The 69,397-nt window shown below is 34.4% G+C and overlaps 5 protein-coding genes across 9 annotated transcripts; 4 read left to right on the top strand and 1 right to left on the bottom strand.

Moving 5' to 3' along the window:
* Nucleotides 1-30,599: 30,599 nt before the first annotated feature.
* On the bottom strand, nucleotides 30,600-33,465 carry LOC130951430 (vacuolar protein sorting-associated protein 41 homolog). Of its 3 annotated transcripts, none has more exons than XM_057880076.1 (7): nucleotides 33,425-33,465; nucleotides 32,563-32,666; nucleotides 32,394-32,487; nucleotides 32,133-32,288; nucleotides 31,761-31,826; nucleotides 31,147-31,224; nucleotides 30,600-30,845 (listed from the first exon to the last, which is right to left on the bottom strand). In XM_057880076.1, the coding sequence occupies exons 3-7, from the start codon at nucleotides 32,433-32,435 to the stop codon at nucleotides 30,828-30,830; spliced, it is 360 nt and encodes a 119-aa protein (XP_057736059.1). In that variant the 5' UTR covers nucleotides 32,436-32,487; nucleotides 32,563-32,666; nucleotides 33,425-33,465; the 3' UTR covers nucleotides 30,600-30,827. The 3 variants fall into 3 exon arrangements, with proteins under 3 accessions (XP_057736059.1, XP_057736058.1, XP_057736060.1); XM_057880075.1 differs by having other exon boundaries at nucleotides 31,147-31,220; XM_057880077.1 differs by having other exon boundaries at nucleotides 31,147-31,208.
* Nucleotides 33,466-40,498: 7,033 nt separating this feature from the next.
* On the top strand, nucleotides 40,499-44,591 carry LOC130950729 (uncharacterized). Its single transcript, XM_057879290.1, has 6 exons — nucleotides 40,499-40,866; nucleotides 41,542-42,030; nucleotides 42,594-42,815; nucleotides 42,894-42,966; nucleotides 43,478-43,585; nucleotides 43,926-44,591. Exons 1-6 carry the CDS (start codon nucleotides 40,750-40,752, stop codon nucleotides 44,291-44,293), a joined length of 1,377 nt encoding a protein of 458 aa, XP_057735273.1. The 5' UTR covers nucleotides 40,499-40,749; the 3' UTR covers nucleotides 44,294-44,591.
* A 3,701-nt stretch (nucleotides 44,592-48,292) lies between these two features.
* LOC130950662 (uncharacterized) lies at nucleotides 48,293-55,302 on the top strand. 3 transcript variants are annotated; one of them, XM_057879219.1, is made up of 5 exons: nucleotides 48,293-48,570; nucleotides 50,053-50,108; nucleotides 50,210-50,500; nucleotides 53,512-53,786; nucleotides 54,439-55,302. In XM_057879219.1, exons 4-5 carry the CDS (start codon nucleotides 53,518-53,520, stop codon nucleotides 54,998-55,000), a joined length of 831 nt encoding a protein of 276 aa, XP_057735202.1. In that variant the 5' UTR covers nucleotides 48,293-48,570; nucleotides 50,053-50,108; nucleotides 50,210-50,500; nucleotides 53,512-53,517; the 3' UTR covers nucleotides 55,001-55,302. The 3 variants fall into 3 exon arrangements, with proteins under 3 accessions (XP_057735202.1, XP_057735200.1, XP_057735201.1); XM_057879217.1 differs by lacking the exon at nucleotides 50,053-50,108; XM_057879218.1 differs by lacking the exon at nucleotides 50,053-50,108 and having other exon boundaries at nucleotides 50,172-50,500.
* Nucleotides 55,303-55,799: 497 nt separating this feature from the next.
* On the top strand, nucleotides 55,800-62,175 carry LOC130950661 (ATP-dependent 6-phosphofructokinase 4, chloroplastic-like). The gene is made up of 15 exons (XM_057879216.1): nucleotides 55,800-56,298; nucleotides 56,393-56,722; nucleotides 57,592-57,638; nucleotides 57,784-57,823; nucleotides 57,946-58,008; nucleotides 58,086-58,223; nucleotides 58,410-58,568; nucleotides 58,656-58,709; nucleotides 58,806-58,874; nucleotides 59,212-59,341; nucleotides 59,568-59,608; nucleotides 59,916-60,140; nucleotides 60,850-60,898; nucleotides 61,277-61,431; nucleotides 61,755-62,175. The coding sequence occupies exons 2-15, from the start codon at nucleotides 56,492-56,494 to the stop codon at nucleotides 61,899-61,901; spliced, it is 1,548 nt and encodes a 515-aa protein (XP_057735199.1). The 5' UTR covers nucleotides 55,800-56,298; nucleotides 56,393-56,491; the 3' UTR covers nucleotides 61,902-62,175.
* A 1,580-nt stretch (nucleotides 62,176-63,755) lies between these two features.
* LOC130950663 (ethylene-responsive transcription factor ERF107) lies at nucleotides 63,756-64,730 on the top strand. The gene has a single exon (XM_057879220.1). It carries the CDS (start codon nucleotides 63,764-63,766, stop codon nucleotides 64,472-64,474), a length of 711 nt encoding a protein of 236 aa, XP_057735203.1. The 5' UTR covers nucleotides 63,756-63,763; the 3' UTR covers nucleotides 64,475-64,730.
* Nucleotides 64,731-69,397: the final 4,667 nt, after the last annotated feature.

Here is a 69,397-nt window from a genome sequence, read left to right as displayed (position 1 = left end):
TCGGTCAATTTTTTTTAACAATCGAGAGGATTCATTCCCAAACTCTCCACTTGGAAGGAACCTTTGCAAATGTTCCTAAGTTGGTATCGCAAACGAAAAACCCCAACACTGAGGCCATGGAAACTGCCATATCAGAGAGCATGAGAGAGTATAACAAGCAACAGATGGAATCTAAAATTGAAAAACATGCGGTGAAGAACACTTTCATCCTACAAACCCCCTTGCCCACAAAGTCGGCGGTGGTGGAAATGGGTAAAAGGCATGAGGTTCTGCCAAAGAAGCCACCAAATATTAATATGAAGGCCTCATGTTCAACTCCAAATAGTAAAAGATTTAATCTCTTCGTGTCAAGGTGACGGTGCCAATTTGGCCGCTACATAGGTTTGTTTGCCTTGACCTTTTTTATCGAGCATTTGGTTATCCATGAATATAACGTTTGGAATTGTCGGGGGGCTGGGGGAAAGATTTTTTTCACTCTAATTAGAGATATTAGAAGAGAATATGCTGCCAAATTTTTAGTTCTGTTGGAAATTCATGTTACTGGAAAAAATGATTAAGTAGTTAGGGATAAAATGGGTCTAGATGGTTGTTTCATTGAAGAAGCAAGGGGATATTTAGGAGCTATTTGGTGTCTCTAGGACTCAAGTATTTAGAAGGTTGATGTCCTTCATCCTAATATGCAACAGGTTCACATGAGAGTCTCTGGTACCAATTTTGGTTCGTGATTGCTAACGACAGTCTATGGTAGTCCGCAGCATTTGGTGGCAGGTATTGATCAACCTTGGTGCTTTATTGGGGGACTTTAATGCGATACTCCATGATCATGAAAGAAGAAGGGTTGTACCAAATTTTGGCCGTGGGACATTCTTAGATTTTCAAGCTTGCATTTTAGATTGTGGATTAGTGGACTTGGGTTCGATAGATGGCCTTTCACCTAGAAACGTGGAAACCTTGTGGAAAGACTGTACCGGGGACTCAATAATCATGATTGGCAAATAGCCTTTCCCGAAGCAAGAATTAAGCATCCACTAATGATGAAATCCGATCATTCTCCTCTCTGCCTTTCTTTCACTTTTGCCTCTTCTCCAAATAGAAGACGAAGGCCTTTTAGGTTTGGTACTGCCTGGATGTCTCATTCGAATTTTAAAAATCTTCTTAATAGAAGCTGGAATATGGAGAATTCTTGGGTTAATTACATTGCAGACTTTCAAAAAGATTTAAAAGAGTAGAATCACAATATTTTTGGCAACATTCAGCAAAGGAAAAGCAAAATTTTCAGAAGGCTTCAGGGAATAAATGCAAGTCTTAATGTAAACAATAATCACTTTCTTGAAAAATCACAGTTTGATTTGTGGAAGGATATAAAGAAATCCTTTCTCAAGAGGAGATGCTCTGGTTCCAAAAGTCTAAGTGCCAATGGCTTGAATTCGGTGACCGTAATACCAAATACTTCCATGGCACTACCATGACGAGAAGGAAAAGGAATAAGATCAAGGCTCTTCAAGACGATGGTGGTAGTTGGATTTCAGATTAACAAGCTCTCTAGATGATATGTACAAATTTCTACTTCGAGCTTTATATAGACAACTTTCCAAATGTCCCTTATATATTTAATCATGCATTTTCTTTGCTTAGTCAATTTGATATTAATTCGTTAAGCGCTAATGTTTCTCATGTTGAAATCAGGAGCTCTATTTTTAGTATGGAAAGCTTCAAGGCACCATGGAAAGATGGCATCCAAGCCCTTTTTTATCAGACTAATTGAAAAACTGTGGGTCTTGAACTATACAATTTTGTGAAAAATATTTTTGAAAATCTTTAGGAGGTCAGAGGCATAAATAAAACTATCATTACTCTTATTTCCAAGGTTGAATTGGTGATGAATTTGAAGCAAATGAGGCCTATCAGTCTTTATAACATACAAAGTCTTTACAAAGATTGTGGCTGGAAGGCTAAGAAATTTAATGGAGAAGATGGTCATGCCTATCTAATGCAATTTTGTTCCTGGGAGGCATAGCTCAGATAGTATTATTATTACTCTAGAAGTTATCCACTTTATGAGGGCAAAAAACGGTAAAAAATGATGGATGACTATTAAGATAGATTTCGAAAAGGCCCATGACAGATTAAAGTGGGGTTTTATTAAGGATACTCTTATAGATATTAGTTTTCCTTTTCACATGATAAATTTGATCTATACTTGCATATCTACTGCTAAGATGAGGGTCTTGTGGAATGGGGAGACCTTTGATGAATTTAACCCATTTAGAGATATTTTCATCAAGGTGATCTTTTATCTCCTTACATTTTTATCTTATGCATGGAACGTTTGTCACAACTCATTAGTGTTATTATCGATAATAAATTTTGGAGAGCTATTCACATTAATAAGGATTGATCGAGCCTTTTTCATCTTCGCTTTGCGGATGATTTGATCCTTTTTGCCAAAGCAACACTGGAACAAGTAGAGGTTATCAATAGAGTTTTGGAAACTTTTTGTAATAGCTAAGGCCAAAAAGTCAACAACGAGAAAACTAGAATCTTTTTCTTAGATAATGTTGGAAATACAGTTAAAAAAGAAATTAGCAAGGTTCTACAATTCTCAAGGCCTAATGATCTCGGTAAATTTCTTGGCGTGCCTCTCTTACACTCTATAGTCAATAAGGATACCTACAAAGAGGTCATTAATAAGTTGAATAGAAAACTCAACAATTGGAAGACCTCATCTCTATCCCTTGCAAGGAGAAAAATTTTGGTGAAATCTACCCTTTCTTCCATTTTTTTCTATACTATGCAAACTGCTACTTTACCTATTGCGACTTGTGATATGATTTATCGTAAATGCAGGAATTTTTTTGGGAGAAACAGAACACACAAAAAAATTCATTTGCTTAATTGGAATACTATCTCAAATCCAAAAGCTAAAGGGGGTCTAGCGATCAGACATGTAAATAAACTTAACCATACTTTCATGATAAAGATAGGATGGAGCTTGGTGGAAAAAAAGGATAACATGTGGGTGATGATTTTGAAGCCAAAATACAAACGTGGGATGGATATTATTCTTAACATTAAAAGAATCAGAAAGGAATCTAATCTTTAGAAGAGAGTCTGTTCAGCCTGAAATGATGTGGAGAAGAATACGATATGGCATATAGGGAATGGCAATCAGATTAAGTTCTAAGAGCATTCTTGGGTGCCAAAAAGTGGAAGATTATTGGAAAATCTTGCCTCTTAAACCTTGAACTCTTATGACTTATCTTTAGTTCTGAATGATTTCCTTTCTGTTTCAGGTGACTGGGATGTGAGAAAATTGAAGGAATGGCTGTCGGATCAGTTAGTTAACAAAATCATAAGCTTGTTAACCCCGTCTCCCTGGAAAGGCCCAGACAGCATTACATGGAGTCTATCATCGGATGAGACTTTCAACTTGAAGACTGCTTACCAATTTTCCATGGACGCTCCCAGGCCTCCAGATCAACTTTTCAAACATACTTGGAACTGAAAAGGCTCGAAGAGAATTAAATTATTCATTTGGCTAGCCGCACCAAAAGCCCTTCTTACAAATGCGAAAATAAAAAAGATGACATTTGGCAGATTCCTCTCAATGTCAGAGATGCAATTTGAGCGACAAAACTTTCCTTCATACACTTCGCGATTGTTCGTTTTCTAGAATAATTTGGCAAGGTTTGCATAATCAAAACCACATTGGAGATTTCTTCACCTTGAATAATTGAGATTGGCTCATTACTAATCTCTCTAGGAGGAATGAATGGTCGTGTCTTCTTGGTATCACTATAGCACCTCTCTGATTTTTTCAGAATAAATTTGTTTGAAAGAAGCATCACCAATCCAACGTCTGTTATCGCTTTCATTAAGACCCGATCATATGAAATTCTGCACACCTTTAAGGTGAAGACATGTCCTTGCAGCTTGGGTTTAAGGAGTAATAAACTTGTTAAATGGAACCTTCCACATGAAAACTTTATTAAGTTGAATGTGGACAGATCCTTTTATTCTAGCAATAATAATGCAGCGTGCGGCGGAGTGTTTCGTGATAACTGTGGCAGGTTCATCAAGACTTTTTCCTGCAATATTAGAAGTTGCTCTATCACCCATGCAGAATTGTGGGGAATTATCAAAGGCATTTAAATAGCTGCTGCAAATGATCTTAGAAATGTCATTGTGGAGTTTGATTCCCAAGTTGCTATCAAGATGGTTAGAGAAGAATGTGTATCATCCCACTTGTGCTCTCTTCTCCTAGAAGACATCAAAATCCTAGCGGCTCATGTTCATAATCTAAGCTAGACACATACTCTTAGAGAAGCTAACACAGTTGCAGATCTTCTTGCTAAGAAGGGATGAGCTGCCCTATGAATTGCATATCTTTGACGTTGCAACTCCTAATATCAAACATGCCCTGTCCTATGATGTCTTTGATACTCTGAGATTAAGGCAGGCTACTTAGTTTTTTGTTTGTTTATTTGGTTTTCTTTCTTGTCTTTTCGGGTCTTTAACCCTCCTATTCCACCTAAAGAAATATTTTAATAAAAAATTCTCAAAAACTTTTTGGCAACCACAAATTTAAACGAGGCTTTCAATGTATAATAAGCATTAAATAGGAATTTTTACCCACTTCACCTTGAATAACACAAACTACTGAAAACCTATCAAAAAACACACTTAAAAATGTTGTAGAAACTGCAATAAGATCAATATGATACTTTACAAACCAACTAAAATAGTCCTTTGACATTTCAAATTAGCATCATACTCTAATATCCTTCCATCATAAATTTCAATAAGATGCAATTGATCCCTGCAAGTTCCAAAATAATGAATCTTCCTCCTTTGACCCAAGTTGTTTTTTAATTTTTGTGGTGGTGGCGTATCTTTTATTTTTGACTCAAGCTGCTTTCGAAACCAAAATTCAAAAAATTGATTTGAACCGGTCAATTGAACTAAAAACCGTTGGTTTTAGTAGCTCGACTAATAGTGAAAACTGCCAGTTTTAAAAACCGACAAAAAATTGTTAAAACGGTCAATCCAACCGAATCGAGACCTAGCAGTTTTTTTTTTTAATTTCAAACGATATTGTTTTGGCAATAAAAAAAATAAACTACTAAAATAGTACATGAAAATTTACATCACTGGCCAAAAACCTCAAAAGATGATAACGACAAAAAAGTCATTCCAAAGATTTAAAAACATGACAAAAGAATCATATATTAATTTTAATGTATTGTCATTGTAAAGTAATTTTATATGTACATCCAATTAAGTAATGCCACACCAGTAAAAATTACCTTTCACATTGATTTCGTGAATGGTCATCTAAAAGAACGAATGTGATTGCATGACTGTGTAAAACACTGTACAATGTCATTACATCAAAATTAAACTTATCATATATATATATATTCTAAAAAAATTTAGAGATAAGATTTTGATATAATTTTTTGCAGATATTATTAGAAAAATAAGATTTTTTATCTTTAAAATTTGGTGGTTTTATACGAAGTGAAATTTTTTATTATCAATTGCCAATTTTTTTTGTACATCTTTTAAATATTTATTAAAATGTTGCCACAAAAATTTAGATTAAATAAATAAACTATTTATTAAATTTAAAAATTTTATCACTTAATAAAATATAATATTTATTAATTATTTTTATCACAATTTTAAATTATTCAAGTGTTTTGTCGAGGTAGATTTTAGCAATTTAGCCTGTACTGGTCCGATTGCGGTTAATACTTAATAGAACGCTTGTATTGGTTTATCATGGAATATCCCTAAAAAGGCTAAAACAAACAAACCCTAAAAGATTCAGGTTTTGGAAAAGGCACAGCACAAGGCGGAATTCGAATTCCCAAGACTTGCTTAAATAGATGAGTGAGCTGACCACTCGACTAACCCAAGTTGATTTGACCCGAATTGTTTTATTGTGCTGAATATGTATCCTTTATCATGAGGGCAGGCCCAATTGGTAGTTTGACAAGAATGTTTCTTATACTGATTTTTAAATTCATTACTATACTAAAAAAATAAAATAAAATAAAATAAAAGGCTCCATGAAAGATTTTTTATTTTAATAAATAAATTAATTATAATAATTACTAAAATAAATATTTTAAAAAATAATTAACGAAATAAATATCCTTTCCTTATCTCGTTTACACGGTAAATAAAATAATTTTGTACGTATCTCGTTCACAGTGTAAACGAGATACGTGTATTTTTTCAATTTTCATATATCTCGTTTACAGTATAAATAAGATATATGAAAAATTATTTCGTTTACAGTGTAAACAAGATATATGTATTTATAAATAATTAAATATAATTTTTACAAATAATAAAAAAATTAATAATTTAAATTGAACCAAACTCTTAAAAATAGAACGTTTTAAATAATAAAAAAGATGGACGATTTTAAATAATAGGTAAAATAAGCAGTATATAAAAATTCCGTTTGTTACATGGAAGTACATAAAAATTTAAAATATAATTTAAATAACTTTACCCAGGAAGAATTCAATGGAGATGGATTGATTAGTTGGATAATTCTCATTAAAGAACAAGAGTCAATCCTTTTGTTTGCTCTAGCTACAGCACACTTATATAATTGAGTCACATTATAACAAATTTTGTATAACCAACTTTAGGTAGAAAAGATTCCATATTCTATGCTAACAGAGTCGTGATATTCATTAATTGGGTCATCAAATAAATTACGTATATTTAAATTATATTTCAAATTTTTATATACTCCTATGCAACAAACGAAATTTAAAATATATAATTTAAATTTAAAAATTAATACTCAAGAGAGCATGTAAAAAATTTAAAAATTTTATCAGTTAAAAATTATATATTAGTTAAAAATTTAATAGACAAATTATATCTCAGTTAAAAATTTAAAATATTATTTGAATTGATTTAGTGTAAATCCTAATAAAAAATGTCAATGGATGGAAGTAGGGATGTCAATGGGGCAGGGCAGGGCGGGGGCGGGGGATGCCTCCCTGCTCCCCATCCCAACCCTCAGATTTGCTCCCCATCCCCGCCCCCATTCCCCGCCGTGGGAGAATATTACTCCCCATCCCCATTCCCTACGGAGCCGCATTCACCACGGGGACCCCATTCCCCATCTACATAATAGTTCTAACTAATTATTAATTTCCATATGAATAGAGTTGCAAGTATCTATCTTATACAAAAACTGCAAGATTTTATATAAAAAGTCTAAATGACACGATGGTGACTTCTTTCGAAATAACGCAATGGGGGACGCAACGACGAGCCAAAGGAAAAAGCAGTGGACGAGGTGGAGACGCGGCAACAGAGAGGAGAATGGACACGACGGCAGAGTTACAAAAAGGATCGCTGCAAATAGAAATTACGACGCGGTAAGGGTAATGGCACGGTGAGGTGTGACGATGCGGTGAGAAGGGTGACGAAGGGGTGGTTGCAGAGAGGTTGGATGGAGTATGGACAGCCTTAAGGATCTCTGAATTGAAGAAGGGTTATGCAAATAAAGATTAGGAGTTTTGGGTTTCTATATATATGTGTGTGTGAGAAATGACTAAAAAACATATATGAGAAATAAATTATTAAGAATAATTCAAGGAATTCATAAATTTTGAGGAATAGCGGGGACGGGGCAGGGATCCCCGCACCTGTTTCGGGGGAATTTTGTCCCCCATCCCCATCCCCGTGGAGAAAATTTTTCACAATCGGATCCCCATTCGGAGCAGTCCTCGCAGGGATCCCCGCGTCTCGGAGAAGCAAATGGAAGAAGCAATAGTATTAATAGTGGGTTGTTGTCAATAGTGGGCAGTTTAACGTCTTATGTGTTTTGAAAGTAAACGTATTAACGTGTTTATTTTAAATGGACAGTCCATCTTCCCTGTTATTTAAAATATACTGTCTTCTTCTTTATTATTTTAAATCATCAATCTTTTCTATTATTTAAAACATTCAACTTTTAAGAATTTGGTCCAATTTAAATTATTAATATATTTTTTTATTTTAAAAAATTATATTTAATTATTTATAAATATATATATCTCGTTTATACTATAAATGAGATAATGTTTTATGTATCTCATTCACACCGTAAACAAAATATGTACAAAATTATCTCGTTTACTGTCTAAACGAGATAAAAAAATATTTATTTTGATAATTATTTTTTAAAATATTTATTTTAGTAATTATTATAATTAATTTAGTTATTAAAATAAAAAATCCGCTCCATGAGAAGAACACTGGAAAAACGAAAAAGAAAAATCTTTAACAATATGTAAAATAAAAAAGGGAAAAGTCTAGGGGGCCAGCAGTTTTATTGAATTTTGGCCAGCATGTAACCAGCAGAGGAAGGTGAGCCATTGGATGAAATTTCACACCAATCTCACACCATCAAATCATCATTGATGGCTAGTTGATGGCTAACAATCACAAAAATTGCTGGCCCCTAGCATTGCTCATAAAAAAGAGTGAATATTTGAACGCTGAATCATAAACCCTACCACCACTTTCATCCTCTGTCCCTATCCACATCCTTCTTGGCTTCTTCTACTTCTTCATCTGCATTTCCTTTGAATCTGAAAGACGAAGTAGGAGTCATCTCCATCACAATCGCCATTCCAACACAGATGAGGACGACCAGGATCAGATGCAACTTCTCCGTCCACTCAAAAACTAACGCCATCACCAAGACTGAGCCCCACCTTGTCTGCACCTCCGTCAAAGCCTTTGCTCTATCAACCATCGCTAATCCTGGTCCCGGCTTTGACTTACTCAGCTGCGCCATTGATAGCCTCGGTGACACCGTCTCCCTCACTGTTGACCTATACGTCCCCCCAAGAGAGATCTCCATCTTTGACATATCCAGTACGGGACACAACATTACTAGGCTTATCAAAAACTCTCTCTGGAACTGTGTTGGGATCGTCGCTCGAAGTCATGAAGATGCTTGGAATCCGCTCCGTTGGCCTGTCCCACTCTCTTCAGAAGGGTCTCCCCCTGGGAAGTGGCCTGGGGTCCAGCGCCACCGCCGTCACTGCCGTGTCTGTTAATGAGATCTTTGACAACAAATTGGGGGTGCAAGAGGTCGTCCTGGCTTCCCTGAAGTTGGAGGAGAAGGTTTCCGGTTACCACGTCGACAATGTGGAGCCGGCAATCATGGGGGGTTCGTGCTTATGGACTTTGAAAACCAGCCCTCTGTATTAATACAGCAAAAATCTAAAAACAATGCCAAAAAACACTACAAACTTCCATTATTGCAACATAAACTTCACGAGGGCCGAGGGGTCAAGGTAACTATGTGCATAAAAATTTGCAATTCAGTTCAACGGTCATAAAACAACTCACTTCATGCTATATCACCAACTCACAGTAAGCTAAAAAATACCAGGAATTCCATTAACTTTAATTAGACCGCATCCAGGTTAAAATTTATGGTTTTATCCATAATATCTTTTAACATTTTTTTATCAGTGTCTGAATATTTCCAATAACAATTAGTAGTAACAATAAAAGAAATCCTTAAAGAAAACATTGTAGTACTTAACGCAGGCAAGAGAAGTTCTTCTTCTTCAAGGTCCAGTTCTCCATCTCCTCGTTGCAATGCATGTGTTCCGCCCTTATTCGCTGAGCCTCTTTTTGTCCGAGCTTCAGCCTCTGCTTTGCCGTGATTCTGCTGCAGTGTCGCCGAGGTTCTGCCGTTCAGCCACTATTCCACCGCTGTTAAGCCTCTGTTCAGCCATTTTGTTCGAGTTTTAAAGCTCTAGCAATCTCTCCTTCTCCCTGTTCTGTTCGAATTTCAAAACGTGCTATAGCCTAAGGTGATTTCTTTTCCTTCTTCTTATTCTTTCTTGTATTAATTATTCAGTTAGTTTTATGCAATTGTTGTTTTGATGATCAGTATGTTGTTTCAGTTCTTTGTTGCTGGCTTGCTGTAGTTTAAAGTTTTCATTGTTCTTGACATTTTGATTGTTAGATTGTTGTGTTGTTCTTGACCTTTTGATAATTTGCTAATTTTATAAATTATTTTTTGTTGTAGTTTGCTAATCTTGATTAGACAAAATGGCATTTTATGTTTGGTTGTACCTTTTGTTATTTGACTTTTAACTTTATATTTGAATTATAAGATGGTTATTCTGGTTGAATCATAATTGAATTAATTGAACCAATTAACTAATAAACTAGGAATTAGAACAGTTTGATTTGGTTTTTAGAATAGTAAGCCAATGAATATCTATTTTCCTTAACTAACACAGATAACTTTGTAATTTGGAAGGATCAAAAGCTAAATTAACGCCAACAATGTTACTTTTATAAGAGGAATTTTACAATCTTTATGTGGATGCCAAAGAGAGCTAGAGTACAAGAACAATCCATTGCATGATTGCAAAATTTTGAAAATGTATGAACCGGGACTGAGAAAATTTATGAAAGTAATATATTGTATGGATTATATGGAATATCTATGTTTTACCAAGGCATGGAAAGACATGAACCTTTTTTACTAGAAATATAGCATGCCCAAAACATCCAATATAATTCATTTTCCAATAAATAACTTATGCTACTTGAAGGTGGTGAAATCATGATATCTATACTTGGTTAGTGTTTAATAATTGATGTGGATTGATGTAGGATTTGAGTACCATGAATCAGACTTGTTGGATGTTGCTTTTAATTTCGGTATAATTAAAGAATTGTTAGATGTTGCTTCTGATTTGGGTTTTTTTAAGGTATTACTTGATTTGAGTTTTATATAGCAGCAACAACAATGTATAATTAAGGACTTATTGGATGTTGCTTCTTATTTCTTCTGCAGGTTTTATTAAAGGATTTGGGCATGGTGTTGTGTAACTGTTTCTTGTGAACAAGCACTAGGTCTGTGTTGCCGAAAAACCAATCAAGATGGGAAAAAAGGTAAAATGATATTTACCGTTATCGACGTGTCATTCCACATGATCCTATTTTTGACTTATAGCTATTGTTACCATTGCCAGAAATTATTAGAGTCATGATGCTTGCCCAGCTACATTTGTGACATGATGAGCAAGCTAACTAAAAATAACGCCGTTGAGAAGCTTGCGGAGATTGATGAAATCGGATTCGGATTCTTCAGGCTTGTTCCGAATTGGTCTGTGAAGCAGGCCATCATGGTTCATCTAGCCGAGTCGTATGAGGTTAAGACAAAAACTTTTATACTCGACGTTGGCAACATCTGCCTCAATGCTGAGTTAATCGGGCGGGTTTTCGGCATTCCATCTCATGGTAAGTTCTGCTCTTCGAATTACTTAGTGTGCCATAGGCATATTCGTACAAATATCATTGTGTATATATATTTTATCTTGCACTCAGGCATGGACATGTTGTAGGCGATCCATTCCATCCTTGGATGACACAAATTTGGCCCACATGGCCATCAAAAAAAGGTTCCATAGACGGACAATAACTGAACTCCGGGATTTGGTTTATAGTTGTCCTATGGCAACGGAATCAAACACGATGGAGTTTAGAAGATATTTCTTACTAGTGGTAATGAAAATGTTTCTGTGTCCTACAACACAATAGGTAATTTCGCCATGGCATATTTACTCCGTCTTAGATGTTTCTGATCCCAGAAGATTCATGCTATGTTTACAAACAGGAAACTCCGCCAGTAGAGAGAGTGAGTAAGAAGCAATGGAAAGACGACCAACTGGAAGCACAACAAATCCACCTCTAACTAGAAAACGCTCACGGTGCACAGAGAGATCGAAAATTAGTCCGAAAGTGAGTATACGTTTATGGTTGTGTATGGATTAAATTCTAGACCACTACAAGAATTTGACAAATTAGCGACCAATTTTTGCGAGAAATATTTTTTGTCACTAATCCATCAATAACTTGCGAGTAATTAGTGACGCATTAACGACAAAAATAATGAGCGGTCACAAAATATCCGAACTTGAGAAAAGTGACTGATTAGCGAGAGATTCACGAGTAAGTTTGTTTCTCACAAATTGATTTTTGTAGCTAAAAAAAGAGCGGGGAAAATTCTCTCGCTAATTTGTCACAAATTAATTAGCGAGTGACAATGTTCTAGCAAATCAGTCACTTAGGAGTTCAATCGAATAAAAGTAAAGTAGCGAGGGATATTATTGTCACTATTCCGTCGCAAGTGTTTGATATACAATTAGCGAGAAACAATTCACATACTAATTCGTCGCTAAATAAACTTTGTGCGAAAAGGCTAATTAGCGAGGAACAATGTTCCTAACTAATCCGTCACAAAGACTTGAAATGCATTTTGCGATGGACAATTTTCTAGCTAATTTGTCACCAAAGTTTTTATTTTTTAGCGAGCAACTAGTTTCTCGCTAATTTCTCGCATGATATTGTAAAATTCAAAATTAGGGTAGCGACAGAAAATAATTGTCGCTAAGTTGTCGCAATAGATAAATCATTCAGCTAGAGAAGTGTTCCTTGCTAATTAGTCGCTAAAGTAGAAACACGGATATTGAGCGCCTAGGAGCTAAATAGCAAGAAATTTGCGACTATTTAACAACTGACACACTTTGTTTGCTGATTTCAAGTCACTGATTAGCGGGCGAAATACATTTGTCGCTAAGTTGTTGCAAGTTTAGTTCAGCGAGCGACTTGGCAACTGCAATCTTGTCGCAAATCAAAAGCTATATCCTACCTATTTTGTAGCAAATTACTCACTAATCTCATTGAAAATCCGTCACAGAGTTATAACAAATCGAAAGCTAATCGAGAAAATTCTAGAAGTATCTGGTCGCAATTGAGTCACTAATAAAAAACTTATTTAGTGAGGAATTAGCGACTGTTTAACAACTGATAGACTTTTCTCGCTTATTTCATGTTGCTTTTAATTTGTGCAGAAAAAAAGTTAGTTTTTATTTTGTCCTTATTTTATGTTGCTACTAATTACTAACCTCTATATAAAGCTATCGAAAATTGGATGTTTCTTTAGGTAACACATTCAATGTGCATAAAATAGATAAGCCAGTCAGCTACCAAGCAAAATGGGAGAGTTAAAAAGGACCGATCACGTAAGTCAAAACCAAAACCATCTGAAGAAAAAGATCTCCCAGTGAGCCCAGATGATGATGAGGACAATGAGCCTCTTGCTAAGAGGAGGCGCCGATTGTTTCACCAGGGAGTTGACCAACAGAAAATAAGTTTGGAGACCCCCGACGACAATCATAATAAGTTTCCTATGCAGAACACTTTTTTGTGTGTCTATTTTGTTCGTTAGGGAATTAGGAAATGTATGCATACAAAATTTACTTCTCTCTAACATTAGTTGATTTTGATGCAGTAATACTGATTTCTTGTCGATGCGAGACCCGGAGAGTGAAAGAATATGGGAATACCTTGAGCAATTCAATACACGGAGCCCCTGCAGATCGTGATGCCAACCACTCCATCTTGTAGGACACCTAGTCCACCGAGCCACCAGATTTCACCTGGAATGACTCAGATGAAAAAGAACCCTACCCAGTGTACTCCTATAAAGGTGCATCCGTTGCTAAAGGGTCAAAAGATCGACGAGGATGATGAGAAGAGAGTGCGACAATGGGCTGTCAATGCGTCGTTAGGGGAAGAGCAGGTCGTGGCGTCGTATGAAGGAAGGCTACGTATAGTACTGTTTCGAGAGGACATGTGCACACTACAACCTCTTCGTTGGATCAACAGCAATGTAAGTAGAACATGCTAACACTTTTCTAGAATGAACAGAGTTCTTAATAAATATAATCTCTTATAAAGATGACTGATGAGCGGATAATTTATACGCTTTTTGGCATTGTTTTTAGGTAGTTTTTAGTAGGATATAGTTACTTTTAGGGATGTTTTCATTAGATTTTATGCTAAATTCACATTTCTGGACTTTACTATGAGTTTGTGTGTTTTTTTTGTAATTTCAGGTATTTTCTGGCTGGACTTGAGGGACCTGAGCAAAACTCTGATAGAAGGCTGACAAAGGACTGCTGATGTTGTTGGATTCTGACCTTCCTGCACTCGAAATGGATTTTCTGGAGCTACAGAACTTCAAATGGTGCGCTCTCAACGGTGTTGGAAAGTAGACATCCAGAGCTTTCCAGCAATATATAATGGTCCATACTTTATTTGTGATTAGACGACGTAAACTGGCGCTCAACGCCAGTTCCATGCTGCATTCTGGAGTCAAACGCCAGAAACACGTCACGAACCAGAGTTGAACGCCAAAAACACGTTACAACTTGGCGTTCAACTCCAAAAGAAGCTTCTGATGGTGTAAAGCTCAAGTTCAGCCCAAGCACACACCAAGTGGGTCCCGAAAGTGGATTTCTGCATCAATTACTTACTTTTGTAAACCTTAGTAGTTAGTCTAGTATAAATAGGACATTTTATTATTGTATTAGACGTCTTTGATTATTTGGTCTTTTGACCACACATCTTTGGTCTCAGTTTTATTCCATTATTCATCTTAGGAGACTATTGATCACGTTCATGGGGGCTGGTCATTCGGCCATACCTGGACCACTATCACTTATGTATTTTCAATGGTGGAGTTTCTACACACCATAGATTAAGGGTGTGGAGCTCTGCTGTACCTCGAGTTTTAATGCAATTACTACTATTTTCTATTCAATTCAGTTTATTCCTATTTTAAGATATTCGTTGCACTTCACCATGATGAATGTGATGATCCGTGACACTCATCAGTATTCTCACCTTTGAACGCGTGACTGACAACCACCTCCGTTCTACCTTAAACCGAGTGCATATCTCTTGGATTCCTTAATCAAAGTCTTCGTGGTATAAGCTAGAATTGATGGCGGCATTCATGAGAATCCGGAAAGTCTAAACCTTGTCTGTGGTATTTCGAGTAGGATTCAGTGATTGAATGACTGTGACGAGCTTCAAACTCGCGATTGTTGGGCGTGATGACAAATGCAAAAGAATCAAGGGATTCTATTCCGACATGATCGAGAACCGACAGATGATTAGCCGTGCCGTGACAGAGCATTTGGACCTTTTTCACTGAGAGGATGGGATGTAGCCATTGACAACGGTGATGCCCTACATACAGCTTGCCATGGAAAGGAGTAAAAAGGATTGGATGAAGGCAGTAAGAAAGCAAAGATTCAAAAGGAGCACAGCATCTTCATACGCCTATCTGAAATTCCCACTAATGATTTATATAAGTATTTCTATCTTTATTTTCTGTTTATGTATTATTATTATTCGAAAACTCCATTATCATTTATTATCCGCCCAACTGAGATTTACAAGATGACCATAGCTTGCTTCATACCAACAATCTCTGTGGGATCGACCTTTACTCACATAAGGTTTATTACTTGGACGACCCAATGCACTTGCTGGTTAGTTGTGCGAAGTTGTGAAGTTATGTTTAGACCATGGTATCATGCACCAAGTGTTTGGCGCCATTACCAGGGAGAGAACGAACATGAACGCCATTATCAGAAATCATATTTTGTCTACCAAGTTTTTGGCGCCGTTGCCGGAGATTGTTCAAGTTTGGACAACTGACGGTTCATCTTGTTGCTCAGATTAGGTAATTTTCTTTTCAAAAATCTCTCAAAAAAATTTTTCTGTATTTTCGTTTTTCTAAAGATTAATTTTCGAAAAATCCAAAAAAAAATAGAAAATTATAAAATAAAAAATATTTTGTGTTTCTTATTTGAGTCTTGAGTCAATTTTTAAGTTTGGTGTCAATTGCATGCTTTAAAAAAAATTTTGCATTTTTTGAAAATTCATACATGTGTTCTTCATGATCTTCAAGTTGTTCTTGACAAGTCTTCTTGTTTGATCTTGATATTTTCTTGTTTTATGTCTTTTGTTATTTTTCATGTGCATTTTTGCATTCATAGTGTCTAAGCATTGAAAATATCTAAGTTTGGTATCTTGCATGTTTTTCTTTTCTTGAAAAATTTTCAAAAATAAGTCTTGATGTTCATCTTGATTTTCAAAGTTTTCTTGGTGTTCATCTTGACATTCATAGTGTTCTTGCATGCATCATGTGTTTTGATCCAAAAATTTTCATGTTTTGGGTCATTTTTATGTTTTTCTCTCTCATCATTAAAAATTCAAAAATAAAAAATATCTTTTCCTTATTTGTTTCAAAATTTCGAAAATTTGAGTTGACTTAGTCAAAAATTAAAAAAAAAAAGAACTTAGCTATTTCTTATAAGTCAAGTCAAATTTTCAATTTTAAAAATCTTATCTTTTCAAAACTTTTTCAAAAATCAAATCTTTTTCATTTTTCTTACTATTTTTCGAAAATTTTTAATTTGAATTTTAAAATCTTTTTCTTATCTTTAATTCATGATTTTCAAAAACTTCACTAACAATTAATGTGATTGATTCAAAAATTTGAAGTTTGTTACTTTCTTTTTAAGAAAGGTTCAATCTTTAAATTCTAGAATCATATCTTTTAGTTTCTTGTTAGTCAAGCAATTAATTTTAATTTTAAAAAAATTAAATCTTTTCCAACCATATCTTTTTAATCATATCATTTTATCATATCTTTTTCAAAAATTTGATTTCAAAATATCCCTTCTAACTTCTTATATTCTTATCTTTTCAAAATTGATTTTCAAATCTTTTTCAACTAACTAATTGACTTTTTGTTTGTTTCTTATCTTTTTCAAAACCACCTAACTACTTTTTCTTCTCTAATTTTCGAAAATTCCTCACCCCTTTTTAAAATTCTTTTTTATTAATTAATTGTTTCAAATTTTAATTCTAATTTTATTTTTTCCTTTAATTTTCGAAAACCACTAACTTATTTTTCAAAATTAATTTTCGAAAACTCCCCCCTTTCATCGTCTTCTAATTATTTATTTATTTACTAACACTTCTCCTCATCTCAAGAATCTGAATCTATCTTCACCCTTGTGTTTGGATTCTTACCTTTTCCTTCTTCTATTCCTTCATTCTTTTACTAACATAAAGGAATCTCTCTACTGTGGTAAAGAGGATCCCTATTATTATTTTTTGTTCCCTTCTTTTTCATATGAGCAGGAGCAAGGACAAGAACATTCTTGTTGAAGCAGATCCTGAACCTGAAAGAACTCTGAAGAGGAAACTAAGAGAAGCTAAATTACAACAATCCAGAGACAACCTTACAGAAACTTTAAAAAAGAAGAGGAGATGGCAGCTGAAAATAATAATGCAAGGAGGATGCTTGGTGATTACACTACACCTACTTCCAAGTTTGATGGAAGAAGCACCTCAATCCCTGCCATTGGAGCAAACAATTTTGAGTTGAAACCTCAACTAGTTGCTCTACTGCAACAGAACTGCAAGTTCCATGGACTTCTATCAGAAGATCCCTATCAGTTTTTAACTGAGTTCTTGCAGATCTGTGAGTCTGTTAAGACTAATGGAGTAGATCCTGAAGTCTACAGGCTCATGCTTTTCCCTTTTGCTATAAGAGACAGAGCTAGAACATGGTTGGACTCACAACCTAAAGATAGCCTGGATTCTTGGGATAAGCTGGTCGCGGCCTTCTTGGCTAAGTTCTTTCCTCCTCAAAAGCTGAGCAAGCTTAGAGTGAATGTTCAGACTTTCAAACAAAAAGATGGTGAATCCCACTATGAAGCTTGGGAAAGATACAAACAGATGACCAAAAGATGTCCTTCTGACATGCTTTCAGAGTGGACCATTCTGGATATATTCTATTATAGTCTATCTGAGTTCTCCAAGATATCATTGGACCATTCTGCAGGTGGATCCATTCACCTAAAGAAAATGCCTGCAGAAGCTCAAGAACTTATTGACATAGTTGCAAATAACCAATTCATGTACACTTCTGAGAGGAATTCCATGAATAATGGGACGCCTCAGAGAAAGGGAGTTCTTGAAATTGATGCTCTGAATGCCATATTAGCTCAGAATAAAATGTTGACTCAGCAAGTCAACATGATTTCTCAAAGTCTAAATGGATGGCAAAATGCATCCAACAGTACTAAAGAGGCATCTTCTGAAGAAGAAGCTTATGATCCTGAAAACCCTGCAATAGCAGAGGTAAATTATATGGGTGAACCTTATGGAAACACCTATAATTCATCATGGAGAAATCATCCAAATTTCTCATGGAAGGATCAACAAAAGCCTCAACAAGGCTTTAATAATGGTGGAAGAAATAGGCTCAGCAATAGCAAGCCTTTTCCATCATCTTCTCAGCAACAGACAGAGAATTCTGAGCAGAGCACCTCTAATTTAGCAAACTTAGTCTCTGATCTGTCTAAGGCCACTTTAAGTTTCATGAGTGAAACAAGGTCCTCCATAAGAAATTTGGAGGCACAAGTGGGCCAGTTGAGTAAGAAAATCACTGAAACTCCTCCTAGTACTCTCCCAAACAACACTGAAGAGAATCCAAAAAGAGAGTGCAAGGCCATTGACATAATCAACATGGCCGAACCTAGGGTGGAAGGAGAGGACGTGAATCCCAATGAGGAAGACCTCATGGGACATCTCTCAAGCAAGAAAGAGTTTCATATTGAGTACCTAAAGGAATCTGAGGCTCATATAGAGACCATAGAGATTCCATTAAACCTCCTTCTGCCATTCATGAGCTCTGAAAACTATTCATCCTCTGAAGAGGATGAAGATGTAACTGGAGAGCAAGTTGCTCAATATCTAGAAGCCATCATGAAGCTAAATGCCAAATTGTTTGGTAATGAGACTTGGGAAGGTGAACCTCCCTTGCTCATTAATGAACTAGATACATGGATTCAGCAAACTTTGCCTCAAAAGAGACAAGATCCTGGCAAATTCTTAATACCCTGTACCATAGGCACCATGAACTTTGAGAAGGCTCTATGTGATCTAGGGTCAGGCGTAAATCTTATGCCACTCTCTGCAATGGAGAAGCTGGGGATCATTGAGGTACAACCTGCCATATTCTCATTACAAATGGCAGACAAGTCAGTAAGACAAGCTTATGGATTGGTAGAGGACGTGTTGGTAAAGGTTGAAGGCCTTTACATCCCTGCTGATTTCATAATCTTAGACACTAGGAAGGAGGAGGATGAATGCATCATCCTTGGAAAACCTTTCCTAGCCACAGCAGGAGCTGTGATTGATGTTGACAGAGGAGAATTAGTCCTTCAATTGAATGGGGACTACCTTATGTTTAAAACCCAAGGGTGTTCCTCTGCAACCATGGAGAGGAAGTATGAAAAGCTTCTCTCAGTACAGAGTCAAGCAGAGCCCCCACAATCAAACTCTAAGTTTAGTGTTGGGAGGCTACAACCAAACTCTAAGTTTGGTGTTGAATCCCCACATCCAAACTCTATGTTTGGTGTTGGGAGTCTACAACATTGAACTGATCACCTGTGAGGCTCCATGAGAGCCCACTGTCAAGCTAGTGACATTAAAGGAGCGCTTATTGGGAGGCAACCCAATTTTTATTTATCTAATTTTATTTTTCTTTTATTGTTCTTTTATGTTTTATTAGGTTCATGATCATGTGGAGTCACAAAATAAATACTAAAATTAAAAACAAAATAAAAAATAGCAGAAGAAAAAGCACACCCTGGAGGAAGAGCTTACTGGCGTTTAAACGCCAATAAGGAGCATCTGGCTGGCGTTTAACGCTAGAACAGAGCATAGATCTGGCGTTGAACGCCAGAAACAAGTAGCATCCTGGCGTTTAAACGCCAGGAATACACCCTGAGGAAAGCTGGCGCTGAACGCCGGAAACAAGCATGGAACTGGCGTTCAACGCCAGAAACATGCTGCAAATGGGCGTTGAACGCCCAAAACAAGCATGAAGCTGGCGTTCAACGCCATAAACAAGCATCAATCTGGCGTTGAATGCTAGGATTGCATGCAAAGGGTGTTTTACACGCCTCATTGGTGTAGGAATGATAATCCTTGACACCTTAGGATCTGTGGACCCCACAGGATCATCTCAGGATCTGTGGACCCCACAGGATCCCCACCTACCTCAACTCACCTTCTCTCATCTTCACACAATCCAATAACACTCTTTCCCAAAAACCCTTCACCAATCACCTCAATCTCTTTTCTTCATCATCTCATCACCTCTTCACCACTCACATCCATCCATCCATCCCACCCAAACCCACCCTAAATGGCCAAAACACAAACCTCTCTCCCTCTCCTCTATATCTTCCTCTTCTTCTTCTTCTATTCTATCTTCTCTTTGCTCGAAGACGAGCAACATTCTAAGTTTGGTGTGGTAAAAGCATAGATTTTTTGTTTTTTCATAACCATTGATGGCACCTAAGGCCAGAGAAACCTCTAGAAAGAGAAAAGGGAAGGCAATTGCTTCCACCTCTGAGTCATGGGAGATGGAGAGATTCATCTCAAGGGTCCATAGCTCAGTAGTAGAGTATTTGACTGCACATCAAGAGAGCATGAGGAATTCCCTCATCAAGAAATCCCTGAGATACCTTAGGGGATACATTTTCCTCCACACAATTATTGGGAGCAACTAAGGATAGGAGCACAAAAATCACTAGGGATCAAGCAACAGAGGCAAGGAAGAGACATAAAGGAGCTCAAAAAGTACCATTGGTCCTTCAAAAAAAAAAGCGTCACCCTCACTAAGGTGGACTCATTCCTTAACTTCCTTATTTTTATCTCTGTTTTTCGATTTTTATGCTTCATGTTTGTCTATGTTTGTGTCTTTATTACATGATCATTAGTATGTAGTAACTATGTCTTAAGGCTATGAATGATTCCATGAATCCTTCACCTCTCTTAAATGAAAAATGTTTCTAATTCAAAAGAACAAGAAGTACATGAGTTTCGAATTTATCCTTGAAATTAGTTTAATTATATTGATGTGGTGACAATACTTTTTGTTTTCTGAATGAATGCTTGAACAGTGCATATTTTTTATCTTGTTGTTTATGAATGTTAAAATTGTTGGCTCTTGAAAGAATGATGAACAAAGAGAAATATTATTGATAATATGAAAAATCATGAAATTGATTCTTGAAGCAAGAAAAAGCAGTGAAAAAGCAAAAGCTTGCAAAAAAAATATTTGGCGAAAAAAAATAAATAGAAAGAAAAAAGCAAGTAGAAAAAGCCAATAGCCCTTAAAACCAAAAGGCAAGGGTAAAAAAGGATCCAAGGCTTTGAGCATCAATGGATAGGAGGACCCAAGGAAATAAATCCAGGCCTAAGCGGCTAAATCAAGCTGTCCCTAACCATGTGCTTGTGGCATGCAGGTCCAAGTAAAAAGCTTGAGATTGAGTGGTTAAAGTCGTGATCCAAAGCAAAAAGAGTGTGCTTAAGAGCTCTAGACACCTCTAACTGGGGACTTTAGCAAAGTTGAGTCACAATCTGAAAAGGTTCACCCAGTCATGTGTCTGTGGCATTTATGTATCCGATGGTAATACTGGAAAACAAAGTGCTTAGGGCCACGGCCAAGACTCATAAAAGTAGCTGTGTTCAAGAATCAACAAATTTAACTAGGAGAATCAATAACACTATCTAAAATTCTAAGTTCCTATAGATGCCAATCATTCTAAACTCCAAAGGATAAAGTGAGATGCCAAAACTGTTCAGAAGCAAAAAGCTACAAGTCCCGCTCATCTAATTAGAATTAATATTCATTGATATTCTGAGATTTATAGTATATTCTCTTCTTTTTATCCTATTTGATTTTTACTTGCTTGGGGACAAGCAACAATTTAAGTTTAGTGTTGTGATGAGCGGATAATTTATACACTTTTTGGCATTGTTTTTAGGTAGTTTTTAGTAGGATATAGTTACTTTTAGGGATGTTTTCATTAGTTTTTATGCTAAATTTATATTTCTGAACTTTACTATGAGTTTGTGTGTTTTTCTGTAATTTCAAGTATTTTCTGGCTAAAATTGAGGGACCTGAGCAAAACTCTGAAAGAAGGCTGACAAAGGACTGCTGATGCTGTTGGATTCTGACCTCCCTGCACTCGAAATGGATTTTCTTGAGCTACAAAACTCCAAATGGCGCGCTCTCAACAGCGTTGGAAAGTAGACATCTAGAGCTTTCTAGAAATATATAATAGTCTGTACTTTATTCGTGATTAGATGACGTAAACTGGCGCTCAACGCTAGTTCCATGCTGCATTCTGGAGTCAAACGCCAGAAACACGTCACGAATCAGAGTTGAACGCCAAAAACATGTTACAACTTGGCGTTCAACTCCAAAAGAAGCCTCTGCATGTGTAAAGCTCAAGCTCAGCCCAAGCACACACTAAGTGGGCCCCGGAAGTGGATTTCTGCATCAATTACTTACTTCTGTAAACCCTAGTAGCTAGTCTAGTATAAATAGGACATTTTATTATTGTATTAGACGTCTTTGACCATTCGGTCTTTTGACCACACATCTTTGGTCTCAGTTTTATTCCATTATTCATCTTAGGAGACTATTGATCACGTTCATGGGGTCTGGCCATTTGGCCATGCCTGGACCACTATCACTTATGTATTTTCAACGGTGAAGTTTCTACACACCATAGATTAAGGGTGTGGAGCTCTGCTGTACCTCGAGTTTTAATGCAATTACTACTATTTTCTATTCAATTCAGTTTATTCCTATTCTAAGATATTCGTTGCACTTCACCATGATGAATGTGATGATCCGTGACACTCATCAGCATTCTCACCTATGAACGCGTGACTGACAACCACCTCCGTTCTACCTTAGACCGAGCGCATATCTCTTGGATTCCTTAATCAGAGTCTTCGTGGTATAAGCTAGAATTGATGGCGGCATTCATGAGAATCCGGAAAGTCTAAACCTTGTCTGTGGTATTCCGAGTAGGATTCAGGGATTGAATGACTGTGATGAGCTTCAAACTCGCGATTGTTGGGCATGATGACAAACGCAAAAGAATCAAGGGATTCTATTCCGATATGATCGAGAACCGACAGATGATTAGCCGTGCCGTGACAGAGCATTTGGACCTTTTTCACTGAGAGGATGGGATGTAGCCATTGACAACGGTGATGCCCTACATACAGCTTGCCATGGAAAGGAGTAAAAAGAATTGGATGAAGGCAGTAGGAAAGCAGAGATTCAAAAGGAGCACAGCATCTTCATACGCCTATCTGAAATTCCCACTAATGATTTACATAAGTATTTCTATCTTTATTTTCTGTTTATTTATTATTATTATTCGAAAACTCCATAATCATTTATTATCCGCCTAACTGAGATTTACAAGATGACCATAGCTTGCTTCATACAAACAATCTCCGTGGGATCGACCCTTACTCACGTAAGGTTTATTACTTGGATGACCCAGTGCACTTGCTGGTTAGTTGTGCGAAGTTGTGAAGTTATGTTTGGACCATGGTATCATGCACTAAGTGTTTGGCGCCATTACCAGGGAGAGAACGAACATGAACGCCAATATCAGAAATCATAATTTTGCCTACCAATGACCATAACCAATTTAAATTGACTGTCCAGATTGTTCAGTGGATGTGTTTCACTTTTAATGACTCGGAATCATCACGGTTTAAGGATGAATTCTACTGTATTCCTCCAGGAATTTTGGTATGCATGATTTAGTGGATTTTCAGTGTTTAAGATTTGTGTACTGAAACTAAATAGTGTTGTTTTAACAGGAAACGATGTTGCAAAAGAGGATCTTGGGTTCTTTCAGGGAGGTCTCTACCTTGAGTTATGTGGTGTTGGGTCCTAACTTCAGTGTTGATACCAGATATTTTGACAAGGTAGCAGCTTTCAGGAGAAAATGGGTAAGTCAATGCGCTACATGACTAAAAATTGTATGTTTCTTGTCTCTTATTCTAGGTGTTTGATTACATTGAACAAACTAATGCTTGCATGTTACTGTTTTGATATGTTTATTTACAACGCAGTGGTTTTTAAGTGGATGTTGCTTGTGATAGGCATTAAGATATTTTTTTTTATTGCGAATTGGATGGTTCTGGATATGTTTTCCGAGTTTTCATGTGTTAAGCATTTGCAAATGGGTGTACTTAATTGGGATGTGAATGACTTTTGTTTTTTTAGATATTCTTCAGCAGGTTTCATGTGTTAAGAATTTGCGACTGTTTATATTTAGTGATGAAATTGTGGATGTCTCTAGTTCAATAAGCACTACATTGCCTTATTATACTAAAAAACTGTATGGTTCTTGTCTCTTATTCTAGATGTTTGATTATATTAAACAAACTAATGCTTGCATGTTACTGTTTTAATACGTTTGTTTACAACACAGTGGTTTTTTCCCTCTGTGTTGATCGTCATTGGTGGCTGTATGCCTTTGAGGTCTCTCAAAAAAGGTTGTGGGTACTGGATAGTATGCATTTTGGAGCGCATAATGATGAACAATTGAAAATAGATGCTTATGCGGTAAGCATACATTACCCAATTAGTGTAACAACATCCTCACTCGTTAAACATGTAACATAGCTCAAGTGTTATTGCTTTCCAGGGTAGAATTATTGAAGACATAGCTAAAGTGTCGATGCCCGCATATGAGCCCAAGGAGAACGGCCGACTCGTTTCTATGCCAGCGTCCCAAAACAACCTAACCGGTCAGTTGAAATGCCACCTATCAATAATCTTACTAGCAATTCACTTGATATTGATATTTAGTCTCTTGGTTAAAAATAATATTTCTATTTATACATGTAGCTGTGATTGTGGTGTATACGTGATCAAGTTCATGCAGTACTGGAATCCAGATAAACCCTTACAATTTTGGGACAAGTTGAATTTAAAAATTCTATTACAATTAACTTGTACCTCTTTCCGATTAATTACCTTCTCGTTTCCAAATCTCCCGCTCACACACGATTTTGTCATTCATGACGCTCTGCAGGAGTTCCGGAAAGAAATTATACTAGAAATAGTGATGTGTCTTCATAATTCACTCATTGAAGAGGCTCTAGAGGCATTGGACGACCATCTTGTACGTCGCAACCAGCCGAAAAACAAGTCTAAGACAGTGAGATCACCCTTCACAGCACCGAGCACGAAGACCATGCTGCAGTGTGCGGGGTTACCCATGAGAAAGCCAAGTAAGGGGGAAGACAACGAAAGAAGAAAGATGCCTAAGTAAAAATAATGAAAATGTACATTTGCCATACTATTTCTATAGTTTTCTTGTGTTAGAGTTGTGGACGTTTATATGGTATTTTCTGCCTTACAGCAGTTTCGTGTGAGCCTGAGAAAAATCCTGTTTCACTGCAGGTATATGATTTTCTATTGCTGAAGTTGTGAAATTGCTGGTACTTTAAGCATTACATAGCCTTTCCTCGGAATCAGTCTACTCAGCAGGTTTCTTTGGATAAAGTCACCGGTGCCAACACAAAGGAACATGCCGAGTAGACTGATTACTACAGGTTCCTTTGTAGTATGCACAGGCCCCTCGGAACAGTACTATATGTAGTCTTCCTTCATACAACGCCACGGTATGCTCTTCCCCTAACGACGCATTGACAGCCCATTATCGCACTCGCTCCTCATCATCCTCGTCGATCTTTTGACCCTTTAGCAACGGATGCACCTTTATAGAAGTACACTGGGTAGGGTTCTTTTCCATCTGAGTTATTCCGGGTGAAATCCGGTGGCTCGGTGGACTAGGTGTCTTGCAAGACGGAGTGATTGGCATCACGGTCTGCAGGGGCTCTGTGTACTGAAGTTGCTCAAGGTATTTCCATATTTTTTCGCTTTCCGAGTCTCGCATCGACAAGAAATCAGGATTACTGCGTCAAAATCAACCAATGTTAAAGAGAAGTAAAAGAGAGGAGAGGGTTTAGTTAGGGTTAATTTTGTTTACCTGGGTGAATTTTGGATGTTGCTGAGGTGAAGTATGCTTCGGGATCCCAACCCAACAGGAATCTGCAAATTTTTGGCTGAACCCCCTCTTGGGTCCCTAGTATTATTGCACCAAGTCACATTACTCTTTACCATAGTTGTCAGAACCGGACCGGACCGGCGAAACGGTACGAACCGGTCTAACCCGGTGTGAACCGGTGAAAACCGGCGAAAACCGAGTCAATCGGTCAATATTAAAGGTGAATGTACAATAGACCAGCAATCTGCAACTCCACCATGCACCATACCCTCCAGCGCTGCCAAGTGTCAGCTTGTGATGATTTTTGAAAAATTCTCCAAAATACTTCCAATGGGGTTCGAACCCCTTCCTCCTGCATAAAGCTGGCATGCTTCTACCACCAAGCTGGAGTGATTCTCAATAATTAGTATACAAATTATAATACATATAGCATTTTTGCTTTTCACTTATATTCAATTTATTTTAATTTCAAAGTCTCTCATTTTTAAATCAATTATATTTTATTTAACTATAAATTTTATTAAATATATACAAATTAAAAAGATAAATAAAAAAATTTAATTAATCACAATTTATTTTTTCTTTTCATGATTATATGATATCTATTAATATTATTGTTTTAATATATTATTTTGTTTTTTGTCTTCGTATGAAGTTAATAGTTAAAAATCGTTAGATGATATTTAGTTAAACTAGTCAAATCATCTAACGATTCTTAAATATCAACTTCACAAAAAAATAATTTTACGTGACTTTTCACCTATAATAATATAATAAAAAATGAATATAAACTAATTAATAAAGCATTAAAATTTAAAAATGATAATTATTTTTATAAAAACAAAAATAAAAATACAAATGATAAAAAATAATTAAATTTTATATAATTATTTAATTATACCGAATTAACCGGTTCGACCAGTGACCCACCGGTTGAACCAGTGACTCAGTGACCCAGTAACCTCACCGGTTCGATCACCGGTTCGGTTCTGACAACTATGCTCTTTACTACTAAAAATGATAATTATTATATATTTTTAATTATGCATAAGTATTAATATAAATATTTTCAAAGTAAAAAAATTTTTTTACTCATCACAATATATATTTTTTAATAAATACTTGTAGATTTGTAATATAATATGATGAATTCTAACAAATTTCTTCTTAAATAAAGAATTTGTTACCCTTTATAACATATATTTTATTATTATTAAAAGAATTTGATTGAATTATCATAGTTAATATTAACCATCTCTCTAACATAAATTTGGATACTCAAATTATGCCAATTAGAGTAAAATAATTTCTGCAACTTACAAGAATTTTTAACAAAAATTTCATTTTTTTTTCAAACTACCCAATCCCTTAATAATCTTTTACAGCCAAAAGAAAAAAAAATGAGAGAATTAACTATTGAATCAAATATTCTTTGGCACATTTGTATATGATTAATAATCCCTTATTTATTAATGACTGCAAGATATCATTAAAGTCATAAGTTTCACGGTAAATAAGGAACTTTGACCAAAAAAAGAACTTCCACTATCCAAAATTTGTTTCTCATTGATACTTATCCAACTATTTGCAGTTAAAATTTCGTGGTTGTCTCGGGTGACTAATCTAATTCAAATTCACATTGATCTGTTTGAATTAAAATTTTGTATAATACACAAAGTTTACGTCGAGTAGATTATTAGCATTGTTTAAGTTGTTAATGGTTAATCCAGAACAAGAAAATAAAGTCAATAATTTTATTATAGATATGGTTATGTAGTTATCCAAATTCTAATTAAAAAGATGGTTAATATTAAATATGATAATAATCAAATTTCTTCATCAATAATCATAAAACATATTATAGACGATAACATATTCTTTATTTGAAAAAAAATTGACTAAAATTTATAATAATATAATAGATATAAATTAATTAATAAATTATTAAAATAAAAAATAATAATTACTATAATGTAAAAATAAAATAAGAAAAGACACTTACTATATATGAAGATAATAGTAAAATTTTATATAGTTATTTAATTATTATTAGTTCAACTTGTAACCCATCAGTTAAACTGTACCAATAATCTAATAATTCAGTAATTTGATCGGTTTAATTATCAGTTTGGTTTTGATAACTATAGTTAATATTTTTATTTTATTCAAAATGTCTTAAGTTTTGTCCTTAAATTTTTAGTCTAAAATCAAAATCATCCCTAATTTTTTTTTTTTTGTTCAAAATAATCCTCAACATTACATTTAATTTTAAAATTATCTTTTTGAACACAATAATTTTTTTTATCAAAAAAAAACACAATAATTTTTTAAATAGAAAAAATATCCCCTTTAAACTTTGCAGCATTATCATCTTTTTTGTGGAAGTCTTTTGAAGATCTGCATCTCTTCGAAAAACCTAAGAACAAGATGTAACATTAAACCATAAATTTTGCTTTTCTTTTCAAATTCCAATCTTCATTCGGTTATGGAATTCAACAGAAAAGGTAAGACCTTCTTTAATTTGATTTCTTCTGGTTTGTCCTTTGTTTTTCCTTTTATCATTGAGAGTATAATACTCACAATTTATTAGTTCTAGGATCACTTATTTACATAAATAACACTATCATCTTTTTTACTCTCAAACTCACCAACAACACACTCACAAAGTAGAAGAGAATTTCTAATAATTCAATACATTTTCATTAATATGGGGAGATGATTAAAGTACATGAGTTTTAAGTCTTTTACAGATAAAATATGAGGACATACTTAATTACTAAAAAAGTTATTGCTGGCTTGAACAACTAAGCTTGAGTTATAATGGAGGTGATGAAACTTATAGAAAATTCAATTTGCTACACTAGTTATTTTTGATAAGTTTGATGACTCATAAATATAATATATATCTAGCCACTATTGTTGACTACTTTTGACTTGCCTTTAGCATATGGTCAAATTTCGGAACTCATTTTTTACGATTACATTCTAAACACTTCTAATAATGTTGTAAGCAACTTGTAACATTTTTGAATCCTCTAGGGTTTTGTAAGAAACATTATATGAATTGTAAATTCTCAAATCTTCTAACAACTTAGTAATGTAGAGTCTTCTAGTTTCTTATACTTTTATCCAATTTGACAACTTGCTTATCTCATGATCATTCATGATAATTCTAATATGGAGGTGGATACAAATTGATTTATTTTATCCAACATTGCCTCTCTTAAATCAAGCTTGTAGAATTTATCATTACAAACATCTTCTTCAACTTGTAAAATAACTTGGTTCTCAATGGCTTTGTAAATATATATGTAACTTGTTCTTCAATAAATCAATACTCGATTACAACTTCTTTCTCATTCACCAACTCTCTGATTTTATGAAATCGAATATCAACGTGTTTTGATCTTCCATAGAATATTGGATTTTTATAAAATGCAACAGCTAAACTTGTTATCACAAAATATTACTATTAAAGTACTTTGTTTCTCATTTAATTCTTCAAAAATTCTTCTTAACCAAACTGTTTGTGTTGCACAACTTGCTGCTGCTATATATTCTGCTTCTGTTGTAGAGAGAGCGACTATAGGTTGTTTCTTTTATCAGTTTATGACCATAAAATTACACCATAATCAAGATGAAATAAAAATCTCGAAGTACTTTTTCTTGTTTCAATATCTCTAGCCCAATCACTATTGCGTAGCTAACAAGGTTCACTTCATTAGTATTTTCATAAAAATTATCATCATTTAAAGTACTATTGATATATCGAAGAATCCTTTTTGTCGCTCGCAAATTGTTGGTACAAGACTCCTCCATAAATCTGTTAAGCAAACTAACCCCAAACACAATATCTAGTCTAGTTGTAGTTAAGTACCTGAGACTTCCAATCAAGTTTTCACCCAATATGTTATGAACTTATGATAATTTTATCCTATTTTATATTGAAATTTATGATAGATTAATATGTTAAATTAGTTTGCTTTAATTGTTGTTATAATTAATAAAAAATTAGTTCGTTTTAAATCATTTTATTATATTTATTCAATTTTATTTTAATTTATGTTATTTTAGCATAGTTTAATGGTGAAAAATTTGTTAGGCTACAAGGACACCTTGTGTAGATTAAATCAAGTTGACACTACAAGAAAAACACCCATTCAGGTACACTTGAAAAGTGTAGCCAAAAGTAAAAAAAAAATGATCCTTAGGCTACGGCTACGCTTTTTGGGCTACGGCTACGCTTTTAGAGGTGATTCCTATTCGGCCGTTGCCTATTCTCAAAGGCTACGCTTTTCTGCACCAAAGGCTACGCTTTTGCCGTTTGGGAATAGGCTACGCTTTTCAAGTGATGCTGTCCAGGACCAAAGGCTACGCTTTTCAGCTTTCATTCTTCCAGAATAGGCTACGCTTTTCAACGCTACTGCATCACTTGTAAAGCATAGCCACATTGTATACTATAACTACTTTTTATAAGCGTAGCCTTAGGTCCCTCTTTTTTTTTTTTGTATACTATAGCTACTGTATATAAGTGTAGCCTTAAGTCTTTTTTTCTGTATATATATATATATATATATATATATATATATATATATATATATATATATATATATATATATATATATATATATATATATCTAATAATTATTAATACAACATAATAATTAATATGATTACATGTATAAATGAGTTGAATATTACAAAATAAAAATAAATACATAATTATACTAAATAATTTCTTTATATAATAAAAATTGTCTCTAACCAAAATATATTTATAACATTGATCCAAAAGTACTAGAATGAAGTTAACTGTAAAAATTCATACAACTCAAACTAAAATAAGCATAGCCATATCAAAACCATAATATCACTTATCCAATAAAAGTATCTTCTAATAAAAATCATTAGTCAACCATACATGTAAAGATTCTAAATAGCACTCTATCTTAGCCAATAAACCACAATAATAGTCAGCTTAATCTTCATTGCTTAATCTTCATTGTTACCCTGCATAATTATATAGAAAAGTTGTTAAAAAAATATTCATAATGACATTTGTAGTTATAAAAATTAAATCGAACACGTAGTCATAGTAAACCAAGAAAGCATATACTAAAAAAAATAACATGGTCACGGCAGAAGAGGTGAATTCAAGGAATTATGTATTATCTTGTTTCATTCAAACCATGAAAATGTACAGGTGTTTCTTTCTTCCATTTCCTTTAACACAATCCTGATATGTCCCTATAGCATTTTTCATGCACTAATTAACCAGACTTTCACACTTAAATTAGATATAGGGACAAACCTTCTCAAGAGTATAGTGCTGACTGCTATGTAGAAAAGGTAGCAGCATCTTTGGATCATAATCTGCATAGAGTTCTAGCTATGCACATAAGACCAAAAAACCAGATTATTGAATGTCATAAACAGTAACTTTTAATTGCATTCAGCAAATACAAACCATTATTGATGTTAAGCAGCACAAAACAAATATCATAACAACCAGGCACTATTTGAAGATAAATGGGGAAAAGCCCATCACCGAAATGCATATAGTATATGAATATGGGTATGGTATTACAATTGAAGCACATAATGAAGTAGAAGTAGCTGGATTATCAGTTAATGAGAACAAAAACAAGATAGAACATGAAAATATGTCCATCTTCAAGAAGAAGATCAATCTACTTTTTTAACCCTATAAATGTCTAAGAAATGTTCAATCTCAATCCACAACTATTGAAAACATGTTTGCTCAAGATTCTAATATGTTACACGAAGCTTGTAAATGAAACTCATCAGATGCTGCAATAGAATGCCAACAAAGATGAGAAATATGATTTTGCACATTAGAGAATACCACAAAATCATATAAAAACATGAAATTTGAATATCAATTGCTACAAAGTATAATTTTACCTTTTCATGGATTGAATCTTGTAGGTTATATTTATCAATGAAATCAAAGAGTTCTGGTTTCATAAGCTGAAAATTTCAAATAAAAGAAAAAGAAAAAAGAAAAGGGAAGTGAATTAACAGTCAAAACAAAATAGACTAAAGACTATTTATCCTACTATCAAAGCATTTGAATGATATTTAATTAATTTAATAGCTGCCTGAACACTGGAAAAATTAATCAGAAAATGTACATCAGCATAAAATGAAAATGCTTTATCATATTGCCCAGCAATAACATACAACTCTGCCAATGCCTGACAAAGAACAAGTACAAGTTAATGTCCAAAATGGTAAAAAAGATTCAAAGAAGAAAAATATAATAATCAGGCTAACCTCCTTGAGCGAATTGGTCATGGATGAAGTATTGAGCTGAGGTTCGATGGCTGAAATTACAGGTAATGCAGAATAAATTACAGATGGCCATGATTTCACAGTGAACAAGAGATCCTTATGATAAGATGGATTTGTAGCCAATGCCACAAGGGCAACCTGTAGAACCAAAATCAAAATCAAAGTTTTTGGTCCCACATCAGTTCAAAACAGATACCACGTAAGCACATCAGTTTTGAAAGAGACTGCTTTGTTTTAGCCTACCTCATAAGCAGTATCACGTAGTCTAGGGTTTTCTGTTGGCATGTAAGGAACCAAAACAGGAAGTTGACGGAGGTGGGCAAAGTGAAATACCCATCTGTCGAATACATTCCATCAGTAACTGAATAACAAATCACAAACTGCAAACAAAACTACTAATGCCATGCAGTACCTCTCCCATGCTGAAGCTGATCCTCGCAGCAAATTGGGACATAGAGAAGCTGCTTTACCATATTTTCATTCCACAATCAAATGATCTAGGTACCTCGATCGTACCTGCAAAGATAGTAGTAAAAATGAAAATATAAGTCTTAATTAGCTAAAAAATGAGCAAATTCTGCAGAAGGTAACAATTCATTGACCAAGACATGTAATACATGATATGGTATGGCTTTTCTATAGAAACAAATATTAAAATGAGATGAAAAATAGAACACCAATCAAGCTTCAATATTAAAGAAATCAATTTTATACATGCAATGTTAATTAACTAAATGGGCAGATATAGAGATTGCATTTCATTTTCTTTTGAGCTTGCATCTTGAGTGTATAATATTATGTAGTGTTATTGGGAGCAAAATAAATTATGTAAAGTAAAAGATTTACTGACAAACAGAACATTTGAAGAACCTTCAGATACATGCAATCAACATAAACAAGTGCCTTCAGCAGCATATATGTATGTCCTTATTCCAGTTATGTTCTATGTTATTCTACATTTTTACACATCCAACTTTTATTATTATAAAAAGACTTGAAAAATCTCTACCTCATCAAGTAATTATTATAATCGGGACAGCTCAAGACCATAGCCAACAAAAAATCTAACAAACAGAATAGAAGTCATTTAATTTGGTTGAACATTAAATCATATGCACAACCCAACTTCATAAGAAGATGATAACTAACAAGATCATGGAAACACCATTTGTAAATCAAGTTTGCATTAATAGCATATATAACAAACAGACTTAATCAGCATTACCAGAAGAATAATAGTAAATAAATAAATGAAATATGAAATATTATCTTACTTGAGAGCCACATAGGTCAAGAAGAAAGTAGCATTGTCTGGGAGGCTCGCAGCTAGCAAAGACACAAGTTACTGTCTGCATTCTCACATCAAAACACATCAAAAATGGCTTTACCACTACCAAACCTCTAATCTTCCAATCCAAGCTCCTCTGTTTTTCTCTGGTATACCTCTTCACAACTCTTTTCCTCGCTCTCTACACCATTCTCTCTCAATCCAAATGCTTATTCAGATCTTCCCCTTTGGATCCAATTCAGGATCCTCTCTTCTCTTACCCTTCCTCCTATGGAGAGCACAAGTATGCTGTCTTAACCACACGTTCTACATGCACTTCTCCTATTTTCTTTTCAGGTGCTCTGCCTCGATTCCTCTGTTCTGTGTGATTCTCTCCCAATATAGAAAATGCTGAATTTGTGTTGTTGTGATAAAGCTGAAGAATTTCCACTAATGGATTGTGGTTATCGTATTCAGATTACTTGGATGTTGTGAAGGAGATCAAGAATTTGATCAAGGACTCTTCATTAGTTGAGGAGTCGAGTGCTCTGCGCTACATGCTTCTCGGCTACCAGGAAGCTAAAACCATTCATGCAGTAAAACCCCCAATTCCTATCAGTGTCATATCCAGAAGCTACAACCCCTAATTAAAAACCCTAAAATTGGAACCCAAAACCTCCCAAATTTCACAGAACAAACTGAAAATTGATATATACCTTCTCAGGTGAGCGGCGATGACGATGCTGAGCGACGACGACGATGCTGAGCAGCGACAGTGAGCACATGCGACGATGATGCTGAGCGGCGACGGTGAGTGCACGAGATGGCAATGCGAGGCGACGGTCAGCGCACGCAACGACGATGGTCCGCGCAGTAGAGCCCTAGCCGGCGTCGTCCTCTCCTTCCTTCCCCTCTCCTCTCTTCTTCTCTTCTTCTTCCCGTTCTCCCCTTTTCTGATTTTTCCCTCTTTTGTGTGTGTGTGAGTGAGGATGAGAGTGTGAGCTTGTGAGTGGTGAGCTGGTGACTGGTGAGTGGCGCAGCCATGTGGTGAGTGGTGACTGGGTGGCGACGGTCAACAGCGACGGTGAGAAGGCGAAGGTGATGAGTGTCGTAGGTGATGTGTGTTGAAGGTGAGAATGGGGAAGGTGAGGATTGTGTGCCAAAGGATTGGCGAAGGTGAGGGTTCCTCCAATTGAAGGTGCTGTGTGCGTGTGTGCTTTTGGAGAGAATTGAAAGAGGAATAAAAATTTATCTAAGTGTTAGGATTTGGTCTCATACATTAGGCATCACTTTTAAAACGCACCTAAAACTTAATGAATAGGCTACTCTCTAAAAGCGTCTCCTTTGATACAAAAAGTGAACTTATAAATATTAACCTACGGCTACGCTTTATAAGTGATTTCTAAAATACCTAAGGCTACACTTTTTAAATGATGCCACAATTGTGTATCCTTTTCTCATATAAAAAGGCAACACGGAAAAAAGCGTAGCCTATTCTATAAATAGGCTACGCTTTTCAAATGTAGCTTAAAAAAAGTGTGGCTGAATGGGTATTTTTCTTGTAGTGTGACCATAATGTTGGCAGATTTGAACAATTGGTATAACATCTACTTTATGTCTTTTATGTGTTTAAAATTTGTATTATTTGTCGGGGTCTCAATTTTATATAAGTATGACTTTTTAGTTTGAACCTCAATTTCATTGCTTCGAGATTTAATGTGAAAAAATGAGGGAAATGATTGTACGATCGGAAATAGCAGGTTGTAAGTCTGTGAAGTAGTTATTCTTTTTCTCCTCATCATTAGGAATATTCATCGGTTCAACATTTACTTCTTTACCATCAGATACAGGGTTAACTTAATAGGAATCTGCCAACTTGACAAGAATCTGTCGTTGGGTCTTTAATCGCAGAACCCTCATGGCTTTCAAAATCTGCTTGCAATATTTCATCATCAGAATTCTTAGTATTTGACCCCTATTGACTACCTTCGGATGATATGTTTAGGTCAACCATAAATCTTCTAAAGTTCTAATATTTGTTATAGTTGTCCCACTTAAGGAGTATCATCACCAATATCAATAGAATCCTTCCCCATAGGCCGACTAAAAAAATAAATAACTCCAAGAAGTATACATTTATCTAACGATTGTGCTATACATTTATCTAACGATTGTGCTAACTCCTAATTAAACGTATGTTCTTGTCATCACCTAACCCATACTTACCAACGATCAACAACAAAGCCTTGTCCCATTAAATGGGGTCGGCTACATGAATCAAACGACGCCATTATTCTCTATCATGTATCATGCCTGTAGAGAGACTGTTTACAAGTAGATCTCGTTTGACCACCTCATGGATGGCCTTCTTAGGTCTTCCTCTGCCTTTCGCCCCTTGTCCATCTTCCATCTCATTCACCCTCCTGACTGGATGTACTATCGGTCTTCTTCTCACATGACCAAACCACCTGAGACGCGATTCAACCATCTTTTCTACAGTGGGTGCTACTCCAACTCTCTCTCTTATATCTTCGTTCCTTATTTTATCTAATTGCGTATGACCACTCATCCATCTCAACATCTTCATCTCTGCCATAATCAGCTTACGTTCGTCCTCCCCTTTAGCTGCCCAACACTCCGTACCATAAAACAAAGCCGGTCTTATAGCGGTGCGATAAAATTTACCTTTAAGTTTTAAAGGCACTTTTTTGTCGCATATAAAACCAGATGCACTCCGCCATTTTGACCAACCTGCTTGGATCCTATGATTTACATCCTCTTCAATCTCTTCATTGTCCTGTATGATGCACCCAAGATACTTAAAACTTTTAACTTTTCGTAGGATATTTTCTCCAATCTTCACCTCTATATTAGGGTTTTCCCTTCTCAGACTGAACTTACATTCCATATATTCCATCTTGCTACGGCTTATGCGCAGACCATACACTTCTAGAGCTTCTCTCCATAACTCCAACTTCTTATTTAGGTCTTCCCTTGATTCTCCCATAAGGACGATATCATTGGCAAAATCATGCACCATGGCACAGGCTCTTGGATGTGCTCTGTGAGTACTTCTAAGACTAATGTGAAAAGGTATAGACTTAAGAATGATCCCTGGTGTAATCCTATACCAATGAAAAATTCCTCTGTCATACCACCTTGAGTCTTCACACTAGTTGTGGCCTCATCATACATGTCTTTAATTGCACGAATATATGCGATCCTTTCTCTTCTCTTTTCTAAAACCTTCCATATGACCTCCCTTGGTACTCTATCATATGATTTTTCCAAATCAATAAACACCATATGTAGATCCCTTTTATTACTACGATACCTCTCCATCATCCTTCTTAATAGGTATATCGCTATAGTGGTAGATCTGCCTGACATAAATCCAAATTGGTTCTCTGTTACTTGTGTCTCTTTTCTCAACCTCTGTTCTATCACCCTTTCCCATAACTTCATGGTATGACTCATAAGCTTGATCCCTCTATAGTTTTTGCAACTTTGTATATCCCTCTTATTCTTGTAGATAGGTACCAAGGTGCTATTTCTCCACTCATTAAGCATCTTCTTTGACATTAAAATCTCATTAAAAAGCTTGGTTAACCAGTTGATGCCTTTTTCTCCAAGACCCTTCCAAACCTCAATCGGGATATTATCAGGTCCTACTGCCCTGCCATTTTTCATCTGCTTTAGAGCCTCTTTTACCTCGAAGTCTCGGATCCTTCGATAGTAGTCAAAGTTTTGTTCTTCTTCCCTTGTGCATAACCGACCAAGGCTCGGAAGAGTCTTCTGTCCCTCATTAAATAACTCGTAGAAATAGATCTTTCACCTTTCATTAATCTTCTCCTCTTGAGCCAACACCTCTCCATCCTTATCCTTTATGCACTTAACCTGATTCAAATCTCTCGTTCTTCTTTCATGGCTCTTTGCAATTCTATATATACCTTTTTCTCCTTCTTTCGTGCCCAAAGACTGGTAGAGACCCTCATATGCTCTTGTTCTTACTTCACTTACAGCCACTTTTGTCTCTTTCTTAGCCGCCTTATATTTTTCTCAGTTATCTGCGTTGCGGTATAAAGACCACTCTTTAAAGCACTCCCTTTTTATCTTTATCTTATCTTGTACACTCGCATTCCACCACCAAGACTCCTTGTCTCTTGGTCCTATTCCTTTAGATTCACCAAATCTTTCTTTTGCTGTTCTTCTAATAACTTCTGCCATCTCCCTCCACATCTCTTCCGCGCTTCCATTCCCATCCCACTTTGCCTCTTCTTCTACTCGTCTTAAGAAGCTTTTTTGTTCCTCACCTTTCATCCGCCACCACCTCGTCCTTGGGTTCTTCATATGATATATTTTCCTCAACTTTGCTCAACGCAAAAATCCATGACAAGCACCCTATGTTGTGTTGTCAAACTCTCTCTCGGGATAATTTTACAATTAATGCAAAATTTTTGGTCGACTCTCCTCAACAAGAAGAAGTCAATTTGAGAGCTTGTCATGTCACTCTTATAGGTTATAAGATGTTCGTCTCTCTTTTTAAAATATGTAGTTGTGATGAGAAGATCAAAGGTTGAGAAAAAGTCTAAAATAGTTTTACCCTCGACATTTATCACTCCGAAACCATGGCCTCCGTGAATACTCCCATATCCAGTCACTTCTCTCCCAACATGGCCATTTAAATCTCCTCCTAAAAAAATCTTATCTCCCAAAGGTATGTCTTGAACCAAACTCTCTTGATCTTCCCAAAACCTTATCTTGTGTTGTTCGTCCGAACCCACTTGCGGTGCATAGGCGCTAATCACATGGAAAGCACCTCCCTCCACCACAAGTTTGATAAAGATGATCCGATCTCTTACCCTCTTGACATCCACTACGTCCTTCTTCCACTACTTATCTACAATTATTCCAACCCCATTCCTATTCTTCACTTTTTCTGTATACCAAAGTTTGAAACCAGAAGTATCCAACTCCCTAATCTTCGCACCAACCTATTTTGTTTCTTGTAGGCACATAATGTTAATCTTTCTCCTTGTCATGGTGTCCACCACCTCCATGAATTTTTCTGTTAGAGTGCCTATGTTCCATGTCCTAAATCTCAATATTCTGTCGCTCCGACCTTTACCTTTTACTTTGTGAACTAGCTTATTTACCCTCGTCCGTTCACGAATACGCGAGAACCCCTGCTCATTTAACACTACATCCGGGCACCGATGCAGCGGCTCTTACTCATTTGACACCGTACTCGAGCCATACAACGCGTTGTTTCTGGGTAACGACCTAGCTTTAGCGCAATAATGTCTTTGATTCATGTCATGGGGTTCGACTATATTTTTATGTTAGTTGTCGAAGACCTAACATAACCCTCCTCCTTTATCCGAGTTTGAGACCGACTATGTACCGCAAGTGTAACATAGGCGGAGTTACCTAACCCAGACTTAAATCACACAAAATCTTATTAAAATTGATAATAATATAATAAAATAATAATAAAAAGTATCATCTATGAAACACAAAATAATAAAAATAATTAAATACATACTATGAATAATAAGATTATATCTTTTGTAAAAGAAAATATCATCAACTTTATTGAATATCTATAATAGATTTTTTCGCTCTCTTTATGTTGTTGATCAATGATGTACACTATAAAATTTTTTAATATTGTTAGACATCTCACTTCAACTAACATATATAAAAAGATGGGTTGAGCATAACTAAATAGAACAATTCTATTTTCATCATATACTATTTTTTCATCAAAATAAATCAATAACAATAATATTTCAGACATTTTAAAGAATAGAATAAGAAGTGAATGTATTTTTTTATACTTAAGTAAGCTTCTCACTCAACGATATTTATAAAAAAAATTGGAGATAAGTTTGAACATCGAAAATAACATCAAATTTGTCTAAAACTTAGATGAATTTTGTATATTTTCAAGCCATTTATCGAAAATTTGGGTAATTGGACAAACTTCATGAAAATTCCTAAAAAACAAATAGATATTAAAAAAAAATAAAGATGTTTCAATTCGTTATAAGAATTATTTTTTTTATTTTATAGAGTAAAGTATTGTTTTTGTCCCCAACGTTTGGGGTAAATCTCAAAATTGTCCCTAACGTTTCAATCGTCCTATTTACGTTCCTAACGTTTTAAAATTGACTCAATGTTGTCCTACCGTTAGGGATCCGTTAATAAAATTAACGGCGGGACAAAATTGAGACGATTTTGAAACGTTAGGGACGTAAATAGGACTAAAACGTTGGGGACAAAAACGATACATAGAAATAAATTTTAATTTTATTCTTCAATAATATCAATTTTTACTGTACATAGTATTCAATTATTTTTAATCATATTTATACTTAATCACCTTATTTTTATTCTAAATAAATTTATTTTTTTAATTTTACACTTAAAGTAATGTATTTTTTTATAAATAAATAAATTTTACACTTTTATTCTAAATAAATAATGTAATGTGATTAGAATGAAAGTGTAAAACTATAAAAAAAATATAAGTAATGTGATTAAGTAATGAAAGTAAAATTACATTATTTATTTAGAATGAAAGTATAAAATTTATTTATTTAGAAAAAATTATATTACTTTAAGCGTAAAATTATAAAAAAAATTAATTTATTTAAAATGAAAATAAGGTGATTAAGTGTAAATATGATTAAAAATAATTAATACTATGTACAGTAAAAAATTGATATTATTGAAAAATAAAATTAAAATTTATTTCTATGTATCGTTTTTGTCCTCAACGTTTTAGTCCTATTTACGTCCCTAACTTTAAAAATCGTCTCAATTTTGTCCCGCCGTTAATTTTATTAACGGATCTCTAATGGCAGGACAACATTGAGTCAATTTAAAAACGTTAGGGACGTAAATAGGACAATTGAAACGTTAGGGACAATTTTGAGATTTACCCCAAACGTTGGGGACAAAAACAATACTTTACTCTATTTTATAATAAAAAATCTCTTCAAGATATAAAGGAATTGACCATTAGCATTCTTTAATTACTTTTTTAATTGCCTATGTCCTCCTTTCATATTCAAAGTTCAAATGTAGGTAAATTCATCTCCATAATAAACTCTGAAATTTGAAAAAAAAAGGGGGTGAAAATTTGAAAATATTTTCTTCTGAAAAGAAAGACACCATTTTCTGATCACGGTTCCAAAATCCAGATCTAGTGTCTGCTGAGTTTCTATCGCAATCAATTGGTACAGTTCCGCTTTCAGAATTGCATTACCGCCATATCTCTCCCCTTATGGAATAGTTGGTTCCTTGTTGTTCTTCATTGGCGGATCCATGGAGTTCACTGAATCTTACAAGCAAACGGGTCCTTGTTGTTTCTCTCCCAATGCTCGATTCATCGCCGTCGCCGTCGATTACCGCCTCGTCATTCGGGATACTCTCTCTTTCAAGGTCTTCCGAACACTCACTCCATCACCTCAATTTCATTCATTCATTTTTTTTGTCTTTTTTATTGTGAATTTGTGTCAGCATTCTAAAATCTTTGATTTTGTTTTGTGGGTTTGGCTTCTTTTGTGAGCTGTGACTTCATCGGGTGCAACAATGTGGGGGTTTAGATGATCTTTTGGGAATGTCGAGTTGCATTTAGGTTTCCCTATCTGTGATTTCTGCTAGTGTGTGTTGAGATTTTCAGCTTGAGTGTCAAGCGAAGAGGATTAAGGGATCTAGATTATTTTCTCTGAAAGAAATTAGGACGTTGCTGTGGTAATTGGATTCAATAGAGAAACAAAGTTGGGTTGTTCCCAGTTCTCAGATATATAGATTTGTAGGGAATTAAAATGGTTTGATTTAGCCTATGGAACATGGTTTCTATATACATTAACTCTTGATTGTGATGTTCTGGTTTTTGCATTGAATTTCTAAGATCGAATTGATGAACTTCGGTTCTGAATATCTTGAGCTTTATGTCAATAAAAGCAATAGGATAAACTAAGATGCTTGTTTAAATGTAAACTTCAACGGTGGATCACATATAGTATGTCGTATATGGCACATTGACTAAGATGATTGGTTCTAATATTCTGCTTTTAGTTCTTGGTTTCTGATAATTCTTTTTGGATCATTCAGGTTGTGCAGCTGTTTTCCTGCTTGGACAAGATTAGCTATATCGAATGGGCCCTTGATTCTGAATACATTCTTTGTGGTCTGTATAAGAGACCGATGATACAAGCTTGGTCACTGACCCAACCCGAATGGACATGCAAAATAGATGAAGGTCCTGCAGGTATTGCTTATGCTAGATGGAGCCCAGATAGTCGCCACATACTCACTACGTCAGATTTCCAGTTGCGTTTGACAGTTTGGTCTTTGGTAAACACAGCCTGTGTTCATGTGCAGTGGCCAAAGCACGCTTCCAAGGGAGTTTCTTTCACTAGAGATGGGAAATTTGCAGCAATTTGCACAAGGCGTGATTGCAAGGATTATATAAATCTGTTATCTTGTCACAATTGGGAAATCATGGGCAGTTTTGCAGTTGACACAGTAGACTTGGCTGACATTGAATGGTCACCAGATGATAGTGCTATTGTGATATGGGATTCGCCACTTGAATACAAGGTAACCTCCGTTGTCTTTTCATATTTTTCTTTCAAACACTAGCCTCTGAAATTTGGTATTCTGAAGTTTTTAGTTCTTTTAGATGAAAAATAAATGGTGTGATTTTAAAGACTAATTACTTCAACCAAGTTCGTGAATTCAAGAAACACTCACGGGTCCCCATATCTAGTTTCCAATAATGATAAGAACAATATGTTTCTCCGCAGGGGGACATTGAATAGTAGTCATTCATAGGTTGAAACACAATGTGTATTTACATCTTCCAGAGTTGTCTTCTTGATAACTTGACTATTTGTTTTTTGACATCTCCTCATGAATGTGAGTACATATAAACCCTACTAAGATTGAATTATAGAATTGATGTTTGATTAGCAACATGTAGCCAAATTGTACTTGCATTTTAAAATCAAAGTTCCAAGCATGGCAGCATATCATGTGTTGGTGTTGCATATCTACTTTCATGTCAGCTATAGCTTGCTGTTTTGCTTTCATATGAAGTTAATTTTATTGATTTATTATATAGTTGCCTTCTCCAAAAACTTAGTCAGTTTTGTTTGACATAGGTTCTAATCTATTCTCCAGACGGAAGATGCCTTTCCAAGTATCAAGCATATGAAAGTGGATTGGGTGTTAAAACTGTGTCATGGTCTCCTTCTGGTCAATTTCTTGCAGTGGGTAGTTATGACCAGATGCTGCGGGTCTTGAATCATCTAACTTGGAAGACATTTGCAGAGTTTATGCACCCATATACTCTCCGAGCCCCTTGTTATGCAGCTGTCTTCAAAGTATTCCCTTTTCCAACTATACTCATGTTTATATGCTAGTTTATGAGAAATTTCTTTACCTTGTACCTGAACTTGCAGGAAGTAGATGAGCCACTGCACCTTGATATGTCTGAACTGTGTTTGAGTGATGATTTTTCCCAAGGAAACAATGGTAAATATAATTGCTCTATTTTTTAATTTTATTTACTTTATTATGCATAGATTTATTTTATTTATTGTTTGCTAAAATACTGTAAGCAGTAAACTCTTGAATCCATGCCATGAAGTCATTCCAAAATAGTTGTGCTTGATTCAGACTCCAAAGGTTTTTCTTCTATCTTCCTATGTCCTTAACTTCTGTTGAGGAATAATTTTTGAGCCAGTAGAGTTCCTCTAGGAGCTTTAAGAAGTCAGATAGAAGTTTTTCGTTACTAAAATTCATGATAAAGTATTATGGCATGGCTTGCTCTATGAAAGCTGACCCCACTTAGTAAGACAATGCTTAATTTGTTGTATTTCTAGTTGAACAAGCATATGCTGTTTGGACTTGCAAATTGATGTTCAATTAACATTTATTTCATATATATATGTAACTTTCCCTGTTAATTAGTTTTGTCATGGGATGTTTTCTTTCATTTTTTTCTCCTCACAATCATTTTTTCCTCTCATAATTTTCCAACCAGATGCTCCCGAAGAACCCTTTAGAGTAAGGTATGAGGTTATGGAAGTTCCTATCAGTTTACCATTCCAGAAGCCTCCTGCTGACAAACCTAATCCCAAACAAGGAATAGGTAAGCTATGCTTCTCCAATTTTTCAAATGCCAGAGCTTTCTTCGTTGCAAAATTCAATATGTAAAAAGAAACTACAGAATTTTTTGAAGTTGATGTGGATTCTCTGTATACATCAAATTTTTGGCTGCATAGTTTGTTTAACAGACCTATGAACAAAAAGAAAAGTTAGTGGAATCATATGGATTCCGTTTCCTTTCCAAATTTGATTATTGGACAAAATCAAAATCATATGGATTCTCTCAATTTATTGAATTTTTCCCCCTACTTTTTAATCATGGCCCTTGTAAGATACCACTACCAGCACAACTAAACAGCCAAACACATTCATTTGTCTTGCAGGTTTACTGTCATGGAGTAACGATAGCCAATACATATGTACTCGCAACGACAGCATGCCTACAGTACTTTGGATATGGGACATTCGACATCTCGAACTCGCCTCAATATTAGTGCAGAAAGACCCTATCAAAGCAGCAGCCTGGGATCCATCATGCACTCGCCTTGTTTTTTGCACCGGAAGCACACACTTGTACATGTGGACACCCTCTGGTGCCTACTGTGTCCATGTCCCCATATCCCAATTTGCTATAACAGACCTGAAATGGAACTCAGATGGCAGTTGTTTACTCCTTAAGGACAAGGAATCTTTCTGCTGCGCTGCCGTTCCCTTGATGCCAGAATCTAGTGAATACAGCTCAGATGATTGAGATGCTAAGAAGGGAAAGGAAACTAAAATTATGGTAAATATATTTGGTAGCAGCCATTGTGCCTCTGATGAATGAGTATAAGGTTGAGGATTATATGAATCCTGAATTTTGTAAATTAAATGTGTGTGGAAATGACTTCAATTGATGAGGGGAGGATATGTATGCCATTGAAGCATTTTGTAATTTGTAGTAATATTTGTGAAAAATCATAGGCCATCTCGGCCTCTGTTGTAGGAGCATACATCAGATATCAGATATCATTTTCTTATTGATTTTATTTTATTATATTTTCCCTAAAGTAATGCATTATTAAAAAATATTGCAATACCATTTGATTAAGTCAAAATCTTTCTTATTTGATAATTGTTTTTGTATTAAAATTTAATAATGTCTACACCCTAATGGAGTTGGAGATAAATGAACAAGGGTCAAGTATAATTTGTCTGAAATATTTACAATTTTTTAAAAAAAAATATTTTTAACATTTAATTTAATTTCATTTTGTGTTTAATGTTATTGATTTATTCAAAAAATCGTAGGCCATCTCAATTTTTGCTTAAATAGATACTATGTATTTTAAAATTGTGTATAATCGTGTATTAAAAATTTAATATATTTAATATACTCATGTTCAAACTATATTTGTGTTCCTTCAAACTAATGGAACCCAAAACCAGATTATATAAAAATCAAACAAGATTGAAATGTAACTTTTTTAACAATTAGGACAAGGGAATACAATCTTACTCAACACAATCTGTTTGTGGAAATTGCCCATTAAAATGTTTGACTTAAATCTTTGAAGAATTGTAACATTAGATATCATTCATTTTTCTTACCCGTCTTTTGGTTTATTTTGGCACAGCTTTATAATTTTTCAAGAAGTATTTTTTCGTTTAAAGATCTATAAAACTATCTTAAAATTTGTAATTATAATTATTAAAATTGGATATAATATTCAATTTGTATTATCATAATAAAATTCCTCATAATGATCATACTTTAAAACACAAGGAATTAGAAAATTAAGATTTATCTAACTATTAAGGAGTATAACACTTTTACTTAGTAGAAAAGTCTGCGTTATATATAAAGCAAAAATTACAGCAATGAAAAAAAAAAAACCAATAAAATTATTTTTGCACTCAAAAAGATTTCCTTATTTCACCATCTCCAAATCCACCAACAAGTGGCCATGAATTGAGTGATCCATGGCACTTGTTTGGATTGGCCAATTGCATCAAAAGGAGCTCTGTAGATATGTAGTTTTGTATTTCTCCATAGTTACATAAATCATTGTAAGCACTTTTCACAGTGAATTCGCCATTGAGGGATTTCACATAATTCTATCTTCACCAATCTCATCACTGGCAGGAGGAATGGCTTTGATTTTGTTCAGCAATCCCATTCCCCTTCAGCAGTTGCAGCATCCCGCACTTTCATACTTTGATTAATCATATTTATATCACCCACAGCTTGTTGTAGCAGTGGTTCTTCTCCCTTAATCCAGTTATGCTTCCACAACATTACACTTCTTCCATTCCCTAAAGAAAAGGAAATATGTTTAATTAAAAAATGCCAGGCGTTTGTGAGGCTTTTCCACAATGGTAAATCGGAAGCCGATTGTATCATCCCCTGAAGAAGATTTTAGTCTCTCCCGTATTTATGATATAAAGAGAGTCCTTCTCATTTAATAATCTCCACAATAGCTTTAACATGAAGGCTTCATTCATAATATCCATTCTCCTAAACTCCCGCCCCCCACCCCCCCTAACGGTTTGGGTTTGCATAACATGTCCCACCCAATGGCATGTGATTTTCTTGCACCCTCCTTTTCTCCCCAAATAAAACTACGTTGTAATATTCCGAGAAGCTTCGGCAAAGAGCATCAAGTTGTCCGCAAAAAGGAGATGAGAGATATTAGGCCCTAGCCTCCCTGCTTTCATAGGAAACCAGCACCTTTCCTCTACTTTACTTTCGATAATCTGAGACAATTTGTCCATGGCTATCACAAACAAGTATGGTGAGATAGGGTTGCCTTGCCTCAACCCTCGATTGGAGCTGAAAGGTTCAGCTTTGCACCCATTCCACAAAACTTTTTATAAGATACCCGAGAGATACAGCTCATAATAATATCAATGAGATTCTCTGGTAGATCAAAATCAATTAACCACTCCTTAATGTACTGCCAATGTAGTTTATCATATGCTTTTTCGAAATATATCTTAACAGCCATGAACATCTTCTTATCCTTTATTCTCTTCATGTTGTGGACCATCTCCTTAGCAATGATCATATTTTCATGTATTGTTCATCCTGGGATGAAGTTGTATTGGTACAGAGCAATTCTCTCAGACAAGAGCGGTTTGATTCTTGCAATAATTATCTTGGTCAAACACTTAAAAATGACATTGCAGACTGCAATCGAATGAAACTGGAAAATAAATTCTAGGTTTGTGACCTTTGGAACAAGAGCAATGAGAGATCGGTTAACACTCTTAATCTGATCAGGGTTCTACCAAAGCATCTTGATAAAGCCATATACGTTTCTTTACACCAAGCTCTAATGCTCCTTGTAGAATAAGGCTGGAAAACCATCCTCTCCCGGCGCTTTGAGCGACCCTATGCTGAAAATTCCTTTGCAGATCTCTTCATCTGAAGGGATTTGAGATAATTTATGCTTATAGCTCCTTTCTATACTCGGGTAGGGGAATATGGCATCAATTTTGATTATCTAATTGGTATAGCGCCTTGAGAAAATTTACTGCCATGCTTTTCAATTTCTCTTGGTTTTCGCACCATTCACCATTATCACGCCTTAATTTCAGGATTTAGAGTTTTTGTATGATAGAACTTGGTATTCCTATCCCCTTCAACTAACCACAATTGTCAAAAATTTCTTTTTGTTCATGAATGGTTTCCAGTTCTCTGTTTAGTTCTCCCTCTAATCTTTCTAAGAATTTATTCTTTCCATTCCCTTCAATCTATCCATGATCCTCCTCGAAGATATTTTTGTTTCACATTGTAATCTCAGAAGATAGATCATTGAAAGCGTTGGCAGAAGTTCCTCCTTTCTCCCACATGGCCTCATAACAGAAAGGTTTTAGACCAATATCAACTCTAGCTGGCATGAAAGAGACCAGCAGTGGGTGATGGTCAGAGCTGACCCTAGTTAAGACTTCCACTCTTACCTCAGGGAATTGCACTCTCCAGTTAGCATTACAGAATGCTCTATCTAGATGCTTGAAAACCTTATCCCGATCATTCCTAGCTCTCCCTTTCCAAGTCAACTTTGATCTCAAGAAGCCTAGATCAATAAGATTGCACTTCTCAATCCAGTTCTTAAATCTATGGTAAGCTTGAAAGTCAATCGCTGCTCCCCCTTCTTTTCTTCCTCTTCTATAATGTCATTAAAATCCCCTATGAGCATCCATGGCAGTTGCATTGTGCTAGCTACTCTGCAAGATTCCTCTTGCGTTCTTACGGACCAGCATACATCATGGTTCGAAAACCGAACCGGATTGGTCAGTCGAACCGATCCAACCGGGAATCGGTAATCAAAACGGTCTGATTCGCTGCTAATAATCGTTCATTCGAAAACCATTCAGTTTGGATCGGACCGACAACCGACCGGTTCTTGTTAAACGGCGCTGTTTTGATTTTTGTTTCTTATAAAAAAAACCCAACGTTCAGCACTCACTCACTAACCCTCCTTCCCCCAACCCTCTCGCCCCCTCCTATCACTATCCCTCCAATGTTCTAAAAATTGGATCCGACCGGCCGGTTGAACCGGTTCAACCGGAGACTGGCGTGTAAAATGGTCCGGTCCACCTCTTAAAACCGCTTATACAAAAACCGTTCAGAAACCGATGAATCGGACGGTAACCGGCCGGTTGGACCGGACCGGAAACCGACCGGTTCGCATAAAACAACGTCGTTTTCCCTTTTTTTTAAAAAAATAAAAAAAAAACAAAAAAGTTAAAACCCAACCCCCCTCCCCAACACACACCAAACACCCCTTCCTTCGAACATCGAAGCAGCTAGCCCTAAGGTTCCCCAGACGGCCAGACCCAAAACCCAACTTCGTCGCCGGAACCGCCGCCGCCGTTCGTGGTTGTCTGCGTCTTCGCGGCCTCCTCCTTCCCCTGTCCCAAAGGCATACGGCCAGAGCTTCTCTTCTAGCTCGGCGCGTCATCCATTCTGCCGGTGAAGTTGCTGTTCGAGGCTTCCAGCTGCTGCGCCGTCGTCTCGCCGTTGACGTCCTGCTGTGGTGGAAGGTTAGTGGCACTGTGATTTCTGTTGAATACTTTGGATTATTGAATTTGAATGTCTCTGAAGTTTGAAGTAGTGATTTGTGATTTTGAATGTCTCTGATTACTTGATTATTTATTTGTGTTTTGAATATGAGATTTGTGATAAATGATAACTGATTGTTCTGCTGCTGTTGCCGTTTTTTCTCAGTAAACTCATAAGCATTGAACTGTGCTGTTTTCCCTCAAATTAATTTTGGTTCATGTGATTTAATTGGTGTTTAGGGTACAAAGTGAAAAGCTATTTTTAATTGGATTTGCAAGGTGATTTTGGTTGATTTTTTATTTAATTTGGTAATAGTGTTTATGATTGGGTTTATCTGGTTTTCATTCTTTTTGAATTTGGTAATAGTGTGATTATTTGTTGGTGTTTTGTAATATTTGTTACTGAATGATGGTTGTTCGTTCTTGCCTCTGTTTAGTAATATTTATTGAAATTTTGTACATTTTCATTGCTACACTCTTCAACTATGGATTGTATTATATGCTGCTAGATTTGAACTCATCAAAGTTCCCTGAATTTAAGTTCTCCTTTGGAGACACATATTCAATTACCAGTGAAATGATAAACAATCCTGCATCACTTGGTAAACATGCATCTGCCTCTAGCTAATTCAATATAAATAGTGAATTTATTTATTTTTTTAATTCTTTACAAATTATTAAAGGGGGAATTGGAATACAATTAATAATGTCGGTACAAAGTTTTGGGCTGACAAAATTACCTTTGTTTCAAGGGTTTTATGTGTCACGGAATTTGCTAAGATTATTGTTATAATGGAAATTGTTAAAGTTTCAAAGGGTCATTCACAATTCCTTTGTGCTTGCAGCCTCTTAGCAACTTATGCCATAGTTAAGCATTACTTGCCTAGTCCAGTATGTATGCTCTTTGGTTCCCTAGAGCGAACATTGTGTGAATTCATGAATATTATAACGTTTCTTGGAGACATCTCATGTTAACAACAAAGACAAAAATTCACCTCACTGCACTATATAATCATGCATCCAAGCTCATATCTATTTCCAGTTAGTTTGTAGTTGTGTACTATAAGTGATTTTTACATATCATCGTAAAAAAAATAACTGGTTACAATTGTTTATTGAAAATGTGCAAATTTAAGTCATGAAAGTTGTTTGTATAATGTGAGATCTCAATGAATAAGTAGTTTTGCATTGTATTCAATGATTATTTGAACCTTCAGTGTTGTCTTCTTATCTATTTTTATGCTATTAATTCATCTCTACATGTTGCTTGACATATTCTAAAATCAATCAAAAGGCACCGTTGTATCATGTCTTACCTATTTGTCAAGTATATTAATATATTTTGTAATATTAATGTATTTTTGTGATTAATTCCTATTATTTGTAATATTAAGGAGATGGATTCACCATTAGTATTACAAGGTTTGTTCAATTTGTTTGATCTTTTTTAATTCTTTACATTAGGAAAGAGATGAAAGAGATATTGTTGACTGAATGACAGTGTTGTTATGAGACAAAAAGTGAGTTGAGTTATAGTTTAGGATATTTATTTATAATTTATTTATTATTTTATTCTAAAACAGTTTTTTTGGTTGAACCACGGTTGAACCGGTTGGACCAGTAAACCAGTGAACCAGTGACTAGAGCGGTTCAATGACCGGTCCGGTTCTCAGAACCTTGTATCTCTCTGAACTCTGAAGCAAAGTTCAAAATCACCCAACCAAAACCCTACATTCTCCCTGCAACGGTTCTGCCGCAGTGCCGCCGCCGTCCGTGCTGTCGGCGCCTCCGCGTCCTCTCTTGTAGCTCGGCGTCCTCCTTTCCGCTGTCCCCGTCCTCCCTGGCTTCTCTGTTCGAGGCTTGGAGCAGCTCGCCGCCGTGTCGCCGGTCGCCGTCTGTGTCTCCGTCGAAGGTTAGCACTGCTTGCACTTCTTCAGTTCTTCTCTTCCTTTTATGCTCTGTTTGCTGATTTTTGAATGTGAAATTCTGAATGGATTAATGAAAATCAAATAATTGATTGATTTTGTGCTGCTGCTCTTTTTTTAATTCCTGAAATTTTTGTTGAAAATTTTTCTGCGGCTGCTAAAAATGGATTATGGATTAGGGATTACTTGTTGCTGTTTTGTAATGTTTGGAAACCAGATCAAATGCTGTTTGTTGCTGAATGATAATTTTTGTTGCTGAATGCTGAATACTGTTGGTAGTATTAATTTTGTGCTGCTATTAATTTTCTGGCTGTGCTGGTGCTGTTTTTAATTTTGTGAATGATTTATTAATTTCAGTTATAGATGATAATATTAATCAAGAAGCAATTGCTGATAACAATGCATCTGTGAATAATAACTTGCCTGCCAATCCTCCTATTTCGAATGATGCTGCAAATCCTAATCTTCCTAGTTTTCTGATTAAAATGAATGATGGAATTTTTATTGGTGTTGAATTTTTGTTGTTGTTGAATCTTGTTTCCATTGAAAAAAAAAATAAGAAACTAAAAGGAGAAGAAAGCTTCCACAAACGGTAGAATATTAAGTATTAATTCCCAAAAAAAAAAAAACATAAGCAAATGTCATGAGTTATGCAAAATATTTAGGCTGTTAATAATCAGTAGCATAAACAAATTACATGAATTCCAAGTATTGAAGTTTATTAATGATCATGTTTCACAGCAATAGCATAAGCAAATGTCTATGCATCCACAAATTATAAATTGTTAATATCTAGTTTTGTACAAATGTTTTCTCTGTTTTAGATGTTGAGTATTGCTAATTCTCCAAATGTCAGTGCTCAACCCCTGCATATTTGGTCTCTTTCCAATCATTTGGTTGCCAAAGAATCAAGGAGTTTTATTTGTTTTTTTTAATGAGCTTTCAGTTAATAAAATTTTTGAATATGACCTCTATGATGTATTGCACATAAGATGCTTTTCCATTAAAATTTAGCCATATACAAAGGTTATATATATTTGGTAACAATTGTAATTGAAAACTTTCAACAGGTACTTTCTCATGTTTTTAGAGTTTTGCATATTTCTAATAAGCTTACTTGCATTAAGCACCTTATAATTTATTTATTATTTTATTATTTTATTCTAAAACGGTTTTTTCGGATGAATCACGGTTAGACTGGTTGGACTAATAAACCAATGAACCAGTTATTAGAGCAGCTCGATGACTGGTCCAATTCTCAGAACCTTGGCATAAATAGCTGTAAGGAACCAGTCTATGTGTCCATTCCTACTAACATTTATATGAATGTACTCTTTATGGTTTTTCCTCACATGTATACTTATGTTATCATCACCCCAAAGAACACATATTTCACCAGAAAATCCTTCTGCTTCTTCAATAATGAAATGCCTAAATTCCAGCGTTTTTTACAGCAGTTTCACTAGCTTTCACACCACTTATATAAGTCTCAAACAACAAAATAATATCAGGTTTCTTCATATTGTTAAATTCCCGAAGCGTGCAAATTGTACCACATAGAAAACTTTGTTCACTATATTTTTATCACATTTTTTAATAATTTAAAATATTTTTGTCGGTTATAAAATAATTTAGGTGTATTTTTTTTAGAGTAATGCTACATGACCAGCAAATATTGTCATTTTTGACCAGCACTTAGACAGTAATAATTTGCACCCATATTTACAGACGTTTTGCACTCAAGAAATATATAATTTGCACCTATATTTACTAAAGTTTTGCACACATGAATTAATACATTTTGTACTTATAAATGAATACAATTTGCACCCAAATTTTTTAGAACTTCCACACATAAATTAATAAAATAATAATTTAGTATTTATACTAATTAAATAATGACAAAAAATACGCTTATTTGGGTGAGTTTTTAAGAAAAGATCTTTTTTTAAGTTATCTTTTTCTAAAAGATCTTATGAAAAAGTAAAAGTAATTTTATGTTTCATACAAAAAGATCTTTTTATCTATCAATTATATTTGGGTATAACAATATAAAAGTACTTTTTTGTTTATTTATTACATGAAAAACATCTTTTTTTAAAGAAAAAAGATCTTTAAAAAAAATGTAAATTACAGCTTCTTAAAAAAGATATTTTTTTATTTTTTTAGTGCTTTTACTTTTACTACTAAAAATTTGCCAAACATGCTAAAAAATAAAAAATATATTTTTTCATTAAAAAAAGATTTTTTTTATCAAAATAATGGCGCCCAAACAAGCACTAAAAATTGCTGTCCCAAGAGTTTCTCTTTTTTTATATTACCTATTTTTCTAATCTGCGGGGTTCTGACGAGCACGATTTCTATGTCCCTCTGCCGCTTCCCTGTTTTTGCTGCAAATGTGCTCTCTTCTCTCTTCCATGCCACTCACCGTCGTTACCTCCTGACATCCGTCGCTGCTGGCTGCCACCTTCCATGTGCAGTACCTAGCCTCCTCCGTCCCTCGGGACCAACAAGGGGTAATACAGGAATATTCAGCTGTTGTCCATCGACTACGCCTTTCGGCCTGATCTTAGGCCTTGACTCACCCTCCGTGTTATGTGTTGTTAATTCACCTGGTACTATGCCATTTTTGCTTCAAATTCGAAACCTTGATTTGCAATTGTTTCATCTGAACCTTGACACTTTTATATTCTGGTTGACCTGTTCTTGCGAGGTTGAGACTGATTTTTCATCATTATTCTTTGACTGGTTTTCCTATTTTTGTTCCATTCCTTCATAATTATTATCCCAAAATTTTTGGAGCTTTGCTTGTTATGCTGTTATGTATACTGAATACTTTTGTTCATGTATATTTGAATTAATTAATCAGGCGTGTGTCACTTTTTCATGGTTTGAAGTTCCTATAAGAACTATGCTTGATGTTTGCTCTGACGTCTACCATTCTTATCTTTAAAATATTTTCTTATAATTTTTGCTACCATTCATGCTTCATCTCCAGTAAGGCATGGGGAAGCAAGGAGGAGGAACTAAAAACCCGGCTTGTCAGCCTAACACTCCTGTATCACTCAGGGAAGAAGCCACAGGAAAAATACATAAAAAGCCAAGAGCCACCACCAGGTCATTAGTGGAGGTTGAGCACTTGGAAAAGATTGCAGTTTGGGCCTCTCATGAGGCTCAGATACCGTCTTTAGGAGCTTTCTATGGGCAGCGTTTGGCCACTGTTGCCGAGGCCAATGGAATAACGCCTGATTCTTCTTTGATAACTTGCCATAGGTTTTGATTCTATACCTTCCTTTTCTTTTTTGCTTAGGGATTTTGTTTTCCATCTAGGTTATTTGTCATATTGTCAGTGTTTCCATGCCTTTTTTTTTAGATTTTAGAACTTGACCATTTGATTAAATTTCAAGATTTGAGAGCCATCAAGTAAAACACAATAAGCCACATTGTCACTGTGATGAACCAAGCTTCAAATTAACAATCCACTTTGTGAAACTGCCACTTGTTTGCAATAGTGTGTATTCCTTCTTCCAGTATTGATGTGTGCTATGTTAGTAGTTTTAAGATAAATTAATTTACACGTTGCTCTATTTACTATATATTTATTCACAAAAACTAAATGCTAATATCAGCATCTGTTATCATATAAATTGAAGCACTTTGTCCTCATTTATCTATTTTGGCAGAATCAGAGACCATGAGGTTTCCAGTACCCCAAAAATGCTTAAACTTTGTTTTGGAATGATAACAATAACTGGGTTCTTTTCCCCCCGAAAAGGAACATTTTACTCTTGTTTGTTGTGCTCACAAAATCTGGCAGACTGGGTTATTTATTTGTTTGAACCTTTAATGCCTCAATTTCCTAGGTTACCAATATACAGTTTTCATGTAAAATATCATAACATCAAGTAATTTGACTGCTTTATAGATGTGAAACTGTTCTTCATCCTGGCATCAATTCAACTGTGAGAATTGAGAAGAATAGATCAAAGCACAGGGGCAAGCATAAACACAGTCAAAACAATGTAGTGTACAAGTGCCATTTTTGTTTGCATCACAATGTGAAGAGGGGGACTCCTAAGGGACATATGAAAGGATTATGTCCATCTAAAACCAAAATGTCATCGGTATCAACACCAGCAACAAAACCCATTACACATGAGTCTTCAAAATCGGGGAAAGGCATTATAGGTGAAGACAACACCAAAGAAGCAGATGCATTTGCTTCATCAGTTACAGATAAAGATGTCTCCGTTGTAGATAGTCCAGCCACCCCATCAAGTGTAAGTGCCACAACCTCAAAGAAAAGAAAGTCTAAGAAGACACTTGAAGCTTCGAGTGCGTCTGTTGAATCAGAAGCATCGAAAACTCAGGGCACAGCAAGCAAAAAACGGAAAAGATCATGGACTAGCTTAAAGAAACTTGTGCAGAGCAATGACCACGACAACAGTGATGATGCTAATTTGAAAATCCCATCCTTTTATAAGTAGGGAAGTTATAAATTTTGTTATCGAGTTGGTTCTCTTGCTTGGAGGTCATTATTTCCTCTGCTAGAGTTGCACTTTCTAATTGTTTTCTATGGAGGAATTTTGTTTTCTATGGATATTAATAGATCTGCCAATAGATCTTTTTTTTATTTTCCTTTTTTTTCTTCTCCGGCAGTGTACTTTGCCCGAGTGAGGAGCAATAGTTTGATAATAGCTATGATATTTTTGTATCTTGAAGGTGATTCTGAGTTCAAAATAGACGGGAAATTGGGGAATAAAATGGGATGGCTAGGTTGTTGTTTTAATGTTCACAATGGAGATGAATTTTATTTCTCTCTAAGTCCTTCCTTTCCATTTCTTTCTCCTAATTTGGTATAAGAGAGGTAATATATTAGTATAATACTCGTGGCCATAAATTCTAAGGTTTGGTGGTTGGTGCATTTGAGACGTGAAATATGGAGTAATAATTTTTTTTATTCCGTTCATTGATAGAATTTGAAGGCAAAAATGGAGAGAAGATAAAGCCTCATGCTAAGCGGACAGCGGTAATGCCGTAATGGTAACCATATCAAATTTATCTTTGCTTTCCTTAGGTACATAGTAGCACCTTATATCAAATTCCAATTTGATAACATGCATAAGCAATTAAGCATCATTCTTTGACTTGAATTTTTTTACTACAAATTACAACTTGGCAAAGTGTATCAAAATTCATTTTGTATTCTCACATGGTGTATGTATCAAAATTGTGTTCTATTTTAATTTTCAAGTAATTAGCAAAATGGCAGTGAAAAAGAAGTCAAACCAATTTAAAAATTGTTAATCAATCATCAACACTTGCAAGAAGAAAGAAAAGAGTTTTTAAATTTTAAGTGATAAATCCATGAGAAATATATGCATTAACCCAATAGAAGTATGTTTATGAATTGATCTGTGGTGTATAAGCTTAAGCATTTTGTAATAAATCAAAGGTCATCTCGGCCTTTGCTGTAGAAAGTAGAAACATATATCAACCATCATTATTGATTTTATTTATTTTTTTTCTTCTTAAAGATTAGTGCATTATCACAAAAGTATTACAATAGTACGATGCCATTTGCCCATTTTTTTGTATTTGTAGTGTTCTATCGTTGTTTGAAAACCTTTTTTTTATTTAATAATTGTGTTTGCATTAAGATTTAATAATGGGTATACCCTGGTGGAGTTGGAAAGAAATGAATAAATATGTACCTCTTATGCAAAACAACTTTTTTTTCCGGGCAATAATTTGATTTCTAGTAACATGATAATACGATAAGCAGGTATTTTCAAGGATTTATTTAATATTTTTTCTCAGTAACCTGTAAATCTATGGTAAGATTATTCTTTATCTTTTTATTTTTTTTTTGGGTTCAGTGAGCTTCAACTGAAGCTAGAAGTAACGAACTCCAACTAGAAATTTCAGCTTCAGCTTCAGTTGTTGAACGTTTTCTCTTTGCTCTCTCTCTCTCTGCAATGGATCTCTCCACCATTTCTCTCTCCTCCTCTCTTTCTTCTTCTCTCAATCAACTTTCTCTCCGTCCAAAAACAGCGTCCCTCTTTGGAATCTTTCTCCGGAACAACCCACCGCCGCTGTTTTCCCGCCCAAACCATCGCCCAATCGCAGCAGCACTTCAACAATCCCAGAATGACGATTTTGTCCTCGAAGACGTGCCGCACCTCACCAATTTCCTCCCTAATTTGCCGGTACTTTATTTTTCCCGCGAAAATGTGCTGCCATGTATGATCTTGTTGATTCCAAATTCGTATGGATTCTATTCATTGTTTGATATTTACATTCATTCCGGATAGTTATATCACATTTACAAAATCATGTAGCTCAGGCATTTACTGTAGCACAAGTACACTATGATTTGCTATGCTTTGATATGATATGATATTGTATGCTTCTCAGCCTGTGATCAAAGTAGGATTTTTTTTCTTTATTATTTAAATAAATTTTTAGCTGCGTGTTTCCACTGAGAAATTTAATTCGATACCTCAATTGAATTCACTCGGAGCAGAGAGAGACATTGAGAAACTGAGAAATTTTATTTAGATGGATTGATACCAAATGAATTCACAACACTCTTTGCATGTTTATCAGCTGATGCGGCATCCCTTAACTGTCTCAACGTAATCTAGAATGATCTCTAACTACCTGATGACAGATATTTCAGTCAACTTAAACTAAATAAACTTTGCTAGGCTAGGCTGCTTTACTTTGATACGCTTTACAAGAGGCTTCGGTTACTGAATCCAGAATCCAGCTCAGTACAACATAATAGAAAATACATATTATACCTACTAGCGCAATAGAAGAATGCTTAAAGTTCTATGCCTATGGTTCTTATTTTTGAAACTACTAATAATAGGACTTACAACCTAAGATGTTTTGGATAGGGATGGGAGGTATCTTTAGTGTTTAGTTTCCTTTTTTTAAGCAATTTAGTTGTTTCAAGATTTTTTTTTAACCCTTCAAATAATGTGCACTTCCCTTTCTTTTCTTAATGATTTTTCTTTTCTTACCATATTGATGACTGTTGATACTTAAAGCATTAGTTCCTTTTTTGCAGTCCTATCCAAACCCATTGCATAGCAGCCAAGCTTATTCAATTGTAAAGTAAGTCTATTCTGCTTTGCATTTTTGTTTTAACTTTGTGATTCGTAACATCAAAGTTTATCCTAACTTTTTTTTTTCCTAATTTCAAACTATGTTTCTTCTTATGGCTTAATCTTTACTTCTTTTAACTGTTTTATACTCTAAGGAATACTTTTGTAAGCCAAGAAGATGTGGTTGCACAAAATGTAAGTGACACAATCTCCCAGTTCTTTGTTCATGAATTCTTTTCTTTTCTTTTCTTTTCTGAATCACTGATACCCCATTCTATTTCTTATCTCTGTATTTCTCACCATGCTTCATATCTCAGATTGTCATTCGAAAAGATAACCCTAGAGGGGTTCATTTTCGGCGTGCAGGACCTCGAGAAAAGGTATAAAACATGAAAATGTGTGTGTCAATTTATAGTATTTAGATTTTGGAGCTGATAACTGCATCTTCTAATATTAGGTTTATTTCAAGCCGGAAGAAGTACGTGCTTGCATAGTGACTTGTGGAGGATTATGCCCAGGAATCAATACGGTGATTAGGGAGATTGTATGTGGCTTAAACAACATGTATGGCGTTGAGGATATACTTGGGATTGAAGTGAGTTTTGCAGAAGTTGTATAATTCTGGCTATCTAACAAATATACTACTCTAAGCTTTTTCTGTTGGACCAACTTCTTAGAATCATTTTATTTTGAATTTCTTATCTGAGTTGTAACATGATAGTTTCCCCATTTCTTTTTTGAGTTCCTATTAGTTACCATGTTCCTCTTCAAAATGATTTAGGAAGGATATAGAGGGTTTTATTCAAAAAATACCGTGAGATTGACTCCTAAAGTGGTTAATGATATCCATAAACGTGGTGGCACCCTTCTCCGCACATCTCGAGGAGGACATGATACACAGAAGATAGTTGATAACATTGCAGACCGTGGAATAAATCAGGTGGTTACTTGTTATATTAATTTAGTATATGAACAGATTGTAGACATAATATCTGAACAAAAGGGAAATTTTATCTGTGCATGTTAGGTATACATTATAGGAGGTGATGGAACCCAAAGAGGAGCAGCACGCATATATGAGGTAATTGATTTCTCTCTTAAATTACACATGGCTTTCATCTACTCAATGATGTAGTTCCATGATAGTATGTTGTAATATGAGCATCTTTCTATGAAGGAAGTTGAAAAACGTGGTCTTCACGTCGCTGTGGCTGGGATTCCAAAGACAATTGATAATGATATTGCTGTAAGTCTTAGTTATAATATATATAAGTTTTGCACCCTTTGGAAAAGTGTTTGTTGCTTCTGTGTGTGTGTGTGATATGTAATAATTTTTTTACCTGAGATTTGGCTCTGTGTTGTATGTATTCAGTAATTGTATCTCCTCGTTTTATATTTTAATAGGAACTTAACAATGGTCTAATTACTGTATACTATTGATGTCATTATGCTTTGTTCACATTTGTGTGTAAACTCGGAGATATTAATCTACTCATCAATTATTTTTTCCATGTAAACATTTAATATATATTGAGACAGATGAAGCCCTCCCTGTTTGTAATATTTTACTTGTTTGGCTTCAGGTTATTGACAAATCTTTTGGATTTGATACTGCTGTAGAAGAAGCCCAGAGAGCCATCAATGCTGCTCATGTTGAAGTTGAAAGTGTTGAAAACGGAGTTGGAATTGTTAAGCTAATGGGCAGATATAGTGGTAGACATTAAGCAATACTTTCAGATGCTCTATTTTGCTTCTCCCCCCCCCCCCCCCCCCCCCTCTCCTCCCCCTCTTTTTCATCACAATTTCTAATTTTCCAAATAATCTTTTCTTTGAAATGACAGAGTGGAAACTTGATGTGTTTAATGAAATATTGGTATTTAGAACTTTAAGAATCCTATTTCTCATTTCAGAGATAGACTTTACAAGCTTCCATCTGCAGGTTTCATTGCCATGTTTGCAACTTTGGCTAGCCGAGACGTGGTAAGGCATCTTCCCAGTCTCAGAATTTGTTGATTGTCATTGGTCAACTTATTCCTTTGTTAGCATAAAATTTGTGTTTTTTTTTTTTTTATTATGATGATGATGATGACGACAATAGAGATGTATTGGTGATTTTCTTTGGCTTGAAGCTCTTTAATAGTTTTCCGTAAAAACATTTCTTTCCTTTTGATATTAAAGTCTATTTTAAATGGTCCAAAAGGAGTTCAAATTGCCATTAGTTGTTACCATTTTTTCAAAATTTAAAAAATGACTAAAGAATGCCTTCTAATAGCAAGAGTTCTAACAGGATTGCTGCTTGATTCCAGAATCTCCCTTTTATTTGGAAGGGAGAGGTGGGCTGTATGAGTTTCTTGATCAGAGGTTGAAAGAGAATGGACATTTAGTTATTGTTATAGCAGAAGGTGCAGGTCAAGAATATGTTGCCGCAGAAGTGCCTGCAGTCAATCAAAAGGATGCATCTGGGAACAAGCTACTTCTTGATGTTGGTCCCTGGTTATCTGATAAGATCAAGGTATACTATATCATATACCTTTCCTTCTGTTCCTTATGTTCTCTTCACAGATTTTACATATATAATATTCTCAGATATGTATACTTACTTGGACCATAGATATGATATCTCTAAATATAATTGATACGACTGCAGAAAATTTGTGATCTTTTCCAGTTCTGATTGTAGAATTTTTAATATTGTGGTCCTAGTTAAGGTATCCATTCCAAAGATGGTTTTCAATATATTTTTCTTAAAACTAGATTTATGCTGATGCCTGATGGCATCAGTCAATTTGCTAATAGATCGGTTACATATGGTGAAGCTAATTAAAATCTTTTGCACTTTCCTTGCTAAATTAATCTTGCATGTTCTCCCCCCTCCCCCTTCTTTTTGATCTTGACATTGAAGTGTGTGACCTCTTTGAGAGGGGAAATTTGTTGATGTGCAATTGTGCATGCTATCTTGACTTGTCATTGTAGTCTAGAACTCTATCAGTTTTTGCTTATGAATTTTTTTTTTCTCATTAGCGCAGTTCATAGGAAAGTATTCACTCCTATAATAGAGGAAATGATGAATGATTTTGAAAGAATAATTTTGGAATTCGAATTTGTCCTTCACGGAGGGTTATAAAATATTTCCTTTCATTTTTCTTGAGGTTGCCAACATTGTTTTGTTCACCTTTTAAGTTATTCAGTTTGCTTCTAAATATATTGCTTGCTTGTTATAGGACCATTTCACAAAGGCTCAAAAGATGCCAATTAATATGAAATATATAGGTATGTTCCTGAGTTTCCTATAAAACTTTTCTTTTATTGTAATTATGCAAGAATAACCAGGAAAACAAACAGCTATAAGATTATTCTTTCATAATTATTCTTGAATAACCAGAACGGCATCTTATTTTTCCTGTTTGCCTTTTAGTTTTGGTTAATTGGAATTTCAAAACCCCTAAATAAAAGCAAGCAAGCTTGAAATTCAGAATTAAAAATTTTTTCCATTTTCTTATATTTTGTATCATTTATTTTCAACAAAGGAACCGTTTTAAGTTTTGTTTATTACTTTAACATAATAATGTTATCATTTTTAAGAAATTAATTTTAAAATTTTCATTGATTTTGTCTTCATCAAAAGTTTCATTTGTGTTACTCTTATAGATCCAACATACATGATTCGAGCTATTCCGAGTAATGCCGCAGACAACATTTACTGCACTCTACTTGCTCATAGTGTTGTTCATGGAGCTATGGCTGGATATACTGGCTTCACCGTTGGCCCTGTGAATAGTAGACATGCTTATATCCCTATTTCTGTAAGTTGACCACTTCATTAGAATTAGATCATCTGCATCCAACTAGTTACTTCCATTACTAAAGTTTATGCTACTGGAGTCTTGTACTATTCTTAAGTTCACCATGTAATCCATCTCCTCTACCTAACACTACAACCTTACCAAGAGAACCGAAAATTTAATCATTTTGTAAAAAATTCAACCCAAACACCTTATGTAAGGGCATGCAAGATTGAGATGATGCAGTTTAAATGTTTATTAACCTAATAGGATGTGCTGCACTTCCTAGGTTACTGGAGATTATGTTTTACCTTTGTTCATGATTATATAACATCTTGTTGCAGCGTGTGACAGAGAAACAAAAGACCGTTGAGCTGACAGGTAGAATGTGGGCTAGACTTCTTGCATCTACAAATCAACCTAGTTTCATTTCCTCTGATCTAGAAGGAGTTGTCCAAGGTATCGATAGTCTGAATATTACCTCGATTTAGGTTTTCTCATATTTATGTGTAGCAACAGATCTCTATTTTAGGTTTCATTTGTATGTTAACTCAGTGCTGTGAATTTTGATGAGCTTTCAGATAACAGATGATGCATTAACATATAGTGGTATTGGCTGTAATTGGACACTACCACCATATGGTTTGCCACTATTCTTTTTAGTGTGAAATTCCACTACTTAGTAATAGCTATATGTTTGTTGTATTTGTTGAAACCTCAGCACAGACATTGAGTATTTTTCTTTTTTCTTTTATTTTTTTTTAATGTAACTGGTGTTTCAAGTTTGAACATGCTCAACTAGTGCCAACTTATATGCATCATTCATGAGAAAACTCTCTTTGCAAAACACCATCTTATCATGCGGGATTCACACTTCAACTTCGATAAGGTTAAGTATTTGATTAAATAACTATTTCCTCTCACATCCAAGAAACCTTTATTTATAATATATGTTACTTTAATATTTTGTTACATTCTTGAATACAAAAGAAAAACGGAAGAAAATCTATCAAATTGTAATACTAGTTAGAGAGCAATTATTCGGAGGAGGTGAAGCCCTAAAAGTCAAAGGCTTCTCTTCTCAACTCATCTCATCTTGGTTAGATTTGGTTAATTGTCCAGTGAAAGAGTCTCCATTATTCAACTATAAGGGCCCCATGGTGTGATTTGATTTAAATACAGCAAGTTGAAGAATGATAAGGCTCCAGATGTACCCTTATAAACAGCAATCTTTTCTTGATTGCGATCTTTTGTAGATAGTACAAACCATAACCAAAACCAACTTTTTGATGCCCCACTTTGTCTTAAGTCTTAACACAAGTTGCCAAGTTTCTAGCAACTCTTTGCAACACAACAGCTTACAAGTTGAGATTTTTTTTTTTAAGTTAGGAGTGAGATTCGAACCCAAAATTTCTTAGTGAGAACTATGCCATCTGAGCTGTAGTTTGTTGGTACAAGTTGAGACTCTTAAATGGATATCCTATGTCAAAATTATTGATTCTACATAACAAAGTAATATAAAAAATAATAAATTCTGATAGTCATCTAGTATTTCTTATTCCAAAAACCGATATTTAAAACAAAAACATTAATCAACAAGATAACACTTTTTTATTAAAGTAATATAAAACATTAAATAAAAAGCTAAATAAAAGTGAAAGGAAAATATAATTTCTTAAATATTTTGTAGAACAATTATCTTTAAAATGACCAAACCTAAGATATCTAGATTTATTATTCATCAGTCTCCCCCTCTTCTCTCTCTGTTAAATGAAGATAGTCCATTGAAAGCACCTTGTGAACACAAGAATTGATGAGGCTTGATATAGTTATTATATCATTTACGATACATATTATGTCTTATATTGATTAATTATATTAATCAATTGTTTAAATTTTTCTTACAATATTTTATCCCGGAAAATAAATCTTACAATGCTAAGCATGATACTATTATTTTCTGAAAAGAAAAATTAACTAAAATTTATTATTATTATTATTCTAGATAAGATTTAATATTCAAAAACTTCAATTCTTTGGCAGTAGTACGGCAAGATATTTATAATTATGTATAAATCAATAATATTTTCTTTTGGTATAAATCAATAATATTTTGTTAATATTCAAACAACTTGCTTATACGTATCGGGCCCCATGACAAAGTACATAACCATGATCATCCAATAATTTGGATAAGATGCACTGTCTCTTAACGTAATAATTTTTTTTTTTTAAAAAGAAAAAAAAAACTCCCTAGTGAATTCCGTGTGCCATAAAAAAAAGGGGTCCATTTAATTTTCCTCAACAACTTGATGAGTTGATAACACTATCATCAATCAATTTATATCACAAAATGTGGGGACTAGAGTATTCTTATATGCATAAATATCATAGTTTCAATGCCACTTCTCTCCACATTCCACAAATAAAAATCCAATTCAAACACAAATACACTATGACAGCATCTCAAGAAATTTCAAGTTTAGAACTCTTAAGGCAACATCTCTTAGGTGATAATAAGAATAATGTCTTAGATTCATACTTCACTAGCACCACCAATCTCATTCCTCTAGTGAAAATTGAAGAATTAGAACACCCTTTGGAATCACCAAAACTCGACTACCACCAATTCTTGGATTTGGATTCATATTTCTTTGAACAAAGTAGTAGTAGCTTTGATGCTAAGGAAGTTGCTGCTGATCAAAACAATGTCATTATTGCACAAAGCCCCACGGAGGAAGAAATAATCAAGAATTCGGATACTTCGGTTGAACCAACAATGTTGGAGTCTGTGGGAGAGAAGGTAGAAGCTACGTTTAGGCACTACAGAGGAGTAAGGAGAAGGCCGTGGGGAAAGTTCGCTGCTGAGATTCGCGATCCGGCGAGAAAAGGCTCGAGAGTGTGGCTAGGCACATTTGATACCGAGATTGATGCTGCTAAGGCTTATGATTTTGCTGCCTTTAGGATGAGGGGTCAAAAAGCAATTCTCAATTTTCCTCTTGAGGCTGGTGAATCTGAACCAAAGCCTAATGTTTGTGGTAGGAAAAAGAGAAGAGTAGTGTAGAGAGAATTGATATTCAACTTCATCGAGTAATGTTATTTGAACATAATATTTTGTGAATATTGTATTGATATATTTTTGTGAACATGAACATATATCTGCCACAAATGTTATGTACAAATATCATTTTTCAATGATTGCATTATCTTCTCCTTTTCAGCTTTTATAGGTTATAGTCATTCTTTACTTTTGTTTGCTAAAGAAATGTGCAATATGTACTAAAATTTTCCATGAATGTGCAATTTAGTATTTTTGTGAAGTTTTCATTCACTATTAATGAAGAGCAACGTATTATGTGAATTAAATAATGTAACTATGTCCCTTGTTTCTTTTTAACTTTATAAAAAGAGAACAACTTAACAAAAGGATTGAAGCATACACCTAAAAGGCTAAAAAGATAGTATATCCTGTAATTGAGGAGGATAGAGTGAAGTTTCACTTGTTTCAGGTCCACATACCATAAGGGTGACTTCTAACTTCTAAGTTACTCTTAGATTTATCAACGATGTTGTTACTCCATAATATTTTACCCATGATTGTATGTTACATTGAATAGTATGGGTGCTTTCATTAAATAATTAATGCAATGTTTCCAGTATCTTTACAAATTTATAGAATAAATTATCATCTTTCATATATTACATACTTCTGTAAAAACTTAAGTTATTCTCTGATATTTTCTGTTAGTCTATTCTTGATGGCCCTACTAAATAGGGTAGATTAATAAACAATTGGTATTGTATTAGCGCTCCTTCCTCTTTTATTTGGATAGAGTTATATATAAAAAAGAACTCTAATTTTCAGAAGATAACGAAGTAATTGCCAACTACTAATTTTCTTTGTGGGGCTATGCTACATGAGAGTCCATTGGCATGTAGATTTTGTTTTTTGTTTTTTTACTGTATCTCCTAATTCGACTGACCAAGAATTAATCTGTCGTAGTACTAAACTCCATTTAAAGATTTGCTAATAGCCATTTGCTGCTTGTACAAGACCAAATTCAAACTCTGATACTTATTTAAACATATTAGTAAACAAATTATTAGACTAATTCAACTTAGTTGGCATAAAAATTTTAATTTATGGATAGTGCGAATTTAGGTTTATCGAGTTAAATTTTTTACCGAAAAAAGGTGTAGCATTAACTCATGGAGAGTTTATTTATATATTATTAAGTTGTTAGAAGAAAATATCTTTTTTATTTTTTAGTATTTTGATAATTTTTTTAATAACAAAAGTAAAAGAAGCTATAAACTCTCCATCAGATTACTTTATACTATTCTTTTCAATTTTAAAAAAATTACCTAAAAACAAATTTTGTTTTAAGTTTATCTAAACAAACTTGGAGAATCTGTCAAAAAGTCACCCACATAAAAGGGGACTATAATTTAAGGTGGATATTTTAACGAAAATTTTATAATTATTTTTATATGAAATTATTTTTTATGATTATATGATGAATTGTAGAATTTGATTTTGATATGTTATAAAAATATTATCTTTATTTAAAATGTAACTAAATAAATAAATTACACTTTTAATATAAATATTTTTATAAAAAGATATTTTAACATTTTTATTGGAGTAAGTGCTATAATTTAAAACTCTAACCCTAATTCATTGAAAACGTAAGGAAGATATTCATCTACTACGTTGCAATTGGCAAGTTTATGATGGATATGGATTTTTTAAATGTTGCAATAGGAAAAATAGGAACAAGAGATAGCCCAGAAAGTGGCCTTGTATCAAAGTCAGTTCCTCCGAAGAAGAAGATAGTGCTCTCCCTCTTGATGAAGAAAAAGTTGTTGAGGATACAAAAGATGATGATTCTGATTCTTCGAATGAATATGTATGGATAGTGAGGGATCCAGAAAATTTTAAAAGTGGAAGTAAAATAATATAATAAAATAATAAAAAATATATATTAATATTAATATATTTAGATATTTAAATTTTGGAGTATATTAGTTAATCAAATTTTTAATAAATAAATATAATTAATACATCTAAAAGTATAGTAATTTAATTTAAAAATATTTTTTTCATTTAATATTTCGGTAATATTGCATGAGTAATACATTTATTATTAATACTTGCGTTTAGTTAAGCATCTAATATCCGTCAAATTATATTTATATTGATTATTTTTTATATGATACAAAAAAATATAACTCAATAGCTAAAAAATTTATAAGGAATATAACTCGAATGAATTAATTTAAAATTTTGACTATTTTTTATTTTAGTGTCTGAATTTTTTCTAAAATTATGTGAGAGAGACAAAAAAAATTGTAAAAAAAAATTCAAATTAAACAATGACAATTATCTTTATATGTAGGTATACACAAAATAATATATTTTTTTATTAAACAAATATCAAATAATTTTTTGATATTTAATTGCAAATTTGATATTTTATAATATTATAATAAATTTTTTTTAACAAAAACAATATTATATATATGTATAAACAAAATTAAATTAAAAAAGTAAATAAATGATATATATTATAAAAAAGTATTAAATACTAATAATCTCATTTATATTTAAAAAGTTAATCGTAACTTTAGATAATTAAATAATTAGATTATTATTAGTTATTATTAATATTTGTTTTGAATTTATATAATACAATACTTTTTATTGTTGTATTAATATCTAATAATATAAATGTTTCTTACATATATTTTTTTTGAAGTGTGGGGACAAATAACTTATTATAATGGGAGCAATTCTCTACACTTATATATACTTATTATTAGTTTTTTGAAAGTTTAATGGGAGCAATTGCCCCACACCCCTACACATAAATTCGTCCCTGTGTATGAGATCGGAGTTTTCTAAGCATTTCATAAGTAATGAAGAAACTCGTTTGCAACGAAGATAAGTTATTGCAAGCAAGGGATTTGATGTTAAATAGGGTAACTGCCTTGTGTTTGGCTTGGTTTAGCTCCACCTGATAGAAAATAAGTTCAGGCTCAAACTATTTTAAAAGTCCAAATTTTTTAATAGGCTATGTTGGAATAAATTATTTTATTAATCTAGATCATCCATATTGAATCACCAAAAATATATCATAATGCGAAAGTGTATCTTTACTCATAGAAATTATAAACTAGAAATCAGAAATTGATGGAAGGGTTGTCTCAGTCTTTCTCAACCAAAACCTTCTGTATTTCTAGGCAGTTGACTTGCAACTTCTATGATAGGGAAAGAGTTGCTGAGGTGACTTTTGGTATATTGAGAACCGAAACCCTGAATGCACTATTTATATTTGAGTCTGGCATCCATTATACCCTAAAGCCCAAATAAAAATAGTATCTAAAGTCCAAAAGATAATATATCTAAAATTCAAAAGATAATTATCTAAAGTCTAAAAAATAATATCTGATTTTATTCTTATTTAATTTCAAATTAAAAGTAATTATGACTTATTCAATTTAGTATTTATAACAATAAATGAGATTACCATTATATAAGTCATTTAATTTGAAATAACATAATTTGTGATTATAATTAATATATGTATTGCCAACAAACAAATTAGAAAATTAAATAATTTCCTAACAATCTCCCACTTGGGCTATACATATATTCTTTCTTGATATAATCACATCATATAAACTTTATGCGCGCATCTGAATACTATTCCCTTTATTACTTTAACAATCTGGTCCATCTCATATATTAGATATGGAATTACCGCAACTTTTATTACATTAATGTCGTGCTTGAACCACCACAATTACCATCCTAATATAATTAATGACATAGATCAAATTTGGATGAGTAGTATGGAAATTACATGTCAAGTGATCTCATATGCATGTCTATTTCCAACTAATCCAATTTTAAAACTTTATTGAGATCAAACACATAACAAATATTACAAAATAAATATTTCACATAACATGAAATAAACTATCAACTTAATTCTGCAGAAATTAATTCAATATCTGTCATTGGACATATTGCATAAAATAAACTCCCACTAAATTAAGGCATCACAAATATTGACACCCATTCGAATAGTGTGCTCATGAAAGATTTTAAGGATCAATCCCTTGATTAATAGGTCTGCTAGCATATACTCTATTCTTATATGTTTTATGAAAATCTGTTTTTCTTAAACTTTCTCCTTGACAACTAAGAACTTAATGTCTATATGCTTCAATTTTGTCAAGCTCTTATTGTTTTTGGAGTATAGTACTATTGACTTGTTGCCACAGAATATCTTCAATGGCTTTTCAATGTCATCTACTATATGAAGTTTAGTGACAAAGTTTCACAACCATATGTCATGTTTGGATGCCTCAAAGCAAGAAACATATTTTTCCTCCATTATTGAGGAAGCTACAAGAGTCTGTTTGTTAGATTTTCATGCAATAGCTCCTCCAGCCAAAATGAAGATACAGCCTGAAGTAAAGTGTCTACTATCTTGGCATCCTGCAAAATCGAAATCAGAGTACCCAATGATCTCCAAATTTTTTGATCTCCGATAAGTAAGCATGTAATCATTTGTTCTCTTCAGATAACGCATTACGCGTTTAACAACTATCCAATTATCCATGCCCAAATTGCTTAAGTATCTACCCAACACTCCTACTATAAATGATATATTAGGACGTGTGCAAACTTGAGCATACATTAAGCTCCTTAGTGTTGATGCGTAAGGTTTATCATGCATTGTTGTTCTCTCAAGATCATTTTTGGGGCATTGCTTAAGACTGAACTTGTCTCCTTTAGCTACGAGTGTGTCTTTGGTTTACGATTTTTCATGCCATATCTACTTAAAATCTTTTCGATATAGTTCTTTTGTGATAATCAAAGAATACCTTGAGAGCGATCTCTTAGTATCTCGATTACTAATACAAAAGAGGCATCACCAAGATCTTTTATTTCGAATTTGTTCGATAGAAATTTCTT

This window comes from Arachis stenosperma, chromosome 9 (genome assembly GCF_014773155.1).
Source record: "Arachis stenosperma cultivar V10309 chromosome 9, arast.V10309.gnm1.PFL2, whole genome shotgun sequence".
In the NCBI taxonomy this organism is placed as follows: Eukaryota; Viridiplantae; Streptophyta; class Magnoliopsida; order Fabales; family Fabaceae; genus Arachis; species Arachis stenosperma.
Note: the sequence above shows the minus strand (reverse complement) of the source record. Positions and strands in the feature narration are given on the sequence as shown.

Coding starts and splice junctions, on each gene's coding strand:
- LOC130950663 (XM_057879220.1), top strand. CDS start 63,764: ATGTGGGGACTAGAGTATTCTTATATGCATAAATATCATAGTTTCAAT.
- LOC130950662 (XM_057879217.1), top strand. CDS start 53,518: ATGGGGAAGCAAGGAGGAGGAACTAAAAACCCGGCTTGTCAGCCTAAC. Junction 53,787..54,438: donor TCTTTGATAACTTGCCATAG/GTTTTGATTCTA, acceptor ACTGCTTTATAG/ATGTGAAACTGTTCTTCATC.
- LOC130950729 (XM_057879290.1), top strand. CDS start 40,750: ATGGAGTTCACTGAATCTTACAAGCAAACGGGTCCTTGTTGTTTCTCT. Junction 40,867..41,541: donor GGGATACTCTCTCTTTCAAG/GTCTTCCGAACA, acceptor TGGATCATTCAG/GTTGTGCAGCTGTTTTCCTG. Junction 42,816..42,893: donor GTTATGCAGCTGTCTTCAAA/GTATTCCCTTTT, acceptor CTGAACTTGCAG/GAAGTAGATGAGCCACTGCA.
- LOC130951430 (XM_057880075.1), bottom strand. CDS start 32,435: ATGCCAACAGAAAACCCTAGACTACGTGATACTGCTTATGAG. Junction 31,221..31,760: donor AAGATTCAATCCATGAAAAG/GTAAAATTATAC, acceptor GTGCATAGCTAG/AACTCTATGCAGATTATGAT. Junction 30,846..31,146: donor AGCACTATACTCTTGAGAAG/GTTTGTCCCTAT, acceptor ATAATTATGCAG/GGTAACAATGAAGATTAAGC.
- LOC130950661 (XM_057879216.1), top strand. CDS start 56,492: ATGGATCTCTCCACCATTTCTCTCTCCTCCTCTCTTTCTTCTTCTCTC. Junction 57,824..57,945: donor AAGATGTGGTTGCACAAAAT/GTAAGTGACACA, acceptor TTCATATCTCAG/ATTGTCATTCGAAAAGATAA. Junction 60,899..61,276: donor AATTAATATGAAATATATAG/GTATGTTCCTGA, acceptor TTACTCTTATAG/ATCCAACATACATGATTCGA.